The sequence below is a fragment of the Leucopleurus acutus genome, assembly GCF_964270905.1.
Source record: "Leucopleurus acutus genome assembly, chromosome: 2".
Classification (NCBI taxonomy): Eukaryota; Metazoa; Chordata; class Mammalia; order Artiodactyla; family Delphinidae; genus Leucopleurus; species Leucopleurus acutus.
Genome location: NC_139143.1, coordinates 12,873,506 through 12,945,594, shown reverse-complemented (window position 1 = coordinate 12,945,594; position 72,089 = coordinate 12,873,506). Strand labels below are relative to the sequence as shown.

Below are 72,089 nucleotides of genomic sequence, written 5' to 3'. Positions count from 1 at the left end.
ATGAAGGAATAAGATAAAACCCCAGAAAAACAACTAAATGAAGTGGAGATAGGCAACCTTCCAGAAAAAGAATTCAGAATAATGATAGTGAAGATGATCCAGGACCTCGGAAAAGGAATGGAGGCAAAGATTGACAAGATGCAAGAAATATTTAACAAAGACCTAGAAGAATTAAAGAACAAACACCTAGAAGAATTAAAGAACAAACAAACAGAGATGAACAATATAATAACTGAAATGAAAACTGCACTAGAAGGAATCAATAGCAGAATAACTGAGGCAGAAGAACAGATAAGTGACCTGCAAGACAGAATGGTGGAATTCACTGCTGCAGAACAGAATAAAGAAAAAAGAATGAAAAGAATTGAAGACAGCCTAAGACCTCTGGGACAACATTAAACACAACAACATTTGCATTATAGGGATCCCAGAAGGAGAAGAGAGAGAAAGGACCAGAGAAAATATTTGAAGAGATTATAGTTGAAAACTTCCCTCACATGGGAAAGGAAATAGCCACCCAAGTCCAGGAAGTGCAGTTAGTCCCATACAGGATAAACACAAGGAGAAACATGCCAAGACATATAGTAATCAAATTGGTAAAAATTAAAGACAAAGAAAAATTATTGAAATCAGCAAGGGAAAAACAACAAATAACATACAAGGGAAATCCCATAAGGTTAACAGCTGATTTCTCAGCAGAAACTCTACAAGCCAGAAGAGAGTGGCATGATATACTTAAAATGATGAAAGGGAAGAACCTACAACCAAGATTACTCTACCCGGCAAGGATCTCACTCAGATTTGATGAAGAAATCAAAAGCTTTACAGACAAGCAAAAGCGAAAAGCACCTAGAAAAACAAACGCAAAACAATTAAGAAAATGGTCATAGGAACATACATATCGATAATTACCTTAAACGTGAATGGATTAAATGCTGTAACCAAAAGACACAGGCTTGCTGAATGGATACAAAACCAAGACACATATATATGCTGTCTACTAGAGACCCACTTCAGACCTAGGGACACATACAGACTGAAAGTGAAGTGATGGAAAAAGATATTCCATGAAAATGGAAATCAAAAGAAAGTTGGAGTAGCAATACTCATATCAGATAAAATACACTTTAAAATAAAGAATGTTAGAAGAGACAAGGAAGGATACTACATAACGATCAAGGGATCAATCCAGAAAGAAGATATAACATTATAAATATATATGCACCCAACATAGGAGCACCTCAATACATAAGGCAACTGCTAACAGCTATAAAAGAGGAAATCGACAGTAACACAATAATAGTGGGGGACTTTAACACCTCACTTACCCCAATGGACAGATCATCCAAAATGAAAATAAATAAGGAAAGAGAAGCTTTAAATGACACAATAGACCAGATAGATTTAATTGATATTTATAGGACATTCCATCCAAAAACAGCAGATTACAATTTCTTCTCAAGTGCGCCTGGAACATTCTCCAGGATAGATCACATCTTGGGTAACAAATCAAGCCTCAGTAAATTTAAGAAACTTGAATTCATATCAAGCATCTATTCTGACCACAATGCTATGAGATTAGAAGTGCATTACAGGGAAAAAAACGTAAAAAACACAAACACATGGAGGCTAAACAATACATTAGTATATAACCAAGAGATCACTGAAGACATCAAAGAGGAAATCAAAAAATACCTGGAGACAAATGACAATGAAAACACGATGATCCAAAACCTACAGGATGCAGCAAAAGCAGTTCTAAGGGGGAAGTATATGGCTATACAAGCCCACCTCAAGAAACAAGAAAAATCTCAAATAAACAATCTAAAGTTACACTTAAAGGAACTAGAGAAAGAAGAACAAACAAAACCCAAAGTTAGCAGAAGGAAAGAAATCATCAAGATCAGAGCAGAAATAAATGAAATAGAAACAATAGCAAAGATCAATAAAAGTAAAAGCTGGTTCTTTGAGAAGATAAACCAAATTGGTAAACCATTAGCCAGACTCATCAAGAATAAAAAGCAGAGGACTCAAATCAATAAAACTATAAATGAAAAAGAAAAAGTTACAACAAACACCACAAAAATACAAAGCATCCTAAGAGACTACTACAAGCAACTCTATGCCAATAAAATGGACAACCTGGAAGAAATGTACAAATTCTTAGAAAGGTGTAACCTTCCAAGACTGAACCAGGAAGAAATAGAAAATATGAACAGACCAATCACAAGTAATGAAATTGAAACTGTGATTAAAAATCTTCCATCAACAGAAGTCCAAGACCAGATGACTTCACAGGTGAATTCTATCAAACATTTAGAGAAGCGCTAACACCCATCCTTCTCAAACTCTTCCAAAAAATTGCAGAGGAAGGAACACTCCCAAACACATTCTATGAGGCCACCATCACCCTGATACCAAAACCAGACAAAGATACTACAAAAAGAAAATTACAGACCAATATCACTGATGAATATAGATGCAAATATCCTCAACAGAATACTAGCAAACAGAATCCAACAACACATTAAAAGGATCATACACCATGATCAAGTCAGATTTATCCCAGGGATGCAAGGATTCTTCAATATATGCAAATCAATCAATGGGATACACATATTAACAAATTGAAGAATAAAAACCATATGATCATCTCAATAGATGTAGATAAAGCTTTTGACAAAATTCAACTCCCATTTATGATAAAAACTCTCCAGAAAGTGGGCATAGTGGGAACCTACCTCAACATAATAAAGGCCATATACAACAAACCCATAGCAAACATCAACCTCAATGGTGAAAAACTGAAAGCATTTCCTCTAAGATTAGGAACAAGACAAGGATGTCCACTCTCAGCACTATTACTCAACATAGTTTAGCCACGGCAATCAGAGGAAAAAAAAGAAAGAAAAGGAATACAAATCGGAAAAGAAGAAGTAAAACTGTCACTGTTTGCAGATGACATGATACTATACATAGAGAATCCTAAAAATGCCACCAGGAAACTACTAGAGCTAAGCAGTGAATTTGGTAAAGTTTCAGGATACAAAGTTAATGCACAGAAATCTCTTGCATTGCTATACACTAATGATGAAAAATCTGAAAGAGAAATTAATGAAACACTCCCATTTACCATTGCAGCAAAAAGAATAAAATACCTAGGAATAAACCTACCTAGGGAGACAAAAGACCTGTATGCAGAAAACTATAAGACACTGATGAAAGAAATTACAGATGATACCAACAGATAGAGAGATATACCATGTTCTTGGATTGGAAGAATCAGTACTGTGAAAATGACTCTACTTCCCAAAGCAATCTACAGATTCAATGCAATCCCTATCAAGTTACCAATGGCATTTTTTATGGAACTAGAACAAATCTTGTTAAAATTTGTATGGAGACACAAAAGACCCCGAATAGCCAAAGCAGTCTTGAGGGAAAAAAATGGAGCAGGAGGAATTAGACTCCCTGACTGCAGACTATACTATTAAGCTACAGTAATCAAGACAATATGGTACTGGCACAAAAACAGAAACATAGATTAATGGAACAAGATTGAAAGCCCAGAGATAAACACACACCTATGGTCAACTAATCTATGACAAAGGAGGCAAAGGTATACAATGGAGAAAAGACAGTCTCTTCAGTAAGTGGTGCTGGGAAAACTGGACAGCTACATGTAAAAGATTGAAATTAGAACACTCCCTAACACCATCCACAAAAATAAACTTAAAATGGATTTGAGACCTAAATGTAAGACCAGACAGTATAAAACTCTTAAGAAAAACATAGGAAGAACACTCTTTGACATAAATCATAGCAAGATTTTTTTTGATCCACCTCCTAGAGTAATGGAAATAAAAACAAAAATAAACAAATGGGACCTAATGAAACTTAAAAGCTTTTGTACAACAAAGGAATCCATAAACAGGACGAAAAGACAACTCTCACAATGGGAGAAAATATTTGCTAATGAGTCAACTGACAAATGATTAATCTCCAGAATATATAAACAGCTCATGCAGCTCTATATTAAAGAAACAAACAACCCAATCCAAAAATGGGTAGAAGACCTAAATAGACATTTCCCCAAAGAAGACATACAGATGGCCAAGAAGCACATGAAAAACTGCTCAACATCACTAATTATTAGAGAAATGGAAATCAAAACTACAATGAGGTATCACCTCACACCAAGTAGAATGGGCATCATCAGAAAATCTACAAACAACAAATGCTGGAGAGGGTGTGGAGAAAACGACCCCTCTTGCACTGTTGGTGGGAATGTAAATTGATACATCCACTATGGAGAACAGTATGGAGGTTCCTTAAAAAACTAAAAATAGAATTACTGTATGATCCAACAATCCCACTACTGGGCATATACCCAGAGAAAACCATAATTCGAAAAGACACATGCACCCCAATGTTAATTGCAGCACTATTTACAGTAGCCAAGTCATGGAAGCAACCTAAATGCCCATCGACAGACAAATGGATAAAGAAGATGTGGTATATATATACAGTGCAATATTACTCATCCATAAAAAGGAATGAAATTGGGTCATTTGTAGAGACGTGGATGGATCTAGAGACTGTCATACAGAGTGAACTAAGTCAGAAAGAGAAAAAGAAATATCATACATTAATGCATATATGTGGAACCTAGAAAAATGGTACAGGTGAACCGGTTTGCAGGGCAGAAGTTGAGACACAGATGTAGAGAACAAACGTATGGACACCAAGGGGAGAAGCCGTGGGGGTGGTGGGGATGGTGGTGTGATGAATTGGGCGATTGGGATTGACTTGTATACATTGATGTGTATAAAGTTGATGACTAATAAGAACCTGTTGTATAAAAAAATAAATAAAATTAAATTAAAAAAATTTAAAAAAATAGTGGTGAGAGTTAACATCCTTGTCTTGTTCCTGATCTCATTGGAAATGTATTTATTTTTTCACCCTTGAGTATGATGCTTGCAGTGAGTTTGTCTTATATGGCCTTTTTTATGTTGAGGTAATTTTCATCTATGCCTATTTTCTGGAGAGTATTTTATCATAAATTTGTGTTGAATTTTGTCAAAAACTTTTTCTGCATTTATTAAAATGATCATATGGTTTTTATTCCTTAATTTGTTAATATGGTGTGTCACATTGGTTGATTTGCATATATTGAAGAATCCTTTCATCCCTGGGATAAATCCCACTGATCATGGTGTATGATCCTTTTAATGTGCTGTTGGATTCTTTTTGCTCATATTTTGTTCAGGATTTTTGCATCTATGTTCATCAGTGATATTGGCCTATAACTTTCTTTTTATTATGATACCTATTTCTGGTTTTGCTGTCAGGGTGATGGTGGCTTCATAGAATGAATTTGGGTGTGTTCCACCCTCTGCAATTTTTTGGAAGAGTTTGAGAAGGATGGGTGTTAGCTCTTCTCTAAATGTTTGATAGAATTCACCTGTGAAGCCATCTGGTCCTGGCCTTTTGTTTGTTGGAAGATTTTTCATCACAGTTTCAATTTCATTACTTGTGATAGGTTTGTTTATATTTTCTAATTCTTCCTGCTTCTGTTTTGGAAAATTGTACCTTCCAAGAACTTGTCCGTTTCTTCATGGTTGGCCATTTTATTGGCATAGAGTTGTTTGTAGTAGTCTCTTATAATCCTTTGTATTTCTGCAATGCCAGTTGTGATTTCTCCTTTTTCATTTCTAATTCTATTGATTTGCATTCTCTACCTTTTTTTCTTGATAAGTCTGGCTAAGGGTTTATCAATTTTGTTTATCTTCTCAAAGAACCAGCTTTTAGTTTTATTGATCTTTGCTATTGTTTTCTTTGTTTCTATTCCGTTTATTTCTGCTCTGATTTTAAGATTTCTTTCCTTCTACTGCCTTTGGGTTTTCTTTGTTCTTTCTCTAGCTGTTTTAGGTGTAGGGTTAGGTTGTTTATTTGAGACTTCTTGTTTCTTGAGGTGAGATTGAATTGCTATGAACTTCCCTCTTAGAACTGCTTTTACCGCATCCCATAGGTTTTGGGTCATCTTGTTTTCTTTGACATTTGTTTCTATGTATTTTTTAATTTCTTCTTTGATTTCTTCAGTGATTTCTTGGTTATTTAATAGCATACTGTTTAGCCTCCATATATTTTTGTTTTTTACAGATTTTTGCTATAATTGATTTCCAATCTCATAGCATTGTGGTCAGAAAAGATGCTTGATATGATTTCCATTTTCTTAAATCATCTGTTGCTTGATTTGTGACCCAAGATGTGATCTATCCTGGAGAATGTTCCGTGCCCACTTGAGAAGAAAGTGTATTCTGCCACTTTGGGGTGGAATGATCTATAAATATCAATTAGATCAATCTAGTTATTGTGTCATTTTAAGCTTGTATTTCCTTATTTATTTTCTATTTGGATCATCTGTCCATTAATGTAAGTGGGGTGTTAAAGTCCTCCACTATTATCGTGTACCTGTTGATTTCTCCTTTCACAGTTGTTAGCAGTTGCCTTATGTATTGAGGTGCTCCTATGTTGGGTGCATAAACATTTATAATTGTTATATCTCCTTGGATTGATCCTTTGATCATTATGTAGTGTCCCTCCTTATCTCTTGTAACAATCTTTATTTTAAAGTCTATTTTATCTTATATGAATATTGCTACTCCAGCTTTCTTTTGATTTCGTTTTGCATGGAATATCTTCAGTTTCAGTCTGTATCCCTTCAGTGTCCCTAGGTCTGAAGTGGGTCCCTTGTAGAGAGCATATATGTGGGTCTTGTTTTTGTATCCATTCAGCAAGCCTGTGTCTTTTGTTTGGAGCATTTAATCCATTCACGTTCAAGGTAATTATCGATATGTATGTTCCTATGACCATTTTCTTAATTGTTTCGGGTTTGTTTTTGTAGATGCTTTTCTTCTCCTGTGTTTCCCACTTAGAGAAGTTCCTTTAGCATCTGTTGTAGAGCTGGTTTTGGTGGTGCTGAATTCTCTTAGCTTTTGCTTGTCTGTAAAGCTTTTGATTTCTCCATCGAATCTGAATGAGATCCTTGCCGGGTAGAGTGATCTTGGTTGTAGGTTTTTCCCTTTCATCACTTTAAGTATATCATGCCACTCCCTTCTGGCTTGTAGAGTTTGTGCTGAGAAATCAGCTGTTAACCTTATGGGAGTTCCCTTGTATGTTATTTGTCGTTTTTCCCTTGCTGCTTTCAATGATTTTTCTTTGTCTTTAATTTTTGCCAGTTTGATTACTATGTGTCTCGGTGTGTTTCTCCTTGGGTTTATCCTGTATGGGACTCTCTGTGCTTCCTGGACCTGGGTGACTATTTTCTTTCCCATCATGGGGAAGTTTTCAACTATAATCTCTTCAAATATTTTCTCAGACCATCCCTTTTTCTGTTCTTCTTCTGGGAACCCTATAATTTGAATGTTGTTGTGTTTAGTGTTGTCCCAGAGGTCTCTGAGATTGTCTTCAATTCTTTTCATTCTTTTATGTTTATTGTGCTCCTTGGCAGTTATTTCCACCATTTCATCTTCCAACTCACTTATTCTTTCTTCTGCCTCATTTATTTTGTTATTGATTCTTTCTAGTGTATTTTTCATTTCAGTTATTGTGTTTTTCATCTGATTTGTGTGTTCTTTAGTACTTCTAGATCTTTGTTAAACATTTCTTGTTATTTGTCAGTCCATGCTTCCATTCTATTTCTGAGATTCAGGATCATGTTTACTATCATTACTCTGAATTCTTTTTCAGGTAGATTGCCTATTTCCTCTTCATTTATTTGGTCTTTTAGGTGCTTACCTTGCTGCTTCATCTGTGACATTTTTTTTTGCCATCTCATTTTTTTTCTTTTTTAGGAGTAGCATTGTGTTCCTGTTTTACTAGTTGTTTGGCCTGAGGCTCCCAACACTGGAGTTTGTAGGCTATTAGGTAGAGCTGGGTCTTGGTGCTGAGATGAGGATCTCTGTGAGACCTCATTCTGATGAATATTCCCTGGGTTTTGAGGTTCTCTGTTAGTCCAGTGGTTCAGACTTGGAGCTCCCACTGCAGGAGCTTCTGCCTGAACCTGGTCTCATGAACCAGGATGCCACAAGCTGTGTGGGGTGGCAAAAAAAAAGAACAATAACAAAGTAAAAAACAATATTAGACTAGGAAACTAACAGATATGTTATAAAGAATATAAATATAAAAATGTAGATGAGTCAACAACTAGAAGGTATATCAGTACCACAATAGTAAAAAAGAGGAAGAGGGAAAAGAAGAATAAAAAGGGTGGGGGAAGTCCTTGGCTGTGGAGGGTGGGGCCTAAACAAGTGTGAGATTTGGGTCATGGGTGGGGCCTATGCTCAGGACCCACACATCTGGAAAAGCCCTGGGGGCTGTGGGAGGTGGGGCTTAGGCTTAAGGGACAGAAGTGTCCCAGGCATGCCCCCCATCCCTTGTCTCAGAGGACAGAAGACCTCACCTGGGAGCCCAGCAGGTCTCCTGTGCTTGGGTTGGCAGAGCAAAGGCCCTCTTCTCTCCTGCTCCTCCTGATGTCCAGGCAGGCCCCTCCTGCCTGCTTCTCCTGATCTCCCCAGCCTCACTCCTATGCCCCCAGGACCAATGTGGCTGGGGTGGGAGGGAGGGCCCTTGGAGGGCAAGGCACCAGCCTGGGAGCTCAGCAGGCTGCCCGTGCTGGAGTGGGCAGGGCAATCGCCCTCCACTCCTCACCCACTCCTCCTGGAGGGCCCCTCCTGCCTGCCTCTCCTGTTCTGCCCCCAAGGACCCACGCTACCTGGAGGGGGCTTTGGAGGGCAGCAGATCAGCCTGGGAGCTCAGCAGGCTCTGTATTACTTTTTTATATGAAATGTTTAGGAAATGAAAATGTATAGAAACAGAAAAGTAAATTAGATTATTAGAAAACACCAAGGAAAATTTATGTACAAAAGTTGATGCTATTGCATTTGGATAAAGTTGACGAGTTCCTGCTACTCACTTAGCCCAGGAAATACCACCAAGGAAACCTAATATATTGGAATAGATGTTTGAATATTTGAGTAATATTCAAACATTTGAATAAATGTTTGAATATTATTCAAATATTTGAATAAAAAATCTTTAACAGAATTAAACACACATTTAAGCTAAAAAGTAAAAATTAGAATAGACGTGAACCCCTCAATCAGATAATCAACAACTAAGAAAAAAAAGCCTCACATAAGATAACTTTTCATTTTCAGGGACTCTATATTTTCAACTTAAAACTGAGAACAAGGTAATGTCTGTTCCTACCTCTTAAGACTAAAGACCTTATGTAATGAAAAAGAATTTTACAAGAATTATAAAGTAAAAGTAAAACTATTTCTATTTGCGGTGATAAGATTATAGAAAATTCTAAGTTATAAACAAAAAAAACCCTACAAAAACTAAGAAATTATTGTATTAAAATTTTTGCATATGAGGTAAATATACAATCTATTTTATTTTTATATAACTACAAAATTTCTGTTCTAGAATAATAATAAAAAGGCATTTCCCATTAAAACAAGATCAGGAAATAGAATACTTGGGTTTAAATGTATCAAAAGTTGTAGAAACTCTATGTTTAAAACCTCCCAAAACCACTGAAAGGAAAAAAAAAAAAAGACAAATGAAAAGATGGATCAATCTTCATAAATAGGAAGACTCAAATTTCTAAGATGTCCTTTTCCCCAAAATATTCACCTCCAAAGTCCAGTAGTCATTTTGCAGAAATTGACAAGATGCATTTAAAATATATCTTATATTTAGGCAGTTGGACTCAGGGCAGAGGCAGAACCCCCTCCCTCCTTTTTAGTTCAGTGGATCGTGTCCAGGTCCTCGGTGACAACTGTTGTACTGGGGAAGTGACTGGGTGGTGCCTGCACTGGAGATGATGTCATTTCCAGTAACAACACAGGACTCAGAACAAACACAGCCACTACAGAAGCACTACAGCGTTCTGTGCTATCAGTTTAGTGGACCCAAAAGGAGACTGACTTCAGACTTACACAGAAACTAATTGAGATTCCAAAGCCCTTTGGGGTTTTTGAAGAGTAACAGGAACAACAATGCAAGACTTTAAGTTTGGAAAATGTAACCTGGTAAAAGAGTGAATACAAGAAATCCAGGAAAGCAAGAATCTTCCACAATCTCTGATTGAAAATGTTGGAGGAAAATATTTTTACACTTGGATCTTACAGATTAGGAATATATACAAAAGTTGCCAATATTGATGTGTTGTGTGTTGCACCAAGAGAGATTGATTGAAGTGACTTTTTCACCTCATTCTATAAATTGAAATTACAGGAAGAAGTGAAAGATTTAGGAGCTGTTGAGGCATTTGTGCCAGTTATCAAACTGTGTTTTGATAGCTTAGGGATTGATATTTTGTTTGCAAGATTAGCACTGCAGACTATTCCAGAATATTTGGACCTAGGAAATGACAGTCTGCTTAAAAAATAGATAGAATATGTGTAAGGAGTCTAAACAGTTTCAGGGGAACCAATGAAATTTCCCATCTAGTTCTAATCATTGACAACTTCAGGTTAACTCTGAGAGCTACCAAACTGGGGGCCAAACTCCACAACATCTATTCCAATATATTAGGTTTCCTTGGTGGTATTTCCTGGGCTAAGTGAGTAGCAGGAACTCGTCAACTTTATCCAAATGCAATAGCATTAACTTTTGTACATAAATTTTCCTTGGTGTTTTCTAAATGGTATGTGTTTAAATTATACTAAAATAAAATTCATTTTAAAATAAATAATAAAATATGTCTTACATTTAAAAAGTATTGGATAGCCAAATGATCATTAAAAAGAAGAGTCAAAAAGACATACACTAATTGATTGTGAGTTACTCTATTTTCACATTAACCAAAAGAGTGTGGTATGAACATGAGGATAGAAAAGTACAGAAGATATTTATATGAACAGACACGTAAATTGTCAATAATATTTTTAAAAATCTCCTCAAAGTAAACTAAAGGAAAATGGAAAGTCTTTGAAACAAATGGCTGGAACAACTTATAAACATATTAAAAAGTTGAAATTTGTCACTTATCTCACTCCATACATCAAAAATTAACTTGAGATGAATCAGTGAGATAAATAGAAACACAAATATAAAGTTCCTAGAAGAAAACATGGGAGAATATTTTCTCAGATTTTGAGTGGACAAAGTATTTTTCTTTTTTTGAGCAATTGTATGTTTTTTGGGGGCTGTGTTGGGTCTTCCTGCACGCGGGCTTTTCTCTCTAGTTGCGGCGAGCGGGGTCTACTCTTCATTGCGCTGTGCAGGCTTCTCATTGCAGTGGCTTCTCTTGTTGTGGAGCACGGGCTCTAGGCACGCAGGCTTCAGTAGTTGCAGCACACAGGCTCAGTACTTGTGGCTCACAGGCTCTAGAGCGCAGGCTCAGTAGTTGTGGTGCACGGGCTTAGTTGCTCCGTGGCATGTGGGATCTTCCCGGACCAGGGATCGAACCCATTTCCCCTGCATTGGCAGGTGGATTCTTAACCACTGCACCACCAGGGAAGTCCCAAGTGGACAAATACTTCTTTAATTGGACCCAGAAAATATACAATTTTTTAAAAAGCACAGATTGGATTCCTTCAAAATTAAAATCTTCTGTCTGTCGAAAGATACTTTTAACAAAATGAACTGACAGACCAAGATGGGGAAATATCATATATATATATATATATATACACACATGCACATATATTTATTTATGTGTGTGTGTGTGTACACACACACACACAATCAGGCCATTATGCATATATTGGATTCTCTTTCCAAAATTTATATGTTGAAGCTGTAACCCCCCAATTTGACTATATTTGGAGATGGGGTTTTAAAGAGTTAATAAAGGTTAAAGAAGGATATAAGGGTGAGGCTCTAATTCAATATGACTGGGATGTTTATAAGAAGAGAGAGAGAGAGGGATGTGTGTACTTAGAGAAAAGTCGACATGAGAACATAGCAATAACGTGGGGGCAAGGAGAGTGGTCTAAGGAGAAGCCAAAACTGCTGACCCCTTGAACTTGGACTTCTAGCCTCCAGAATTTTGAGAGACAAATTTCTGTTGTTTAAGCCACACTGTCTGTGGTATTTTGTTATGGAAGCCTTAGAAGTATAATAATAATAATCGTTATTATTACTACTACTACTATTATTATATGTGTGTGTATATATACACAAGTATTTCTTTCCAAAATAAATTATTATATGTATATTAGTATATATTATACATATATATGTATATACACACAAGAACTTCTTTGCAAAATAAATGAAGATATTCAGACATCCTGTAAATCAAAAATAGAAGAAAGACAAAAACCCCAATAAAATGGTATAAACAGTGACAACAAATGTGTTTGATAAGAATGTGGAACAACAGGAACTCTCCATACATTGCTAACAGAGGCTTAAAATAGTACAATCACTTTGGAAAAAAAACTTTGGCGGCACCTTCTTTAATTAAACTATAATAATTTTATGACCTAGCAGTTCCACTCCTAAGTATTTACACAAGAAAAATGAAAAGAGAAATCCAAAGGCAGGCACAAGTATATTTGCAGCATTTTTACATGTAATAGCCAGTAATTGGAAATTACCCTAATGTCAACGAACGAAGAATGGATAAACAAATTGTGGTATAATCCTACAGTGTAGTACCACTTAGGAATATAAACAAACTACTGATCAATGAAGTGATGTGGCTGAATATCCTAGTCATCATAAGGAGTGAAAGAAGCAAATACAAATGAGTACATTCTGTAAGATTCCATTTTTATGAAACACTGGAGCACCACCAAACCAATCTATTTTGATAGAAATGCACACAGTAGAAGTCTCCTGTGGAGGAGATGAAAAGAGAAGTTCCATGAAGGGCCTTTCGAGGCCAATAGGAATTTTCTATATTTTGATAGCAGTATGGTTTACACAGTTGAATGAATATGTTGAAACTCATCACAGTGGAAATCAATATATGTACATGTTTACCCTGTGTAAAATAGCTTTCAACCAAAAAATTAAAAATGCAAGGTCATGAGTAATTAGCCCTGATGAAAAAGTATTACTTTAGAATTTAGAGGAATAAAAGAAAATAACCAGTTTAGAATTTACAGTACAACAGAGCAATCATTAGTTCACCTAAACAGTAATCTCAATTTACCCACTGCTTACTATTGTAAAGAACTAGCAAAACAAAACCATGACTAAAACTACCTTCATCATTGACCTATTCAGTGCTAATGAAGAAATTTTCACAACTTCTATGAATTTACGCTGCAGTATTACCTATAAGCTCCACTCATTCCAACAGTCTTATTAAACTTATCAACTATCTCCTGCTTTCTCCTCTCAAATTCTCAAATCCTTCCACCTTAATTGCATTATTTTCCAAAAATATGGCCAATAATTAAGCTGCCATATTTCCATAGAAAATTCTAAAAATATGAAAAGTTTCTTCTGTTGGTTTGTTTTCTGTTTTCTGCCATTAAATATGCAAACCTACAGTAATAATTCTTTCCTAGTTCTTATTGGTTGTAGTGGAATAAGATTCTCTTCTCCCGATTCTAGTGTAACACTCATTCCAGTCTGTCCTTTGAGTGACCTAAGCATTTCAGTTACCTTCTTTCCCAATTATGTGTTCCACATGTTTCCCTTTATTGGCACTTTCCTCATCATCCCCACAGGCTCCAGTCTCTCCCATTCTCCTTTTAACAGCCACATGTCTTCAAAAAATGTTCACATTTACTTTTTTCTCCGCTTCCTCAACCATCTGTAATCAACTTATAACTTTCTGGCTTTTATTCTCTTTATTTAAACAAAACAGGTTTCATTAAATCTATGCCCAGGGATCCAGTGGACAATTTTTATTTCATACACATTTGACCCCCAAAGTATTAGACCCGTTGACCTCCTTCTCTAAACATGTCTTTCCTTTGGTCCTGGAAAGTTTTATTCACCTGGCTTTCCATCTGTCTCTGGCTGCGTATCACATTCTTTTATAGGCTTCTTCTCCTTTGCTTTTTGGTTAATGTTGAGGGAACATCAATGCTACAATCAAGGCCTTAGAACTTTCACTCTTTAAACCTTCCACAGACAATGGCATTTACTCCCGTGTAGCCTATTGTCTTCTTATATTGAAGTCTCACACATCTATTTCTGTAGTCCACATCTAATTTTTGAGCCTCATGTCCTTATAGTTGACTCTTAGAACTAACCAATTGGGTGTTTCACCAGCATCTCAAAACGCAACCCATCCCAAATGAAAGACTTTGCTTTAATGCTCCCCCTCACAATTATGCTTTTCTCATTCCATCCACCAGTAGTTGCATCTTATCCAGTCTTTCATTCAGGTTTCTAAGCTTCAGATCTTACTCCTTTAAATAGTTGTCTTCACTCTTCACTAATTTCCTCAGCTTCATGATTTTCTACTTTCCTCCCATCTTCTAAACTAGTTTGTCTCTTTTTTTTATGCCCCCAATGCATCCTGCTCTTCCCTCTTTATCAGATGTATTTTTATTTAATTATTTGACCTATATCCATATATTCTAAGTGTAATCCAGTTTTAATGGGGATTACATTTACCCACTTCTCTAGCCTCAGCTCTTATGTAAGTTCTTATCTCATAGCAGGATTTCAATAACTATATATTGAATTAATTCATTAATTAATTAGTGACTTAATCTCTATGTTTAAGAGCCTAGAAGGAAATATAACCGAATATGTATACTACCTCAACGCGTGTTGAAATTGGTTTGGGAAGATGTACATTTATTCTGCTCTCTGCATATTAACAATGAAATATAGAGAGAATAGTTAGTTAATAGTAACATTACAACATTAACAGTTTCTGGGAGAATAAGTTCATTATGATGATAGGTACAAAAATCTGTGGTGCATGATAAAAGTTTGTGGTTGATTAATCAGTGGAAGCAATTGGTAATTATGGTATTCTGAGAAATGTGATGGTGAAAGCATTGACAAACACAAAGTGGCAACTTAAGCAGCAGATCAAGGAAGCTATTTATTGAAAAACATATCTTTTGCTTATAATATAATATGTTTCACACATTTTACAATGAACTAGTAATATAGCACTGAAGAAGATATTCCCGCTTTTGATGAATTTACTGTCTAGATGTATAAAAGACAAGTGAGTTGGCAATTATAATACTGTGTCATAAGTGCTAAGCTAAGGTATACACACAGTTACAAGAAAAGTTGCTAAGAGGATATGATTTCAGAGAGGGAAAATGCCAGAGACAAGGAGAATAGTCATGAAAGAATTGTAGTAATTCAAGAGTGGCATAATAATGACTTGAAATCGTAACAATTAGAATAGAAACAGTTCTTGGCTTGGATTGAAGAATAGGGGATATCAAGAAAGACTATCTCAGAGTTAACAAGAACACCAGAGGCATCTGGTGCCATGGGATGAGGGAAGAGAGCCAGAGCTCTAGGGAAAGGCAGGAGTCGTCAATAGAAGCTGACCTTGCAGACAAATAAAATGAAAATTCAAATTGTATGCATTCTTTCATAACAATGTTATATTTGAAACCCATTTTGAATATATAAGGATATAAAAATAGTTTTTTCTCCCTTTTAAAAAAAAAAGATCTTATTGGCAAATTGGGCTTTGGATAAGAGTATACGAGAACGAAAATGTAACAAGGAGTTGACGAGAGGTGACATGATGAGTAAACCAAGTGCACTGAAACTGGAGAATATTGACAGGGGGTGTGGAGATAGACCATTACATAAAGGATAGTTTCCAAACTAGATAATTTATATATAAATTAGCAGGCATTGAGAACATTAATTTCCTCCAACAGTACATTAAGATGTGCGCAAAGATGTTCCAAGTGGAAAATTTGAAAACTTCAACCTGAGCAAGTGATTTCTGTTACCTCAGTCACTTTATTGAACTCTAAATAGAAACCTGAGGAGTATTTGAACGGTGTAGGGAATGAAGTCTAAGTCTTAGATCAGTGTCAAGACGTATTGACCAAGAATTACAATGGTGATGTTATGTCCATACATAAAGGACAACTCTATCATAGAACAAATTTTTTTCTAGGTTGAAATAGGCGGATGTTGCATTAAACAGAAGTAGGAGTTTAAAATTCGGTTTAATTAAATCATTTAACTCTTGCCTTCACACTCATTAGCAACACAACAGTGTATGAAATAATATGAACTGACAAAATGGAGCTGTAGCATAAATGATTATTGATCATTTCTACATGTTTCTGTTACCAATATGAAACTTTTGCTAAATAAGAACATATGTATCAAATAATTTGGTAAATTATAAATTTCTTTAATGCTTCCTTTAAGAAATTTTCAAACCAAATGCTAACATTCAGAAATTTAATTTCTATACAGTTGTATAGCTTTAGGGGTTTTTTTGTTTGTTTTTACATTTATTAAGCAAATTTGCTAAATATTAAACCTTATTTGTAATTATGATGCAAAAACACAGCTGAGGAACTAAACACATAAATTGGGTTCTGTCATAAATATACAGAGCGTACACAGAATGCTCAGGTAGTATAAACAAAAAAGCAGTGAATCTGGCTGAAGATACTGTAAATATTGTGATACACAATTTTATTTATAATTCAACTAGAATATAGAGAGGATAATTTCCATCCCTCAGGGTTGTTTATACCATGTATAGTTAGAGAATTTTTCTCGCATAGTTTGTTTTCCAGTTTTTGCTTTTGGTCCTAAGTAAGAATTCAATTATCAACATTCTTGGCTCTTGAAAGATAAGAATCTCCTTGACAAACCAGCATTACAGTTTTTGCAAGAATACTTGAACAATCTAATATAAGAGCTTTAATCAGGACCTTTTTCTAAAATAGCTTACATTCTGATAAAATCAAAATCTAGTAGAAAATGCTTTATTACCTTCCACTGTGTTTTTAGAGAATAGTCAAGCTTATTTTTGATGCCCTGTAAATAAGTACATATCATAAATAACATATAACAATATGAAATTGTTAACTCTTACATGATCAAGACAGTACATTTACAGTGCTTTCTTTAATCTGACTTGTTCATCCACATGCATTATGCTTCAAAGGTATAGGTATAAATAAAAGTTTTGATATATAATTTAAGCATTATATATGCAAATATAGGATAAATAGAAATAAAGGATTCAGTATGAAAGTAAAATGTCAATAAATACATAGGCTGAGTAAGTTAAAATGAATAGTTTTGCAGTATGATCTTGAGAAGATTAGTAAAATTATAAGAATGGAAATGAGAATTCATTAACAACAAAAATATATTAATATTTAGATAAACAAATCTGACTCTCACAATGTCTTAGTAATTTAGGATAAAATTTGGATAGATATGAAAAGAAAAAAATTGAAATAAATTATATGTGATATTTTAGAAAAAAGATACCTACATTTATTCCTTAAAAAATAATTTCCAAAAAAGAAAAAATTTATATGTGATGAAACATAATAATAAGAAAAATATTTTTCAGGATAACAATTCCTTCTACTTTTTCTTAGAACTTAATTGTATAAACTAGTTTAGTTTTGGAAGTGGTATTTCTACTTTTGTCTAATCACATCCTAGGAGATTTGGTAGTTTTTCTGTGAAAAACTCAATGGAAATCTTTATAAATTGTTCGTCATAGATGATTTCTGGTTAGTTGTAGGATATTTTTTAAAACTTATGTTTCAACGCTGAGTATAATTTGTTCTTCAGACAATCAAGAGTCAATGCTGTGTTGCAGATTTTGTGGTAATTTATAATTTGTGACAATAATTGTAAGAAAATTTTAGGAGACTAGGAATCTTTATTAATTTCTCAATCCTAAAGATTTGAAATTATTCTGAGAACATTGTGAAAAAACCCTAATACTGTGCTGAGTAACAGAAATAGAGCATGCACAATATATAATACTCTGATATTACCCAGCCAATCTTTTATCTGGTGAAAGAGACAGGCTTGTAACTAAAATCTATTACAAAATTACTATACTTTTGTCTAACTGATACTTGAAAAGCTTAGGAAAAATTAATAAGACTTAATTCAACCTAGAAAAAATAGGAACACTTAATACAGCCAAAAAGGATTTGATTTTGGAGAGAAGGTACAACTTGAATAAATATGACTTATCTGGAGATGAATATGACTTTATCAGGTCTTGCCCATAGTGAATTTCAGGCAAAATAGAATTTTCTAGCTCATCCATTCTACAGCAAGTATCACCCCTCATTTAATTTAATGGTAGTGTAAATCATATAGTATTGTAGTCATTTTCAGCTTTACCTTTTCCACAAATCGTGAACTTCTTCTCATTTTCACCTTTGTATCTAACTCACTTTTATACCCCAGTACTTGTACCTAGCTATTTATCTGAAAACACTTGTTGGCATATTACCGATTAAACTAAGGCATCTTATATTTGTTATAATAAAATTTCAGCCTATGGGTTGTATTTTCCATCTTAGATCCAAGTTTAGTCTTCTATTTTCACATAATAAGAAATGGGTAACTAATCATAGAATGTTTTCAGAGTCATATTCAGTCACAGGGAATAGAATAATTGGCCTACTTCAGAAGCATAGCTTTTCCTGAGATGTATATGTAGTACATATCACATTGTGTGCTTTATTACTATAACATATAAGTACATAGACGCTTCAGAACATTATGTGTATAAGATAAAATTAAAATAATTACAATGAAATCTCCTTTACAATCATATTTCTACTATGAAAAATACTTGTAATAAGTAAAATATAATCCATGTAGAGTTTGACAGGTCTTATGAAAGCAAATATACTTGAAATATGTTTTGGGCAGTTTGAACCGTTCTTACAAATGACTTTCACAGTAGTCTTTGCATTTTCTGAGATCAAATACTTCTAACTTAATAGCAAGTGTATGTCTTTTAGAGGTGTACTGAACACATTGAAGTGATGACTGCAGTTGTCTGAAATGAAGTCACAATCTAACTAGAGATCTCCACGGTGATTAGGTGTATTTGCTTGCCTGTTATAAAATGAAAAGAGAAAAAATGTAATGTAACTACATTCAATCATTTGAGTTTGAATTTTAGTAAGTGTATTCATTCATAAAATTGCTCGTAATAGGCTATTTAGTTTAAATGGTGAATTCACAAATACTTATGGAATGCTACCTTGTTCTAGGAAATGTGCTAAGTACTGTAAATTCAACAAGGAGGTTTTGTAGGGAAGTGGAGTTCAATAAGCAAGAGCAACTTTAAAAAATGCATATAGTAAAATTATTTGTATGTATACAAATGTATACAGTAAAATTTGTGTAATTAGTAAAATAATATTATGTTCTGGAGTCAGAAAGAAGAACACTGAAATCTGGCCTCAGAAGACCTCTGGAGGGACAGGCGGGCTGAATCCTAGAGGCTGAGTGGGAGTTGATTGGATGAAAATGGGTGAAGCACACACAAGGCAAAGTGATTGGTGTTACCTCAGTCATAGAAATGAGACATAAGGTGGTTTCGGAGGTTACCTTAAGCTACTAGATCATACTGTAACATAAATTTCAGGTCTAAGAGTGAACAACTGTTGGAGGAGGTCACCGAAATGCTGTGACTGGCAGTTGACCCACTAGTTGGACCCAGGCAATAGGAGGCTCCTCACCCTATCCACTATCTTGGAATGTACCTTCTTCCCACGATTCCCACACTAGGGACTGTTTCAAGGACACAGCCTTGAGAGAGTAAGGCATTGGGATCATCTAGACCATGTAATACATGACCAAACCCCGTTAGGGCCTCTATATGAACTTTTTCTACAAATTGAAGTATAGTTGATTTAGTATGTTCTGTAAGTTTCAGGTGTACAGCAAGATGATTCATATATATATATATATATATATATATATATATATATATTATTTTTCAGACTCTTTTCCATTATAGGTTATTAAAAGATATTGAATGTAGTTCCCTGTGCTATAGAGTAGGTCCTTGTCATTTATATATTTTATGTATAAAGTATGTATATGTTAATCCCAAACTCCTAATTTATTTCCCCCCCTTTCCCCTTTGGTAACCATTAGTTTGTTTTCTATGTCTGTGAGTCTGTTTCTGCTTTGTCAGTAAGTTCATTTGTATCATTTTTTTTAGACTCCACATATGATTGCTATCATATATTTGTCTTTCTCTGTATGACTTACTTCACTTAGTATGATAATCTCTAGGTTCATCCATATTGCTGCAAATGGTATTATTTCATTCTTTTTTATGGCTGAGTAATATTCTATTACATTCTATATATGTACCACATCTTCTTTATCCATTCCTTTGTCGATGGATATTTAGGTGGCTTTCACATCTTGGCTATTGTAAATAGTGCTGCTATGAACATTGGGGTGATGTATCTTTTCAAATTAGAGTTTTCATCTTTTCAGGATATAAGACCAGGAGTGGGATTGCTGGTTCATATGATAATACTATTTCTAGTTTTTTAAGGAACCTCCATACTATTCTCCATAGTGGCTGTACCAATTTACATTCCCACCAACAGTGTAGGAGGGTTCCCTTTTCTCCACACCCTCTCCAGCATTTATTATTTGTAGACTTTTTGATGATGGCCATTTGACTGGTGTGAGGTGATACCTCATTGTAGTTTTGATTTGTCTTTATGTAATAATTATCGATTTTGAGCATCTTTTCATGTGCCTTTTGTCCATCTGTATGTATTCTTGGAGAAATGTCTATTTAGGTCTTCTGTCCATTTTTTGATTGGGTTGTTTGTTTTTTTGATATGGAGCTATATGAGCTGTTAATATTTTTGGAAATTAATCCCTTGTTGGTAGCATCATTTGCAAATATTTTCTCCCCTTCTTAGGTTGTCTTTTCATTTTGTTTATTGTTTCCTTTGCTGTGCAAAAACTTTTAAGTTTAATTAGGTCCCTAATTAGGACAGTATAGTAAATGACCATACCCTGTTAAGGCCTCTGTATGAGCATTTAAGATTCTGACAGGTGGGTGTGGAGATCTACTCATCCTGAAGCTGCTCAAGACAAGTATGTAAGTTCCCCTTGCTTATTAAATTGCCACCTACCAATTTGGAGTGGTCTGCCTCTTTCTTTGGTATCTCCTTGCCCTCCTTGTACAGAGGCCAGTTTAGAATGTCACCCAGTGGGGCGGGAACTAGTTGGTAGGGAACATAAAAATATTCACAAAGAACTGTTTTCTAAAACTGACGACCACAGCAGCAAGAGAGGAGAACACAGCTATAGAGCAATGCTTCCAGGGATGGGACTTTCCAGATATTTCCTGAATTACTTGCCAAGTTTTTCAGCCACAGAAATTGTCTTTGTGCTTGATTCCATTCTTTTAATACTGTCGCTTTCTCTGTCTTGTTTTATCTTTCCCCCTTAAATATTACTTTTTTCCATTGCATGTCCATAAAATAGTCATTTCATCTGCTATAAAGTTTGTTGTTGCCTCATCACTGCATTGAAAATGCACCCTTTACCTCCCACTGCTTGAGCCAAACTACTGGCTGTACATTTTTCACATCCTCTGAGTGGCAGCAGCAGCAGCAGTGGGACCGCTTCTGAAATGCTGTCATCTAGTTTTCTGATGTGACCCAGGAAGAAGGGAGAGACTGACTCGGGGCATTATAGAAAGGGGCCAGTCGGAGGTGGGGAAGCCACCAGCCGCGGGCCGGGGGCGGGGTCTCTAGGCCGAAGAACCCTGGGAGGCCCCTGGGGAGGCCCCGGGGGAGTCGGCACTGCTCCAGGGGAGCTGCTAGGCCCGCCTCTGCCCCCGGCAGAGGGCGCGGAGAGCTTTGCTGTTCAAAGAGGGGCCCGTGGTAGCATCGGCACCACCTTATCAGAAGTGCAGAATCTCGGGCCTCTCTCCAGACCTACTGAATCAGAATCTGCGTTTGAACAAGATTCTCAGGATATCCGTGGTGATCTTGGAAGAGTCCGTATCACGGAATCGATCTCTATGATGGAAAACCCCAAGTGCCTTAGCGAAACTTTTTTGCCTAATGGCATAAGTGGTATCAAAGGTGCAAAGAAAGTCTCTGTAGGTGTAATTGGAAGTGGGGATTTTGCTAAATCCCTGACCATTTGACTTATTAGATGTGGCTATCATGTGGTCATAGGAAGCAGAAATCCTAAGTTTGCTTCTGAATTCTTTCCTCATGTAGTAGATGTCACTCACCATGAAGATGCTCTAATAAAAGTAAATATAATATATGTTGCCATACATAGAGAACATTACATCTCCCTGTGGGACCTGAGACATCTGCTTATGGGTAAAATCCTTGATTGATGTGAGCAATGACACGAAGATAAACCAATACCCAGAATCCAATGTGGAATATTTGGCTTCATTATTCCTGGACTCCTTGATTGTGAAAGGATTTAATGTTGTCTCAGCTTGGGCACTTCAGTTAGGACCTAAGGCTGCCAGCCGGCAGGTTTATCTGTGCAGCAACAACATTCAAGCTTGACAGCAGGTTATTGAACTTGCCAGTCAGTTGAATTTAATTCCCATTGACTTGGGATCATTATCATCAGCTAGGGAGATTGAAAATTTACCCCTGCGACTGTTTACTCTCTGGAGAGGGCCAGTGGTGGTAGCCTGGCCACGTTTTTCTTTCGTTATTCTTTTGTCCGAGGTGTGATTCATCCATATGCTAGAAACCAGCAGAGTGACTTTTACAAGATTCCTATTGAGATTGTGAATAAAACCTTGCCTATAGTTGCCATTACTTTGCTGTCCCTGGTCTACCTGACGGGTCTCCTGGCAGCTGCTTATCAGCTTTATTAAGGCACCAAGTATAGGAGGTTTCCACCTTGGTTGGAGGCCTGGTTACAGGTAGAAAACTGCTGGATACTAAGCTTTTTCTTCGCTTCAGTCCATGTTGCCTACAGCCTCTGTTTACCAGCGAGAAGTCCAGAGAGATACTTGTTTCTCAACATGGTTTATCAGCAGGTTTGGGACGTACTTGATATTTATCTGATGCTAGTAAAATACTTGATTAGTATAATTTGTAAAACATAAGATTTAAAATACTGTAAAAATTTACATACCTTGTAATAGAAATTTTGGTATATTTAGGGAGGGGAAAGAATTATTCTTTAAATAATGTTTCTGCATAAGAATTACGTGGCTAATTCAAAATCATTTAGAGTAAAAGCTGCTGCTATCCCTTTCTTTGCAGAATAAAAGCAGAGAAGTAAAAAAAAAAAAAAAAAAAGGGGGGGCCAGTCACCGTAGAGTGACTATATTTTTTAACATTGCATTTTATCAAAAGAATATTTTTTCTTTCCCTTTAAGAAGTTTTGATCAATTACAGCAGCTCAGAATATCATGGACATCTCTGCACCTCCAAAATACAATAACCTGTCAATGAATATGATGAATTAATCATAAATCCAAGACCACAAAGTCATTATTCAAAAATTGACAAAGTGCATCATGTTTTGAAATAAAAGGCTGTTGTAAAGCATTACTACCCTTTTACTTATCAAAGTCAAGTGGTAGTTTTAACAAGTTAGTTTCCACAAAAGCTTTAACAAGATGAATGGATTTATAACACTGTCAGATACAAATAAGAAAAACTTGGAAATAACTGACGAAAAAAAGCCCAAGAGACTTTTTTCCATTCATCCTCACCATCACAGGTACTGTCTGACATACATCTCGTCTTTCTGATGTTCAGTACAAGAGATTACGTATCTGACACTGGATTTTTATAGGTAAATACAAGAATTCCTTATTATAAAATGGTCTTTTGAGAAATTTATAATATTTTGGCATCACTTTCAAGAAGAAACAAGGACTCAAAAATATAAGTAACTTCAACTTATACATTCTTCCACTCTCCTGCCTCTTGCTGTAGAATTTGTAAAAACTAAAATACCCTGTTGTAGCTGTTTATACTTTACATATATGATACCACTGGGAAAAACTTTTAAAGGATCTTATGATAGTATGAAAATAGATTTCATTTATGATTCCCCCCAAAAAAATTTAAATCGATTTTTAATATTTGAACAAACTCAAATAAATCTCAATTAATGTATTTTTTTTTGTCAAATACAGCTTTAGAAATGTTTTGATTCCAGACATTTCAAGGAATGAAAGTACATGAATTTGAATGAATTCACCATGACCAAAAACCAACAGCTATTTGTTGGTTTTATTAGTTCATTACCTAATTATTTGTTAATTTGTGCAAAATAAAGTGGCCTCATTGAACGTTTTAATGATTTTGCTGCTTGTTTATACAGTGTTAAGCATATATAAAGTTTTCAATAAATGCTAGTTATTGTCATCATAATTATACTAATCTGCATCTCTTGGACTCCTCCATTTTCAGAGAACTTTCACTACTGATACTCTGTGTTTATATGTTTTCACCCTCTCCTCCTCCACTGTTGCCATTTCATCACCATTAGTATTTAATAAAGATTAAATTTCACAGTGAAATGATTGACGTTTCTGACTCAAGTGCTCGTGACTCTCCATTGGTCTTCCATTGCTGCCTCCCTGGTCACGTGGTCTTCTCTCTTCATGAGTCTGTGTCTTCTCCTCTACTTATAGGGAGACAAGTCCTGTGGATTAAGGACCATCCTAATCAGTATAACCTCAGACTAACTTGATTACACCTGCAAAGACCCTGTTTCCAAATTAGGTCACATTCAAAGGTACTAGGAGTTAGGACTTCAGCATACCTTTTGTGGGATGCAATTCAACCCTTAATATTCTTGTTTTCATATCAGTGTTATTCTGCCTCCCTAAGTTTGGAATTTTTCTTCTTCTCTATTTTATGAAAGATATAGTATATGGTTGCTATCAGTTCTTCCAAACGTGTTTGAGAGAACTCAGCTGTGAAAGCATATGGGTCTCGAGTTTTCCTTGTAGTAATGTTTCTAACAAATTTAACTTCTTTAATTGGGAGAGGGCAATTCTGTGACAAGTGTGGTAAGTTGTGATTTTTCAGGGAGATGGTCCAATTTCTTGGCATAGGGTTGTACATGAAAATCTTTTTTACCTTTTATTGTCTGTGGGATGATCAGTATTGATATTCTTTCTTTCATTTCTGATGTAGGTAATTTTTATCCTCTCACTTGCTCCTTCTCTTTCTTTCACATCATCTTGTTAATGTACCTGTTCTTTGTTAATTCTACTATTACTGTTCCACTTTCTCTTTTATTTGTGCTCTTATCACTATTATTATGCTTCTTACTAATTGCATCAGATATAAATTACTCAACTTCCTTTTCCTTTTTATTACAGATGATTTATTTCTACTCTTTTAAAATATGAGCATTTATAAGTTTCTCTCTAATCACTGCTTTAATTCTATTCCACAAATTTAGATACATTGAGATTTTAACATAATTAATTTCAAAATATTTTATAATTACCCCTGTGATTACTTTTTTTTAATCCATGAGTTCTTTACAAATGATTTTTAAAATTTCCAAATATATAGGACATTTCTAAATGCCTTTTATAATTAATTATTATTTTAAGACCAGTATGGTCAGAATATACTTTTTAATATTTCTGTCTTTGAAACTATTGAGACTGGTGCATATGGCTTATTTTGATAAAAAGTCTGAGTGAAGAATAAATATTCTGTAATTATCAGGTATAGCATTTTGTAAAACCAGTCAGGGTAATTTACTGACTGTTTTTATACCTTCCAAATCATTACTGCTTTTTGTCTAGTTATCAATTCCAGAGAGGTGTTTGTCAAAATCTCCAACTATGCTTTTGAATTTAACCCTATTGCTTTAATTTCTGTGAGCTTTTGATTTATTTATTTTAAAAATTCTGTTATCATGTAAATCACCAGGAATTTATATCTTCCTGACATTTGAAACTTTTATCATCTTCTGTGATAGTCTTTGTCTTGATACTTAATATTTCCACTATTTTTATAACCCTACCATTTTCTTACATTTACTGTTGTTTGATAAATCTCTTTCCATCATTTTCTTTTATTCTATCAGTGTTTTAAATTCAAATTATGACCCTGTAGAGAGCATATGCTTTGGCCTTGTTTTGAATTCAACCTAACTTCCTCTCACTTGGAATATTTAGATCATTAATTGTAAACAAAATTAATATAAATTGTTTGACTGAGTTCTGTCTTACTACTTGCTACTTCCCCAATCCTCTCTACTGATCCTTCTTGTCCTACTGTTGGGTTCTTTCTTGAGTTATCTACTGGTTTTTGTAAAACTATTCTAGTTTATTTATTCTATTGACTTTTTACCTATACCTCTTTACACTTTTTAGTTATTTCTCTAGGGATTAAAGAATTAATCCTTGGAATATAGCCAATATTTTATAATAACTTTAAATGGAGTAAAATCTATAAAAAAATATTGGATCACTATATTATACCTGAAATGAATATGATATTCTAAATCAACAATACTTTAATATAAGAAATAAATTTTTTAAAATGTGCCCTTAACCTATTACAGTCCCCCTTGATCTAGTACATAAAATGTAAAAGTCTTGCTACAGATATGTACAATTAAGTACCCTCATCCTTTGTGCAATAGTTTTCATGTATATTACATCTATGTACATTAAAGACAACACAACACAGGATTATATTTACAGTTTTGCATGCCCTTCATTTCTTCCTACACCTAACGTTCTATTTGGTCTAATTTATCTCAAATTACCTATTTACTGTTATTTGCAGTTCAGCTCTGATGGCTGGAAACTTACTCATGTTTTATTTATCTACAGAGGTTTTATTTTGTCTTCATATGAAGGGTAGTTTTACTAGATATGGAATTCTGGGTTAAGAGTTTGGGTTTTGTTGTTGTCGTTGTTTTGATAAGTTGGATTTCATCAATAAAATAGCACAATATCCTGCTAGATAGATGATAAGACAAGTTACATCCTGGGGAAAATGTTGCAAACTACAATTCTACAGCAAATTGTTTATAGGATACTTAAAAACTCAACAGTTGAATGATTAGGAAATGAGCAGAATACAGATATGTCACTGAGGAGAACTGTATTACTCAGGGTTCTCCAGAGAAATAGAAACAGTAGTATGTGTATATGAGAGGAAGAGAGAGAGAGAGAGAGGGGAGAGAGACAGAGAGAGACAGAGAGAGAGAATGAGAACTATTGTAAGGAATTGTCTCGTGTGATTCTGGGGCCTGACAAGTGCAGACACAATCTGCAGGGCAGACTGGCAGACTGGAGATCCAGGGAAGAAGTTGATATTATTACAACTGGGGTCCAAAGTCGTTCTGGAGGCAGAATCCTGTCTTCCTCAAGAGACCTCACTTTTTTTTAAACTTCAGCGAAGTGGAAGAGGTCCATCCACATTGTGAAGGGTAATTTGCTTCTTTCAAAGTCTACTGATTTAAATTTTAATCTCATGTAAAAATACCTTCAGTGTTACCTAAACTGGTCTTTGATCAAATATCTTGGTACCATGGCTTAGTCAAGTTGATACGTAAAATTAACAATCACAAGTCTGTGCACATGGCAAGTAAACACTTGGAAGAAATTCACCATCAGCCGTTCAAAGAAATACAAATTAAAAGCACAATTAAATATAACTACACAACTTTCTTATCAGAATGGCTAATGTTTTTTTAAAGTGATACAAAATGCAGGTCAAGATGCAGAGAAATTGGATCATTTTCATATTGTACATGGGAATAGCCGCTGTGGAAGACAACTGGGCAGTTTCTTAAAAAAAACTGAACATGTAACTGTCATATGATCTGGCCATTGCACATTTATCACAGGTAAATGAAAACTTATATTCACACAAAAATATTTCATAAATATTCATAGCACATTTATTTGTAATAGCCAAAATCTGGAATCACTTCAACAAATGAATGGGTAAACTAACTGGTAAATGCAGACCTTCAACAATCTGATACCTACAAAACTCCTAATAAACTCCATAGAATTATGCTGCATTAAAACTAATAATTCTACATCGTTACATACTGTATTATTCCATTTATCCATAACACTTCTTGAAATGATGAAATTATAGAATGGAGAGGAGATTACAGGTTGCCAGGGCCTAAGGCGGGAGTAGGGGCAGGAAGGAAGTGAGGTGTGTATGGCTATAAAACAGTAGCCACAGGGTTACTGAAAGATGTTACCTTTGGGGAAAACTGTGTCAATGGTAGGGATATCTATGTCTTATTTCTTACAACTGCATGTGAATCTATAATTACTCCGAAATAAAATGTTTAATTAAAAATCAGTTAGGAAGACTAATGAAGGTCTGCCTTAACAGGAAATAAAATTAATTGCAAAAGCAATTTGTGAGACAGATCTATACGTATTGATATAGAAACCATGTTGTAAAACATATTAACAAATCATTTGTGCAGAATAAGAAGTAGAAACTCATGACTCTCTCTATATATTATACTTTTCATTTAAAAAAATAACACATATGCTAATATTTTCAAAGGGCACTAGTAGTTTACACCCAAAACGATAGGGGGTGGTAACTTTAATGAGGAGAGTTTTTGTGAGTAGGTCTATATTTTGTGGTGTTGTTTTGAATAAAACAAAGTCCAAGAGATGTTACACATCTATGCCTGGTTCTTTCAATTGTATGTGTTTTGTGTTTGGTTGGTTGGTTGCTAGTTCGGGTTTTTATGTTGTGCATCTTTGCGGTCTCTCAAATGTTGATCTGCACAGTCTCTGTTTCTGGAACAGCCAGTTTGGTCACCTGTGCCAAAGACCAGTGAGTCACTCTGTATGACAGACTCTAGGTCCATCCACCTCACTACAAATAACTCAATTTCGTTTCTTTTTATGGCTAACATTCCATTGTGTATATGTGCCACATCTTCTTTATCCATTCATCTGTCGATGAACACTTAGGTTACTTCCATGTCCTGGCTATTGTAAATAGTGCTGCGGTGAACATTGTGGTACATGACTCTTTGTGAATTATGGTTTTTGATATTGATATACATTTGTTGAAAAACTCCTTTCTAGCAAAATTCCATTTATGTGATTTATTGATTCCTATTTCATTGACACATTTTTGGCATGAATTTTTTCATTTAAAAATAAAATTAAATCTGGTTGATTGATTCTTTATTCAATCTATGTCATATTTTACTTATAACTTCTTTTGTTATTTTTATTGGAGCCATTATTACCGCAAAAGCCAAATTTAGAGGGCAAATTTTGTCTAAAGAATTAACTCTTCAGTTTTTTAAAAAAATAATATTTGGATCTTAATATGTTGTCATTTCAGTTTATGTTGATTGTTACTATTAAATTATGTTTCTGAGAGAAAGTTTGTTGTTTAAATGTTATTGCAGTAACTGGCAGTTCAGCAGGGTCTGATTGCTTATCAACCTTCAGCTTGTTACAGGAAAATAACACAATATAGTAATTACCTTAAAAAGAGGATATGAATATATTTATAAATAAACTAAATATGTATAAATCATAACTATACAATTTATTCATTATACTTAATAAGTACTATGCAGTATGATATAAAATAGCATTTTCTCTTTGAGTTCATAGAGACTGCATTACTAGTAAAGGATTGAGCACATAGACTACGTTATTAGTAAAGGATTTTGAGATTAGATCATTTCTCATTCAGGAAGAACTATTACAAATACTACATTATTTCAGAAACTAAGGAAAATGCTAAAATTTTTAAGGAACCACATAGCTATTTTAGTTGTGGGAGGCCCTCAAACTGATCACTTGCAAAGCTAAAGTAAATCCAGGGAAAATTTATTAGCATTTCCATTATTTAAAGAAGAAGATAGATAGTCTATATGTCTAAAAGAACAGTGACATAAAATTATTTTGTTAGTTCCACAGGGGTTTATTGCTATTCAATTTAGAAGTAACCCTTGAGCAGTAAGGAATTGATTTCCCTGTGTAGTATGTAAAATTTGGAAGGCAGTAAAAGAGATTAGCATCAAAATTTTTACACTTTGGAAAGTTTGCTCTCTAGTGTTTGATAACAGAATTTTTCAAATCTTTTACACTTAAGAGTGAAAAGAAAATAGATCCTCTTCTTCTCTTTGAAAAAGTACAGATTTAATAATGATTCACATACAAAAACTCTTCTTGACTTGCACTTAAAGTGAAGAAAAACTACAGGCTTCTTCCAGAGTCTTAAAATAGGGTTAAGTTTCTTTCCTCAGTAATTTTGAAGCAGTGAGATGCTCCTGTACAATATCACTGAGGAAAATTTGTAACAGGAAAACAAAATCACTGACTGATCTGAAGTAAGCAGCCTATGAAAGTTAGGAATCTTCTGTTGTAAATCCCACTAGCCTATGTGCCAGAGGAGACACTGCTGTACCGCTAAATTATCTTTTGTCAAGAAAAATACTGAAATATGAAGGCGCTTAGGTTTTTGTCTCAATTTTTAAGAGTTTGCTTAATGTTTAGTAGGTACAAAAGTGAAAAACATTGAACAGCAACAAAAAAGAGTTGACTCAATGAGCTGAGAGGTAGAAATAAGTTTTGATCCTATTTTTTCAACAACTTGTGTCAGTTTGGTATACACTATTCAAATATTTATCAAAAATACCTTTAGGGCTTCCCTGGTGGCGCAGTGGTTGAGAGTCCGCCTGCTGATGCAGGGGACACGGGTTTGTGCCCCAGTCCGGGAAGATCCCACATGCCGCAGAGTGGCTGGGCCCGTGAGCCATGGCCGCTGAGCCTGCGCATCCGGAGCCTGTGCTCCGCAACGGGAGAGGCCACAGAAGTGAGAGGCCCGCGTACCGCAAAAAAATAAAAAAATTAAAAAATACCTTTAAAAATCTATCTTATTTCCACAAAATCAAGCATATAATTATATGTATATAGGTGTGTGTGTAAATATATATATGTATGTATACATATATATAAATTGTTACAGTTTTGTTTCTTTGATGATAATTGTAAAAAATGGAAAATACATTGTATACAAACAAAGTAAAAATGTACAAGTCTTATGAAAGAAATTTTGTAACAATTTGGCATTCAAGAAAATAACATGATGAAGTGAGAGAGTAGCATTGACATATATACACTACCAAATGTAAAATGGATGGCTAGTGGGAAGCTGCTGCATAGCACAAGGAGATCAATCCATGCTTTGTGACCACCTAGAGGGATGGGATAGGGAGGTTGGGAGGGAGACACAAGAGGGAGGAGATACGGGGATATATGTATACATATAGCTGATTCACTTTGTTGTACAGCAGGAACTAACACAACATTGTAAAACATTTATACTCCAGTAAAGATGTGGAAAAAAATAACATTCTTATATTGTAAACCTCTATTATCGTTTTGTTACAAATTACAAGGTTTTGTTACAAATTACAAATTACAAGGCTTTTGTTAACCTTACAATTATTAAGCTTAAATCTACACCAGTGTTGCTAAATAGGAAAATGAAGAACTGCTAAAAAGCTGTGATATGATTTAAGTGAATTCCCCATTTTCTACAGTGTACTAATAAAGTGACAAATATGATTCCAGTGTCTCTGTTATTTTGCTTGTGGAAATCCATGTCAAACCTGGATATGAAATAATTTAGTACAGTCAGCTTTAATTGCACTGCATCAATCATTTCACCCCTTGTTTCTCAAAAGAGATCTTGATCCAACATTGACTTGCTCTGGTCTTTACTTTTTCTGACATTAATATTTCCACCCAAAATTTGGGGGTATGTTTTGGTTTGTTGGCATGGCTATTGTTTCTATTGTGCATACTTTGTGACCAATTTTTAGTACAGTTTAAATAATTGACTTACGTTTTAAAAACTTATGAAAATCAAAGTTGCCCCAGTCAAAATATTTGTTTTGCCTGCTGCCTCATTATTATTGTTTTTGTTGGGATTACTTTGTTTTTTCTATTTTATGATGTTTCTCTTTTAGATATTTATGTTTTCTAGTGATTTATGAAGTAGATATCATAGGTTTATTTTTTCTGGTTGTTCCTTTTTTTTTTCTTTTTTTTTTTTTTTGCAGTACGCGGGCCTCTCACTGTTGTGGCCTCTCCCGTTGCGGAGCACAGGCTCCGGATGCGCAGGCTCAGCGGCCATGGCTCACGGGCCCAGCTGCTCCGCGGCATGCGGGATCTTCCTGGACCGGGGCACGAACCCGTGTCCCCTGCATCGGCAGGCGGACTCTCAACCACTGCGCCACCAGGGAAGCCCTGGTTGTTCCTTTTATGTATTCTAAGAAATAATATTTAGACAACAGTGTAGTAACACTTAAAGTCTATTATGAAATTTGGTTCATTTGTTCATTAATCTGTTCATTCATTAAAAAACATTTATTGACATCTGATATTTGCATGATATCTTGCTAGACTAATAGAAATATTATATGTGTAACAATAAAGGTTTTGTTTAACTGTGGGTGATTCAGGGATATAAGTAGATTTTATAGTATCAAGATGTTAAAATAATAAAAAAGAGATTGATTCCATTGACAAAAACAAAACAAAAACTAAGTTAATTCTTTCATCATTCCAATGGAAAATACAAATACTTTTATCAATTACAAAATCAAACACAGTTACAATGTATCGAAATATCAGATTCATCTCTTTAGGAACTTGAGAGATAAGGAATTTTCCCACCCTAATGCATAATTTCTAATTAATAGCTAATAGGTTCACTCTAATGATTAATTTCTTACATTAGGATTCTAGTATTCTGGTCCCTCTTTATAGAAGATGTTTGGCTCTGATCCTGCAGCTGTTTTTAGTCACTCAAGGTCAGAGAGATCGAACAGAGAGAAAAGAGGAAGATATGGGGTTACCCTCTTGATGTTTTCCATATCAACTATGGAAAAAATTATCGTATTCCCAAACTAACTATTTATGAACCGATTTTAGTAATTTTTAAAGAAATATTTGTTTCACCTATGCAAAATAATGCTTTATTTCAACCTCAAATACAACTTCAAATAGAGAAGAGTTATCCTTCCAGATGTGTTTAATTATTTCTTAGTCATTTATTATAACAATGTACTAAACACAAACTAATGAATGAATACTAAAGTATAGAGTGAGATTTGAGCAAAATTAAAAAATTTTTTTGAATAAAGGTACTTCTATCTTCATTCTATTTTGTCTCCCTTTTTTCTCTGAGTACTCACACCAGATCCTTTTAAAATGTTTTCTAGCCACCAAGAAGTACTCACTGTAGTCTCTCGTCCAGAATTGCTTATTTGCTTAATGCGTCATCCTGTGTGTGTGTGTGTGTGTGTGTTTGTATGTGTGTGCATTCATGCGTGTGTATGTATCTCGATTGCCGTCACATTTAGCCTTTCTGTTTCCTTAATTTTATTCTTCTAAAGATATCTAATTAACAAATTAATAGTATGTTTTATTTGGAGCTGGTGACATTTTGAAAAGCAATGTTCTTTTCTGAAAAAGGACTTTAGTTTTAGACAGTCCCTCATTTCCTTGATTCAAAGGAGTGTCAAATTATGCATCTTTTATGCATTCTAACAGGATATTTTGGAAATTGATCCCCAGATCAATATCCATGTAGTCATTAGAACTTTTCTTCTTATTTCTATATATATGACTGCTTGGATATTTGAATCTGATACTCAGGCAATTATTTTTAAAATGTTTGCCAAAACCTCAGAAAGCCAAAATCATTTAGTTAATTACGGTGTCTATTAAAGAAAACAATTCTTTACACTACATCTTTATCTAGGAAAAAATGTGTCTTTTCTCACTAACTAGGAAATGTGAGTTCTTAGGTGAATTAAACTAATAATTATGTTTATATTGATTTGTGTTTATTGTAAGTATTTTCATATTACTTTTAATTTGTAAAAATGGGAAAATTCTCCACATTTTATTATTAAATATTACTTGGAAACATATGCTGAATCAACAAAACCGATCAGGGTTATAGCTGGTTTATATGGAAGTAGAAACCTCTAATGGATTTCAGTGAGTATAGTTCATAATATTATCTGCCATTTATAAATACATCAGAAACTTTTCAATGAGATAATAATTTTAAGCTATGAATTATTTTTTTTCATGAGAAAAGTATTAGAAAAATCATACTGATATTCAAAAAATTACCAAGATAAAATATTTTAAATTAGTGACTGGATAATGTAATTTTAATATAAAAATGCAGTACCCCAGCTATAAATGTCACCAAGAGCTGAATATCATTCATCAAAAGTAGTTAATGTGTATATGGTTCAGAATTATTTAATTATTACAGTACTAAACTATGCCTGACATAATTTATAATGTTCTATCAAAGTTGAGTTACAAAGAGAATTAATGGTGTATATGTTGAATATTTGAAAAAGTAAATTAATCAATTTAAAATCCAAGAAATATTAAAGGCAATAATATACATGAGTACACTTATTTAGATACACAATAGAATAAAAGAAAATCATATACTATCCTTGAAACTGATAGTAAACTGTCTTCCCACCTTAGAGTCCAAGCCATGGTAATATTGAAAAATTTTGTGGTCAAACAATATCCACTGAGTATAAATTCTCAAATTTGCAGGATATACTCTGCACGTTTCACCGTCTCTTTGTAACTTAAATTTATGAGGGATTTTAATATTAGCTTTTTAAAAATCTACTTTAAGTTATGTTGTATTAAAGCTACCTGTTCTAATCTATATGTACATTATTTTACATTTACTAAAAATTTCTAGTAAAAAGATTTTTTTCTTCCAGGAAAGAATTTAAATTGGATTGTTAGTTCCACACATATCTGTGATTCTTACAGGATGTCTGATATTACGCTTAAACATTATGTTTGTATTCTTTCCTCTTTTTTTCAGGATATAGGTTTAATTGCTTTTTGTATTTGAATATTTTTATTTTTTCAGTCTTCTATTTATTACTCTGTCTTGGTCACAAGTTCAATTTAAAAGGATGTTTTCTCCTGTAAGTTTTACCCTGCACTATAAAGTTTTTCTTTTTTCCTATTCAGAACTCTTATTTCAACTGAACATATTTATCACTCCATCCAAAAGTACTATGGATTATTTATTTCTGAATCATCACACTATTTCCACTAATATCTAAAATAGCTGGGCTTTAATTCATTCTTGTTCTGCTCTGAATCACCAGAGGTGATTAGCATAGCCTCTTTAGCAAGAAGAAAAGCCACAGAGACCTTTAGGGCCCCTGGAATTGAAGGTCCTGCGAATGATAATTATCCAGTGTTTAAACAACTAAATTCATTTCCAAATGGCCTATCTTGAATGAAATTCATAGAACACATTAATAAATTATTGAACCAAATCAAATTTTACTGTGCCATTTTTCTTATTTTTAACAGTAGAGTTCTCATAATAAATAGGAGCCATGATTCTGTACCTCAAAAAGAGTGAATTCGTTTATTATTTTGAAATTGTATTATTATTGTGTTAACTAAAGTAGATGTCAGGTGCTTCAGTTTAAATGACTCATAATGCCTGGCCTTTCTTTACCTAGAACTCACTGTTAGTCCCTTCCTGTATGCTGTAGGCAGAATAATGGCCTCCCCAACTCCTCAAATGTTCACGTCTTAATCCCTAGAATTTGTGAATATGTTATGTTACATGGTGAGGGAGAATTAAGGCTTCAGATGGAATTAAGTTTGCTAATAAAATGACTTTGAACTGGAGGGATTATCCTGGATTTTCCTGGTTAGTGCAACATTATCACAAGGGTTCTTATAAAGGCTAGAGAAAGATGGAAGAATCAGTGTCAGAGTGATGAGATGTGAGGAAGCCTCAACCAGCCATTGCTGGTTTGGTTCATGACTCCATTCACTGGTTCATGTATGATACTGACATTGGTAAGATTAACACGAGGTATTCCTACAGCACTACCAAAAGGACTCTTACTCATTCCCCAACATTAAAGATTCCCAGTTTTGTTCACTTTATCCGAGTTTGGAGAAATTTAAAAAGCCAAGAGGCAGGGATTTCAATGACACCCTTGACCTGAAATCTCTTGGGGAGTTTATGCAAATTAATCAAGATAAAGATTTACAAATGGGCCAGGGGTCCTCAGCTTAATTCCTTGCTGAGGAACCAAAGCCTTCTGCACAAGGTCACAAGATTTTAATTTTTATTACTTTTATTTTTACTCATTTTAACTTTAGTATTTTATTTCTGAAATTTTATTTTTTCAAATATCCATGCCTATATTTAATAGTCTTTTAATGCCTTGCTTCTGTTTTTTATTACCTCCATTATTTTTTTAATTTTTTAATTATGATAAGCATAAATATATCCTATAACTGATGGTTCCAATATAGGGATTCTTCATGAGTCTGATTCTGTTGTTTGATTGTCTTCTGACTCTCAGTCATATTTCCTTCTTCTTGATTTTTCATAGACTAAGTTGCTGAAGTCATATTCACTGTTATTTTACATGTTACTATAAGATTTGGTTTTAGGCTAAATTTATTGATAGAGAGCTTTTTTTGGTTCTGTGAGACACATGAGGGCACTAAGCCACTTGGTACTAAAGTCATATCTAAGTTTGTAATTACTTACACCATAATATGTAATACAAATCAAATCCTTTGTAAAAACCAGCTGGAGTTATGAATTCTCAGAGGTGTCACATCTCCCAAAGGAGGACTATAATTTAGTTTATCTTTCATTGAAGGTACAGATCTTTGGGAATTCAGTTTTATGCTTGGTCACTCTGCACTAAAACCGTCCTCCATATTGCATGCTCAAGTGCTTGTAGATTGTCCCCTGTGGATGGCCATCATCAAAAAGTCTAAAAACAATAAATGCTGGAGAGGGTGTGGAGAAAAGGGAACCCTCCTACACTGTTGGTGGGAATGTAAATTAGTAGAGCCACTATGGAGAACAGTATGGAGGTTCCCTAAAAAACTAAAAATAGAGCTACTGTGTGCTTCTGCAATCCCACTCCTGGGCATATATCCAGAGAAAACCATAATGCAGAAAGATACAAGCACAGCAGTGTTTATTGCAGCATTATTCACAATAGCCAAGACATGGAAACAACCTAAATGTCCATCGACAAATGAATGGATAAAGAAGTGGTATATATATACAATGGAATATTACTCAGCCATAAAAAAGAATGAAATAATGCCATTTGCAGCAACATGGATAGACCTAGAGAATATCATATTAAGTGAAGTAAACCAGACAAAGACAAACATCATATCTTATCACTTATATGTAGAATCTAAAAAATTGATACAAATGAACTTATATATAAAACAGAAATAGACCCACAGACATAGAAAACAAACTTATGGTTTGTTATGGTACCAAAGGGGAAAGGCGGGGGGTAGGGATAAATTAGGAGTTTGAGATTAACATACATACTAATATATATAAAACAGATAACCAACAAGGACCTACTGTACAGCACAGGGAACTATAGTCAATATTTTGTAATAACCTATAAGGGAAGAGAATCTGAAAAAGAATATATATATATATATATATATATATATATATACACACACACATTATATATATTATATATATGTATATACATATATAACTCAATCACTTTGCTGTATACCTGAAACTAACACAACATTGTAAATCAACTATACTTCAATAAAAATAAATAAAATCAAAAGGCAAGACTGTAAAAAACAAACATAAACAAACAAACAAAAAGTAAACCACTGAATTCCTTGAGATCTTCAAATCCCCTCATAGTAGGTGTTGGCTTTGGCTCACTTGCATTCTCTATTTGTCTTCATCCTACTCTTTTGGTCTCATAATTTCCCCTCCTTTCTTGCAAGTCCATTTATATATGTTCAAAGTATATGCATTGCTATATTTATCAAATATTTAAGTATTTTGTAGGAGATAAGTTTGCGGGATAAATAGTCTATACTGTTTGTTGGAAATTTTGTCAGCTATATTTTGCAGAGTAAAAAAACATTTTTAATTTGGTAACTTAAAAAATAGGCCATTTATATATCTGAGGATTCCATGGGTCAGTAGTTTGCCCTGGGCTCCCCTGGGAAGCTGTAAGGGGTTCTTCTGATATATCAATGATCCCAAGATCAGCAAGAGAGAACAAACCCAAATGAACAAGAATTTTTAAGCCATTCCTTCCATCATATTAACTATTATCCCATTAGTCAAAGCAAGTCACATGGTCAAGTGCAGATTCAACAGTTAATTAAAAAGACTCCACCCTTTTTATGAGGAGCTACAGTGTCATATTGAAAAAGTACCAACAAAGTAAGAGGAGGGGAAATTAATGGCTGTATTTGCAATATACTACAAAAAGAATTTCCTTATTATTGATTTGTGTCATTTTCCTTTTTATGTGACATTTATGCCATCCTTTTTAATTTTTAAAATAGTCATTATTAGTCACTTAATGATATTGAAATATTAATATATGCATCTGAATCTAAAGCTTTATAAGGATAGGTGAATAACATTATCATTGTATTACTAGTATAATTAAGGGAATGCTTAAATATGTTTGTATTTACATAACTTTTAACTGAAAAATATATTTTTAAATATTCATAAGATTCTGTTCTCATAATTTGTTAGATTAGAAACCCTGGAAAGTATAATACTGCTTAAGAAAATAAATATATATCATAGACTTTAATGAAAATAAAGGAAATGATAAATGCAAAATTCAGCATAGACATTATTTATAAAACAGCAAAGGAAAAAAAAGGTTGCAGTCAGGGATAGATCCAAAGAGATTTCAAATTAGTGATAATATTACTTCTCTTAAACTGGGAAGGGGTTATCTGGAAAGCCCATTGTGTGTTTTATGATAAAATATAACACTGCAGTATTGTGCAACAGTAAGATATTGATTTTGTTCTCAGTAAGTGTGACTAAATCAAATGGGTAGCCATGTTTAAAAGTTGAATTCTTGTCCTCTAATTCAAACCACATACAGAAAACAATTCCAGTAAGATTGTTGATATTGAAACCAAGCAGGACCCTGCAGGCCTTCCTGCGGACAAACCCCTCTCTCCCCAGCCATGTCCCCCATCTCTTGTTTGTAGAAAAGCTTTAGCCTCGTAGACCTTCCCTGAATTCCAAAAAGCAAACTTAATTAGAGAAATGAGAAAATATAGACACAGTGGAAAAGAAGACAAATAATAATAGTTTAGCCATAAAACAAAGTCAAGGATTTTTAGTTCCTCCTCAAAGGCTACATATAATATACTGAGCCACATCCACTAGTTATTTTGCAGATACTGAAACTTCCACCAGGTGGAGGACCTTAACTCATGCTGACCATTAACACATGACCCCCAGACTGGCTGGAGCCTGAAGATTAATAATGCTGACTCCTCTGACCTCACATGGTTACCTCACCACCCACCAATCAGAATTATGCAGAAGCTAAACACATACCCCATGACCCTCTCCCTCACTTTGTCTTTAAAAACCCTTTCTTAAAAGCCATCAGGGTATTCAGAATCTTTTGAGCATGAGCTGCTTATTCTCCTTGCTTGGCCCTGCAATAAACTCTGTGCTTTCCTTCTCTACAACCTGGTGGGAGCCACATGGCACCAGATAAGCCAAGTAGACCAAAATAGCACTATAAAGATTCTGAAAATTAAACTGCCATTGCACCCACAGTCCCCAAACTAGGCCAAGACTAACAAACTGAACCTAAACAGGGTGACTATCTGCTAACGTAAAATATTTAAATAGAACTAAGGGAGTCTTAACATAATAGATCAGACATCTAAGATACGATTTTTAAAAATCATGTCATAAAAAGAAACAAGAAAATCACCACTTGAATAAGAAAAGACAATCAACTGATACCAACATCATGATGAATCAGATGTTGCCATTTTTTGACAAGGATTTTTAAAGCAGAGTCTGAGCAGACTTTAGAAAACTGACACTCTATATAAAATATCAATGAGAAATTCTCAAATTTCTCCCATATATTTACTTTATTTCATCACTTAAAAACTAAAAATATATATTGAAATCCTTATCTATCTGCCCCAAACAATGAATATTATAAATTACCATTTTCTTTGTTATAAAACTAAAAATAGAAAGTTAAATTTGTATGATTTCTGGAATATTTTGCTCCATAAAATTTAGCAATGCAAATGCACTGCACAAAAATTTTGAATGTTACAATTTAATTTTTGTTTTCACATATAAGAAAATTAACTTAAATAAAACAAAATAAAATTCTATACATATTGATATCCCTAGTTAGTATTTGCTAACAGACTAAATAAATGCTTCTGTGATGCTCTCATTATGCTCACATTATGGAAATGCCTTGTTTTTGTTTGGTGAAGCATAACACATGTCCTTGAATGTGTTTTCAATGCTATTTTTACTGATTATTTTTGCATTTAATTTCATCGACTTATGCAAACATTTGGGTATGCTATCTCATTTTTCTTAACTGCTACACTAATCCTAGTTAATCCTAAAATATAACACAGGTCGTTTTCCATGGGTTTATTAACATGCCAAGATGTATCAGTTCAATACGTAGCCTTGTATTTTTAACACCTACTGTTGTCATACTTTCTTAGTCTCATTTAACACATACATCTCTAAATTCTCATCTGAACTCCAACTATCCTTTTTTGTTTCCTACTTTTTCCCTGCATAAATCTCTCCCTTTGTCACAGTGCTCTTTTTTTTTTGTTCATTTGCATAGAGCCTTCATATATAAGGTTACATAATAATATAGGTTATATACATATGTAGGTTACTACCTATGCGAGGTTATATAGTATAGTGGTTAGAAGTATGGGCTCTTAAAGTTGGCTAGACTCCCTGCATTTAAATCCCAGTTTTATCTCTATGAACTTTGGAAAGTTTATTAACCCCCTCGGTTTCCTCATCTATTTAAAAGAAAGGGGCAGTAATATGCCTGCCTTGGAGACAAAATAGGTAAAAAATTTGGATCAGTGTCTAACAAATAATGGGTGATCGATATACAGTGGACCCTTGAACAACATGGGTTTGAACAGTGTGGGTCCACTCATGTGCAGATTTTTTTCAATATACAGTACTACACGATCTGTGGTTGGCTGAATCCATGGATACAGAACCACAGATATGGAGGACTAACAATGGGACTTAAGCATCTGCTGGTTTTGGTACCACTTGTTGTTCAAGGGTCAACTGTATCAGTAACTATTAGTCTTCAGAATTAGCTGGTGTACACATGGCTGTGGTATATCAATCTGGAATGATGATCAACACTTTGCCTTTCTTCATGGTTGACTCATTTCAAATTCAAAACATCCATATAAAATTATTATTCTTCCAGCTCCTCCTGTAGACTTGAAATTTCTATCTTTGACACATACATATGATTAGAGTTTTGTAATTATAATTTGAATAATCATACTCATTTGAACCATGTACCCATTCAGTCAGAAAATCTTGACAGTCATCTTTTATTCTTATATCTGTCATTCCATTAAAAGAAACTAGTGATCATTCTCTGAGTAAATATGTCCATAACATATGTATGTAACATATTCCAATTTTACACGAAAAAAGAAAATCACCATAATTCCCATCATCCAAAGTTATTCACTCATAATATGTACAGGTAGAGCTGTATTAATTTGGATTCATAAAAACATACTTTTTCACTTTGTTTCCAAAAGTATTTGTAAATTGCTCATAAAACTCACTATATTGTGTCACTTTTTACATGCCAATATTGTGGAACTGCTCTATACCATTGGTCCCCAACATTTTCGGCACCAGGGACCGGTTTCATGGAAGACAATTTTTCCACGGATGGGGTGGGGGATGGTTCAGGCAGTAATGTGATCGATGGGGAGCAATGGGGAGCGGCAGATGAAGCTTCACTCTCTTGCCCGCCACTCACCTCCTGCTGTGTGGCCCGGTTCCTAACAGGCCGCGGACCGATAGCAGTCCATGGCCCCGGGGCGTTGGGGACCCCTGCTATACAATATGGCTATTGAAGTGTAAATTTAAATTAGCTATAATCAAATAAAATTAAATTAATTTTCTCACTGGCTATATTTTAAGTGTTCAACAGACACATGCAACTGTGTTATACTATATTGGAGAGAATAGATGTAGAACATTTTTTTTCATAAAAAGTTCTATTAGATTCTATGATGTTTGTGGGAGAAGGGCAGCTCTCAACCGGGATATTGACAAGCCTTCCCTACCATTCAGCTGGGCTCTATGGTAGCTCTGTGGGCACATGGCTCAAAAAGATGTGGATATTTAATGGAATAGCATATTTTATATTTTGCCAATTTTAAAACCCTTAATAATACTTTGGATGAAAGCATTTAATGAATGCTTAATCCTTTTTGTAACAGAAAACTAAAAGAGTAAATATCATTATTATTATTATGTTATTAGGTTTACAGAATTGGATTTAAAATGTTTCAAAAATATAATGCTGGATAAAATAAAAGCTTTAAAATTTAGTAATGATTATTAAAAACCTTTAATATATGTTTTAAAACAAGATTACATGGCAGTAGATGAGAGATATGATTAACAACAAAACAGTGGAAAATGATGTCAGGATCTAGTGGTATCAGTTGTTGGAAAGTTTAATGAGTCAATCATTTAAAGTAGATGCTAAAATAGCAGACATAATCTTGTTTGCATTAATGTAGTATAAACAACATCACAGAAAATAATCACCTAACAGCAATCCATGTGGTATAAAACAACCCCAAGAGGATTTTGCACGTTAATAGAAAACATGCTATTTATCTTTAAAGCATTGAACTTCACATGGTCCAGAGTTCATAGTAAACACTCCACAAAAATTTTGAACTTCAATCCTAAAGAGCATTTAGGGTAACAGTGCAAATTAAAGAGATGAAAAATACACATCACACAGACACTCAAAATAACTACACACTTACAAGACACAGTTCAAGGCAAGGTGTGAAAAATGTTTAAATACTTAGCTGCCATCTCTTCCTTCCCTCCTTCCTTCCTTCCTTCCTTCTGTCCTTCCTTCCTTCCCTCCACACATATTCATTGGTTATTGTGTCAATAACAGCCATGGAAATAGGCATGACTTGTGAGAAGGAGAGTAGATTAACCCTATGTTGTTTCAAATTGCAAAGCTAAGAATATTTCAATTATAAATGAGGAAGAGCTAAACAATAATGGACCAAGCTGCTTGTTGTCTCTTGAATTGCAGTGTCTTTTGGTGCATATCTTTTGGAAGATTTTTAAAGGCCTCAAATATAACCTGATATTAACGTTGTATAGTTTGGTAAAACGTTCATTACTAGTGACATATCAAAGTCTAATTTTAATGCACAGTTTACCTACCACTCGTTTTCATTGTAAATATTGATGTTATTTAGTATATCTTCATTGTGAATTTGATCCTTTAGCATTTTAAAGATTTATATTAATATACGTTGTTTAATAATTTCCAGCTGCACTTAAATGTCTCTGATAGAAAATTGGGATCCCTGATAAACTGATTTGTGTTAACTCTGCATATGTAGTTTTTATTTCCTCTTTTTTTCAATCTTCTAAATGCCTTTATTTTAGATCTGTTGCTTGTATATAATTTAAAGTCATATTTTATTTTGTTATTAAATCAGATAGCTATTTTTCTTTAAGTACGTGAGTTTAGTCCATTCTCACACCCATATGTAACTATGATAGATATGTGTAATACTATTTCTGTATCTCATATTATTATTATTTTATCTTATAATTTCTAGTTCTTTGTTCTTTAAATGTTTTACATTGTACTTCCTTTTCTTAATTATGTGATTTTATTATAAATTTAAAATTAGAAAGGCTTGTATTATAAATGAGCTATATTTTATTAGAAATAGTCTCAGTAAGTTTAGAGATTATCCAGTAATTCTTTATTATGAACATAAATTTATATATTTCTTCTCTCTTGACTTATGCCCCCTGATTTTATTTAATTGTACAACTATTCTTAGTTTTACCTTCGTGTTCTTAGGTATAATTAAAACTCTTTTTGATTCCTCATTTTTAAATGAACGATTTATTGAGGTACAACATACATGCTGAACAATACACAAAGCATAAATATGCACCAAGTGTACACATTAGTGTAAATACCACTTGGAATCACTACATCTCTAACTATGGTTTTAATGTAATATTTTGAAATGATCATTATTAAGAGTTTGTAAAGTGATGTTAAAAGGAGCATTGTGAAATGTACAACTGAAGTCAAGATTGAAAACATTTTTTTGCATTAAGTTTTCTATCAACCAGCTATGCAGGCTTCCTAGACTCTGCTCCGAGGCTTGCCTCTCCAGATACTAGAACTTGACTATGCCTGTGAATGCTTGAGGGAGCATGAGATCAATGATAATTATTTGTTTTTCAAATAAAATACCCTAGAATATTCTCCTATGCTAATTAGAACAATCAAATAAAACAGATAAAACTGATAACTTTGGAAAGGTGGCCAAGAACCTGTGTTCACAGTATGATTAAAAGAAAATTATGCCCTCTCAGTGCCACTCTGTTTGATATTATAATCAGTAATTGTTTTACTAAATTAATTCCATTCTGCATGGTAAAAATATATTTTGAATTAAAATTACATACTCTAATAGTTTAATAAGTAGTAAATAATCTAGAATAACTTCAAAATATATACAATGAATTGGTGACCTCAAACCTCTCTTTAGAAACTGGTTGTGTTTAAAAATAAAAATGACAAAAACGTAAAAAGCTTTTCACAAAACGCCCACATTAATACGTAACAGAAGAGAGAATAAAAATAATGTGCCTATCACCACTTCCATAAATAAGATGGAGGAAGCACATATAATGTAATGCAGTTTTTTCTCTCTTTATAAAATTAATTCATTTTTATTTGTTTATTTATTTATTTTTGGCTCTGTTGGGTCTTTGTTGCTGTGCACAGGCTTTCTCTAGATGCGGCGAGCAGGGGCTACTCTTCATTGCAGCGTATAGGCCTCTCATTGCAGTGGCTTCTCTTGTTGCAGAGCACGGGCTCTAGGGCACACGGGCTTCAGTAGTTGTGGCACGTGGGCTCAGTAGTTGTGGCTCACGGGCTCTAGAGCGCAGGCTCAGTAGTTATGGCGCACAGGCTTAGTTGCTCCATGGCATGTGAGATCTTCCTGAACCAGGGCTCGAACCTGGTCTACTGGATTGGCAGGTGGATTCTTAACCACTGCGCCACCAGGGAAACCCCTATAAAATTAATTTATTAACTCTTCTTGAGATAACTTTGATTTTCTTGTTTCTTTTATCTTATTCTCTAATTAATATAATAATTTCACCTAGAATGAACTCATTGAATATTAGTTAGTTTGGGTGTGTTCTAAATTTAAATTATGCACGTAAGAAGCAGATTTTAAAATATTTGTTGAAATGAATGCACCTTTTAGTCAATTTCAGTCATAAATATATTATTATAGGCACTAGTGGTTAGCATCTCAGAATGACCCTAACAATTCTTTGAGTAATTACCTAATTGTTCTCTTTCACTCACTAGACTCTAATGCCCATGCAAGCTGTAGATCATTTCCTTACCAATGATTGTGCCTGGCACAGAAAAGTTTTCATATTTTGGTATGAATTAAAATGTAGACATTAGATTATCTAAATTAATCAACTTCTGATTAGCCATGCCTAAATAATGAAGACTGAGGATTGAAGATTTTCTCCAAACAACCAGTCTTCAGTATGATCAACAGTGATCAATTGTCTCTGCCCCATTACTCATCATGGCCAGACTTCCCTCCACTCTCTCTGTGCATCAATTATAACCGACAACTACTCCCATGTTAAACTTTGCCTTTATGTGCTGATGTGTTCTTAAAATAACATGAATAATCAAGAGTTGACTGGCAGCATAAAGTGAACTTGACAATTTATTCAAGAATATCAAGTAAATGTGTTTAATCCATTAGGAAAAAAATCTTACCTCATTCTTTTGAAGTACTTTCTCTCACACTCTTTCCAGTATTCATCTATGTCTTCATGATAAATTACATCAAAGATGGCTTCTTTTGGTAATTTTCTTCCCTCTAATAGTAGAACTGTCTCTTTTTTGTAAAATCAGTCACTCTGTCACAGTAATTTTATCATTTTCTGTTCCTCTATATTATAAACAAAAGTAATAAAGAAAATCACTCTTCAATTATTGCCCTCCAAAATATGATATGTTTAAGCAAATCACTCAACTTGGTCTTTTTTATCAGTATCTTATTACATCAGATTCTTAAATTGTCACATATATTTTTATTATAACTGGATCACATGTATTACCATTTCTGCTTAAAATAATTTTTCCCAGGGAGGGAAATAAATAGTGCCTGTGATACACCAATGAATAAGAGAAAGACCCTGATCTCATAAAGCTTACATTTATGTATAGAATTATTGTCATGAATATTCTATGAAGAGAACATAAAATAGGCTAAAAGGAGAGTGTGATGGTTATTCATTTAAGTAGCATGATGAAGTAAGTACTTTCTGATGATGTGAAGAATGAGTGTAACCTGAATGAAATGAGAGTGAGAGCCATATGGAAGCAGAAGAGAAAGAGTTAGAGATTGCTTTTAAAGTGACAGAAACAGATTAGAGCCCAAAGTAAAAGCTCAATATGCATTAGAAGAACTTCCATCAGACCCACATCTCTGAGTGGGCAATTGAATGCTAGAAAAGAAGTGTGTAAGTAAGGAGGAGGATATCAATGCTAGAAAGCTCTTAAATTCTGGCTGAAAGTCCTCCTGCTTTGGCAAAACACAAGTAGTTTTAGACATTGACAAAGTTGTTTCTTTGGGAATTTAAATCAATCTTAGCTTGCATTCTATTTTGTTTTGGCTCTAAAAATTCATTTGTTTCCTTTATTCACTCAGTGATTTGTGTTTCCCTTTTGTTGATCTGTGTTTGTTTTCTTTACTGAAGCTTGGACAGTTAAGCCTGTTGCCTGAGAATACATTCATATCACGTTTACCATGGACTCAACTCAGGTATGTTTAGCTCAAAATGAATTCCAAAATGTTAAAAAGGTTAGGGAGATTTAAGACTTACAGATCTTTAGCTGACTGGATTTTACAATGGCCAGTTAGGAATTGTGATATATATCTGTCTATATTTCAGGACCCTTAAAAGTTTTTCAAAAGGAGAGGGAAGTTGAAAATCATTGCTGAGGAGGCAGCACACAGTCTGCTGCAAATTGGTCCTCATTTGTTATTCTGCTGTGTTAGAAGGTGATAGTGATACTGCTACATTGCCCTGGGTTCAGGATTTTGTTGATTCATGTTAAGACCTTGATGATTGGGCTCTCAGGATGCATTCATTGCACACACACTTGCAGTCAATCTCTGTAGAAATGTGTGTCTTTTTTTAGCTATCTAAAAAACTTTGCCCAAATTTCACTATCTATGACAGATTTTTTTTTAATAATTTGTACAGTTGTAACTGTCTTTTCACTGAGGCTGAATTTTCTTCTCTGATTTTCCTTTTTTTGTTTTTTAATTGACTTTAGGGAAAAGAGCAGGAATAGATATGCTTTTAATGACTTATCTTTATCTGAAGATTTTTTTCTCATTTTTAACTATACTCTGAAAATACTGATATCAAAATATCTGAGTTTTTCATTTCAACATAATTAGCTTTGGCTCAATTCATATGTATGCTAATAATCTTTCTTTACTGTTGACACTGGCTGATCATTTATCAACACATGAAATTATACAACAGACAAATATGGATAAATGAAGAGAACACTTAAATTAGTGTCATTTTCTTGAGTATGTCAAATGTACATTTTCCTGTACTGCCAAAAAACATCATGGCACCTGTCCTTAGCCAGCCATTTCCTCCAACTATGATTATTGTCTGTCATAGTTACACAATGATTCATCTCAATATAAAAAAAGGTATTACAAAAGAGAAGAAAATTTCACTTTGGGGATCTACTTTGGTGTTAACCCAGAGAGAACAAATCTGTGTAGTCGATTACAGTAGACTTTCTGGGGTTGGGCTCAGACTTCTCAGTATAAGGTGGGCTGAAAAGAAGATACATGAATGTAAACACATGAAGTTCATTTCTGACTGTGAAACTGTCAAATGCAATATTAATGATTTAGCCTTTGGATATAGTATATTTTTTCTTACTAAAAATAACTTTATCTTTTGCTTTAGGCAAATGTAAATACTAATGGGAGAGAATCAAAATTAACTTTCTAGCACTCAAGTCTGAAATGATTGATCAATCTAGACTAAAGCATGTATGTGCCCTAAAAACTTTTACTGTACTTTAAAGTATAAAAATAATATTTTTTACTTTCCTAGTTATGTATCATCTTTATAATCTTCTCACCCTCTTTATTTTAAGTTATTTGAGCAAAAAAGTTAATTATAAGTATTATATATGCCATGGATCTACTGACAATAAAAATACTAATGTAGCCTACTACCTGGATTCACTGAGCTCATATTAGTGTGAGAGAGACAATAAGATAAATAAAAAAATTCAACACAGTGCAATGACAGATGTCTTAATGGCTTCTTCAGGATAACTAAGATAAAATCACATGTTCTTAGTATAGTGTCAGTTATTAGTGTATTCTTAAACTTAAATAAGCAATTGGAAATTTCAATAAATGTACAATGGCATATTTTACACATCTTATTTTAAAACCTAATTTCTTCCATCCTCTTTTAAAGACCCCCAAATTAGTAAACAGAAGCCTTAACTGAGGTAGTTATTTGCAGAGTGTTCCTTAATTGTCATAGCTTACACTTATGCAGATAAGGCAAGGTATAAATATTACAATTACCACTTATTTAAAGTACAAGGACAAAAACTCAAAGGTTTGAAACTAATTTATGCTACAGGCAGCACATCTCGAATATAAAGCAAAAGAATGTTGCTGAACTTGCTGAACTGTTGTCGATCACTTGTCTCTGCCTTGGTTTTAATACTTGGTATTCATGGACTTTTCTGATGAATTGAAAAATCTTTCTGTGAGTTTCTTACGAAAGAAAAAATAGCATATTCCGCCAGGCTCAAAGCCCCAGAGAACTGGTAACAGCAGGGGAGGTGGTACATACATACAATCCAGGCCTCCCAGCCATAGGAACGTCTGGGGCAACAGGCAGTAGTTGCACTGGGGCCTGGGACCCTTTCCTCCAGCTGCTAAGGTGCTCTGCTTGCCACTCTGGCCTTCTACCTGCCCCCTGTGCAGTGGCAGAGCCTTGCAACACCGGGCACTGGAGAGGCGCCCACATGACCCTGGCTTCGCCCCACTGTTTCCCTCCCCTGTGACAGCAGAGATTGTGACATAGGAAATCCCAGAGGCAGCTGGAGAACCCACCATCCCAGTGCCCCAGGCAACAAGGTCAGCGACCTTGGTAGCAGTAAGACACCAAAACCCCTGGAGGCAAAAGAAGCTATGAAGAGGGGTTGGGGCAACACCTCTGACAGAGACGGGTGGAGGGTGGAAAGTGCAGACTCTCAAAATTAGAGCCAGTTTTTGATAAGAGAAAAGAAAGAGATAAGAGAAACCAAAATCTTCTGCTATAGCGACACCTACTGGAATGCAAAAGAAAGGCCTCATTTGAAAAGGCACATCTGATAAAGGACTATTATCCAAAATATGCAAAGAACCCTTAAAGCTCAACAACAAGAAAACAAGCCAATTGCTAAATAAGCCAAAGACCTTAACAGATGCCTCACCAAAGAAGATATACAGATGGCAAATAAGTATACGAAAAGATGCTTCACATCATATGTCATCAGGGAAACACAAATAAAAACAACAGTGAAATATCACTCTACACCTATTAGAATGGCCAAAATCCAGAACAACATGAAATGCTAGCAAGGATGTGGAGCAATAGGAACTCTCATTCATTGTCCAAACCTATAAAATATACCAAGAATGATCCCTAATGTAAACAATAGAGTTTGAGTGATTATGATGTGTCAATGTACATTCATCAATTGTAACAAATGTACCACTTTGGTGGAGGATGTTGATAATGGGGGAGGCTGTGCATGTGTGGGCACAGGGGCTAATGGGAAATATTTCTACCTTTCAATTTTTCTGTGAAACTAAAACTGTTCTAAAAAAATTAAATCTTTAAAAAGTTATCAAATTTGTTAATTGATTTTATTATTAATAAGATATAACTTCCTTTGTGTTTTTATTGGACAGTTATATTTGCATATACATAAGTAATATATACATTTTTACCATTATCATAAGATATTCTGTGTTTTTAAGATTTTAAGAGATTGTTATATAAGAATATTAACATTTTACATGTTTATGAAGAGTATGTTTTTCCAGGTGTTTTATTTTGTCATTCTTAATATATACATGATTTAATGTTTTATGTCTGAGCTTTATCTTCTTTATTTTACTTTTGTGTTTAGGAAGATTAGATTGATTTTCTATGCCTGCAGAACAAATATTCCCAAAATTTCATGTATTATTAAAACAAATATTTATTAGCTCATACTTTCTATGCTCAGGAACCTGGATGTGGCTTAGCTAGGTCCTATGGCCCTGAGTCTCACAAAGCTGCAGTTAAGGTATCAGTCAAGATTGCAATCATCTTGAGGGTCAACTGGGAGAACTTCCAAGATCATCCAAGTGACTGTTGACAGTTACTCATACGTTGTTTGACTGAGGACCTCAGTTTCTCACTGGCTGGAGCCTTCTCATAGGATCACTCACCACATGTCAGCTGATGTCCATTAGAGGAAGCATGTAAGAGGACAAGAGTGAGCAAGAGATGGCAAGGGATTTAAGTCACAGTATTTTGGTAACTTGATATCTCATCACTTTTATTATTCTGCTTAGAAGCAATGCAAAGTATAGCACACATTCAAGAGGAAAGCGTTTCACACACCCACCCCAGGTGGCAAAGATCATTGGGAGTTATTTTAGAAGCTGCCACATAGACCTTTCACAAATCTTATAACAATTATTTTGTATGTATGTGTATGACATTCTTTTTTGACTTCTGGTTTTTCGTGAGATTTTAAAATTTAATTTGTTGCATGTTTTTGCTAAGGTATTTTGGTATGAATATAAAATTTACATTTTATACATGTCCTCAAATATATCAAAAAATGGAATAAGCTTTAATAATCACTGTCACAAAATAAAGCTTTTCCTATTAACTTGACTCAGTTTAGTATAAGCTTTTTCTTTCTGTGTGGGCAATGTTGTATATTCTAATTCAGGAAATTTATTTTCCTTTGTAATTAAAATTACAAGTGGAATTATTAACACTGAGTAGATGAATATTCAATTATGGATTTTGCTTTACTGAAGTCTTTCAGGTATACTTTGCTCATGTCCCTCAAAGCTATCCTATCGAAGTTTTATAACTATTAGGGTCAGAATTATTCAAACTATGTAAAAGCCTGGAAAGGAGAATTATTTTTTTAACTAAGCATAAATGTGAAAGCTAAAATTTAAGATGATTATTTTAGACAAAAGGGATTGATTTAAGGCTATATCCTTGTCACACATACCATATCCTTAAGTTAAGACTATATGGCATTTCTAATTTTTTTTTATATTTGAATGAAGATACAAGTATAAAGGCAATTTTAAATAGTGATTCCTCTCTCTTCACACTGATATAGATCGTCTGAGTATTCATTTCTAATTACCCACAGAAAGAAGGCATGTTTTTAAACTATCAAAATTGGACTCTTTTTTTCCTTTAAATTTACAGAATACATTGTTGTAAGAATATGTATCATTTCTCTGTTTTTATGATTTTTTTTTATGTCAGCTATTTGGTTTAAGTCCTAGATCCTGGACACTATTTTCCCTTGTCCTAAAAATAATACTTTATTGAATAATCTCAAAATCATATTCTTGATGTTTATTTTAAAAACTACAAAATTGTCATACCTATGACAATGTATACATTTTTTTAAAATAAACTCTTACCATAATAGATTAATTATTGAGTTCACTAAAAATATCCTTCTATCTCATGATACACAGATGTCAAATATCCTGTAATAAAATACTCTTTTAACCTATGTATCAGTAAAACCAGTTGAAGGCTTCAAGGCCGCGGGAAATCATCTCATCAGCATATAAAAGTTCATAAAGGAAGTGCCAAGACATCAGGATCTCTGCAACATTCATCTTCTAATTTACTTTGGTCCCATAAGTAGACTTGGTATACTCAAGAATCATAGATCTTTAACTTTCAAAATGACACTTCAAAGGAAATTGGTGAGTGGATACACAATGTAGTTTATGAAGATTTTCATACATAGTCTTAGGAAAATTATTTTTGGTTTATTCGGATTACTCCTCAAATGAAAAATAAGAAACAAAGAAATAGAATTATCGTCTTTGGCCAAGGATACATCCTTAGACATTCTGTTATTTAGTAATAGTTTTGCAGACTTAACATTTTGGTGAACTTTTAGGTTAACAGAGAATTTTTCGTTTTTAAAGCTAATGTTAAACTCTGTATATTTTATTCTAGGAAAAGCCAAAAGACTTTCACCCAAAAGAAAAGGTGACATTTCCACTTTGTACAGTCTGCTAAAAATGTCACACAAGCTAGAGTTTTAATCCATGTTGGTGGGTTACGCACAGATTGATTTTAAATGTAGCATTTTATTGCTCTAGGAAAAAAAGCATTTCCTTCAAAATAAGATTAAATAGATATGTAATGGGATTTTAGTTATAGAGTTGAATTTTTACACATATTTATTGGTTATTCTATATGAAATTTCCTTTCTGCATTTACTTCTGCTTTAAATATCAGATATAAACACCCTGAAGGGCAGGTGCTGAAATGGCAGACAGACTTAATTCCATCTGTGTAAAAGGTTAGTACCACATTGCAATGCTTAGCATAACCTTAAAAATCCATAATTTAAACTCTGTTTCTAGACTGTTTCATCCTTAAATGTGATTGAGTAATATATATCCTAGCAAGTTAAACATATAGTATGGGACATCATCTTATTTTCATAAAATAATCACACACAGCACAGTTGTCATAATTTCATAAGCTCAGAGTAAATAAATATATTTTTTTTGTTAAATCCTCACAGCCAATGCAAAAAAGTAGTTTTCCTATTATTAATTCTAATTGTACAAAATAGATTTACCCTTATATAATGTCATTCCAAAAACTTAAAAATATTGATAATGATAGTGAAAAAGTATAAAAAGTTTTACTTTCCAGCTTAGATCAGCTTTACTTCACATGGAAGATTTCACAAATTCCAACTGTATATATTCTCATATTGTATAACCCTTGCAGACAATTAAACTTTTCATTGTTTAATATCTTCTACTTTAGAGATTCCTTCTGTCAATATGAAGGCAAATTCATTAGAAATATTATAAAATTTATTCTTGCACTACCTCTATATGATCTGCCATTCCACTTACATGAAATTAATTTCTCATTATTGGTATTCAAACCTTTTGCTGAAATATGTTCTGCTAAATTTTACTTGTGATAAAAGTCCCTCAGATTTTGAGCCAGTCCCGCTCTATCCATTCCTCCTCTCAGAAAAACAAACAAAAAAACCAACAAACAAAAAACAAACAAACAAAAATTCTTCTCACAATCCTATTTTCTGTACTGTTTTGTTTTTCTCCTCCCATCTTGCCTCTTCATAGTATATTTTCATATCCATCCAGACAAAAGCAATCACTTCCAAATTGTTTCACCAGATTTATTTACATACTTCACTCATTCAACATATTTATCTTTGAAGCAAAATTTTTTTTAAAGTTATTTCCAGTAGCTGCATGGATGGTTGGAAAAATTATTCTCTCGTGTCAAAAATTATTTTTTGCATTTCCATTAATTCTTCCTTTCTTATTTAAAATGTATATAACATGTTTCAAAAACTGTAACTTATTACAAATACTACACTGAATTTAGATTGTGTACAATTTTGTTGGTGATTTACTCTTTTAAGACAGAAGGATATGATACTATTTTGATATATGGTCTAAAGCAGGACTATAATCCATACATAAAACTGCTAAGTAATTAAATCAGTTCTATACTCAATATAACCGTTCTCTCTTGAAATCAATTTAAATTTTAATTAAGAAAAGAAAAAGTTCCCTTCAAGACAGTAGTTAAGGAAATTAAAACAATTAATATATTAAGTAATATTTTTAGAAATGAAAAATCTTAAACGTGTTAATGGCAGTGTTTTACGTAATTAAAGACGTTCAATTGCCAACATCAGCAACAAGTACGTTAACATAATATTAAAATTTTCTAGTATTATTTTATTATTTGTCATTCTGGCAGAGTCCATCCCAGAATTAACTTCTTATTAATTATAAAAGGCAGTCAAAATAATGGATGCTCTGTTGCACTGTTTCACTCCTATGCTATCACTCTCTCATCCTATGAACTTCTGAGCACTGGCATCATAGCTGTGCGTTCATCTTTGAGAGGCCAAGGACAAAGAGAGAATAACTATGAGCATTGTAGCATACTTCAAAGTCAAAGTTTAATTTATTAAATTTTATAATTGGCAGAATGCCAATAATTTTTTCTGAAGACCCTAGTCTGAAATGTTGTAATACGAACTTTTTTGGTTATTGATCAAACACATACAAATTTCCAAATAATACACTGGCACATCACTCAGTAATTAATAAACACTGTTGGATTCCATTGTTATAATGAGGATCAATTTAAATTCTTATGTTTTGGAAACGTCATAATAGCTAATAATAAATCAGAGCAAATCTATTCACAAACAAAAAGCAAGACCCAGTCATGTGACCCAGACCTAAGAAAAGAGTGCAAACTTGGAAAACCAAAGTGTAGCCTATGAAGTTAGCTGCTTCTTTTTTTTTTAATAGATCGTTATTGGAGTATAACTGCTTCACAATACTGTGTTAGTTTCTCTTGTACAACAAAGTGAATCAGCCATATGCATACCTGTATCCCCATAGCCCCTCCCTCTTGAGCCTCCATCCCACCCTCCCTACCCCACCCCTCTAGGTCATCGCAAAGCACCGAGCTGATCTCCCTGTGCTCTGCAGCTGCTTCCCACTAGCTAACTATTTTACATTTGGTAGTGTATATATGTCCATGCCACTCTCACTTTGCCCCAGCTTCCTCCTCCCACCACCTGTGTCTTCAAGTCCATTCTCTATGTCTACATCTTTATTCCTGCCTTGCCACTAGGTTCATCAGTACCATTTTTTTTTGATTCCATATATATGTGTTAGCATATGGTATTTGTTTTTCTCTTTCTGACTTACTTCACTCTGTTTGATAGACTCTAGGTCCATCCACCTCACTACAAAAAACTCAGTTTCGTTTCTTTTTATGGCTGAGTAATATTCCATTGTATATATGTGCCACATCTTCTTTATCCATTCATCTGTTGATAGACATTTAGGTTGGTTCCATGTCCTGGCTATTGTAAATAGTGCTGCGATGAACATTGTGGTACATGACTCTTTCTGAATTATGGTTTTCTCTGGGTATGTGCCCAGGAGTGGGATTGCTGGGTCATATGGTAGTTCTATTTTTAGTTTTTTAAGGAACCTCCATACTGTTCTCCATAGTGATTGTATCAATTTACATTTCCACCAACAGTGCAGGAGGTTTCCTTTTTTACCACACCCTTTCCAGCATTTATTGCTTCTAGATTCTTTTGATAATGGCCATTCTGACTGGTGTGAGGTGATACCTCATTGTAGTTTGGATTTGCATTGCTCTAATAATTAGTGATGTTGAGCATCTTTTTATGTGCCTCTTGGCTATCTATATCTCTTCTTTGGTGAAATGTCTATTTAGGTCTTCTGCCCATTTTTTAATTGAATTGTTTGTTTTTTTTGATATTGAGCTGCATGAGCTGCTTGTATATTTTGGAGATTAATCCTTTGTCCATTGTTTCATTTGTAAATATTTTCTCCCATTCTGAGGGTTGTCTTTTCATCTTGTTTACAGTTACCTTTGCTGTGCAAAAGCTTTTAAGTCTCATTAGGTCCCATTTGTTTATTTTTATTTTTATTTCCCTTTCTCTAGGAGGTGGGTCAAAAAGGATCTTGCTGTGATTTATGCCATAGAGTGTTCTGCCTATGTTTTCCTCTAAGAGTTTTATAGTGTCTGGCCTTACATTTAGGTCTCTAATGCATTTTGAGTTTATTTTTTTGTATGGTATTTGAGAGTGTTCTAATTTCACTCTTTTACATGTGGCTGTCCAGTTTTCCCAGCACCACTTATTGAAGAGGCTGTCTTTTCTCCATGTATGTTCTTGCCTCCTTTGTTGTAAATTAGGTGATCATATGTGTGTGAGTTTATCTCTGGGCTTTCTATCCTGTACCACTGTTCTATATTTCTGTTTTGTGCCAGTACCATACTGTCTTGATTACTATAGATTTGTAGCATAGTTTGAACTTGGGGAGCCTGATTCCTCCAGCTCCATTTTTCTTTCTCAAGATTGCTTTGGCTATTTGGGGTTTTTGTGTTTCCATATGAATTGTACAATTTTTTGTTCTAATCTGTGAAGAATGCCATTGGTAGTTCGATAGGGATTGCATTGAATCTGTAGATTGCTTTGGGTAGTATAGTCATTTTCACAATATTGATTCTTCCAATGAAGAACATGGTATATTTCTCCATCTGTTTGTATCATCTTTAATAACTTTCATCCGTGTCTTATAGTTTTCTGCATACAGGTCTTTCACCTCCTTAGGTAGGTTTATTCCTAGGTGTTTTTTACTTTTTGTTGCAATGGTAAATGGGAGTGTCTCTTTAATTTCTCTTTCTGATTTTTCATTCTTAGTGTATAGGAATGCAAGAAATTTCTGTGCATTAATTTTATATCCTGCAACCTTACCAAATTCACTGATTAGTTCTAGTAGTTTTCTGGTCTCATCTTTAGCATTCTCTCTATATAGTATCATGTCATCTGCAAACAGTGACAGTTTTACTTCTTTTTTCCACTTTGTATTCTTTTATTTCTTTTTATTCTCTGATTGCCGTGATTAGGACTTCCAAAACTATATTGAATAATAGTGGTGAGAGTGGACATCCTTGTCTTGTTCCTGATCTTAGTGGAAATGCTTTCAGTTTTTCACCATTGAGTATGATGTTCGCTGTGGGTTTGTCATTTATGGTAGGTAATTATGTTGAGGTAGTTTCCCTCTATGCCCATTTTCTGGGAGAGTTTTTATCATAAATGGGTGTGGAATTTTGTCAAAAGCTTTTTCTGCATCTATTGAGATGATCATATGGTTTTTATTCCTTAATTTGTTAATATTGTGTATCACATTCATTTGTGTATATTGAAGAATCCTTGCATCCCTGGGCTAAATCCCAATTGATCATGGTGTATGATCCTTTTAATGTATTGTTGGATTCTGTTTGCTAGTATTTTGTTTAGGACTTTGCATTTGTGTTCATCAGTGGTATTGCGCTATAATTTTCTTTTTTTGTGATATCTTTTTCTGGTTTTGGTATCAGGGTGAGGGTGGCTCTGTGAATTTGGGAGTGTTCCTTCCTCTGCAATTTTTTGGAAGAGTTTGAGAAGGATGGGTGTTAGCTCTTCTCTAAATGTTTGATAGAATTCACCTGTGAAGCCATCTGGTCCTGGACTTTTGTTTGTTGGAAGATTTTTAATCACAGTTTCAATTAGATTACTTGTGATTCATCTGTTTATATTTTCTAATTCTTCTTGGTTCAGTCTTGGAAAATTGTAACTTTCCAAGAATTTGTCCATTACTTCATGGTTGTCCACTTTATTGACATATAGTTGTTTGTAGTAGTCTCTTATAATCCTTTATATTTCTGTGGTGTCAGTTGTGATTTCCTCCTTTTCATTTCTAATTTTACTGATTTGGGTCCTCTCCCTTTTTTTTTGATGAGTCTGGCTAAGGGTTTATCAATTTTGTTTATCTTTTCAAGAAGCAACTTTTAGTTTTATTGATCTTTGATATTGGTTTCTTTGTTTCTATTTCATTTATTTCTGCTCTGATCTTTATGATTTCTTTTCTTCTACTGACTTTGGGTTTTCTTTGCTCTTCTTTCTCTAGTTGCTTTAGGTGTAGGGTTAGATTGTTTATTTGAGATTTTTCTTGTTACTTGAGGTGAGATTGAATTGCTTATAAACTTCCCTCTTAGAACTGCTTTTGCTCTGTCCCACAGGTTTTGGGTCATTGTGTTTTCCTTGTCATTTGTGTCTATGTATTTTTTTATTTCTTCTTTGATTTCTTGCAGTGATCTCTTGGTTATTTAGTAGCGCACTGTTTAGCTCCATGCATTTGTGTTTTTTACAGTTTTTTTCCTGTAATTTATTTCTAATCTCATACCATTGTGGTAGGAAAAGATGTTTGATATGATTTCCATTTTCTTAAATATTCTGAGGCTTGATTTGTGACCCAAGATGTGATCTATCCTGTAGACTGTTCCATGTGCACTTGAGAAAAAAGTGTATTCTGCCACTCTCAGGTAGAATGTTCTATAAATATCAATAAAATCTATTCGTTCTATTGTGTCATTTCAATCTTGTGTTTCCTTATTTATTTTCTGTTTGGATGATCTCTCCATTCATGTAAGTGGGGTGTTAAAGTCCACTACTATTATTGTGTTATGTCAATTTCCCCTTTCACTGTTGTTAGCATTTGCCTTATGTATTGAGGTGCTCCTGTGTTGGATGCATAAACATTTATAATTGTTATATCTTCTTCTTGGATTGATCCCTTGATCATTATGTAGTGTCCTTCCTTATATCTTGTAACAGTCTTTGCTTTAAAATCTATTTTATCTGATATGAGTATTGCTACTCCTGCTTTCTTTTGATTTTGATTTGCATGGAATATCTTTTCCCATCCCTTCACTTTGCATCTGTATGTGTCCCTAGGTCTGAAGTGGGTCTCTTTAGACACCATATATATGGGTCTTGTTTTTGTATCCATTCAACCAGTCTGTGTCTTTTGGTTGGGGCATTTAACTCATTGACATTCAAAGTAATATTGATGTGTATATTCCTATTACCATTTTCTTAATTGTTTTGGGTTTATTTTTGTGGGTCTTTTTCTTCTCTTGTGTTTTCCGCCTAGAGAAGTTTTTTTTAGCATTTGTTGTAGAGCTGGTTTGGTGGTGCTGAATTCTCTTAGCTTTTGCTTGTCTGAAAAGCTTTTGATTTCTCCATTGAATCTGAATAAGATCCTTGCTGGGTAATCTTGGTTTTAGGTTTTTCTCTTTCATCACTTTAAGTATATCCTGCCACTCCCATCTGGCCTTCAGAGTTTCTGCTGAAAACTCAGCTGATAACCTTATGGGGATTCCGTTGTATGTTATTTTTTCTTTTTCCCTTGCTGCTTTTAATATTTTTTCTTTGAATTTAATTTTTGTTAGTTTGATTAATATGTGTCTTGGTGTGTTTCTCCAAGGGTTTATCCTGTCGGGACTCTCTGTGCTTCCTGGACTTGGGTGACTATTTCCTTTCCCATGTTAGGGAAGTTTTCCACTCTAATCTCTGTATTTTCTCAGACCCTTTCTTTTTCCCTTTTTCTTCTGGGACCCCTATAATTCAAATGTTGGTGCATTTAGTGTTGTCCCAGAGGTCTCTGAGATTGCCTTCAATTCTTTTTATTCTTTTTTCTGCTCCTCAGCAGTTATTTCCACGGTTTTGTCTTCCAGCTCACTTATTTGTTCTGCCTCAGTTATTCTGTTATTGATTCCTTCTAATGTATTTTTCATTTCAGTTATTGTGTTGTTCATCTCTGTTTGTTTGTTCTTTAGTTCTTCTAGATCTTTGTTAAACATTTCTTGTATTTTCTCAATCTGTGCCTCCATTCCATTTCCGAGATTCTGGGTCATCTTTATTATCATTACTCTGAATTCTTTTTCAGGTAGATTGCCTACTTCCTCTTCATTTATTTGGTCTTATAGGGTTTTACCTTGCTCCTTCATCTGCAACATATTTTTTTGCCATCTCATTTTTTCTTTTTCTAATGAATGGGTTGTGTTCTTGTCTTACTGGTTGTTTGGCCTGAGGCTTCCAACACTGCAGTTTGTAGGGTGTTGGTTAGAGCTGGGTCTTGGTGCTGAGGTGAGGACTTCCATGAGACCTCACTCCGATGACTATTCCCTGGAGTCTGAGCTTCTCTAGAAGTAAGTCCAGTGGTTCGAACTTGGAGCTCCCACTGCAGCAGCTTTGGCCGGACCCCCCAGCTCATGAACCAAGATCCTGCAAGCTGCACAGAGCATCAAAAAAAAACAAACAAAAAAATAAAAACAGAACAATAACAAAGTAAAAAATAAGATTAGACTAGGAAATTAACAGCTATGTTAGAAAAAATATAAATATAGATGAAACAACAACTGGAAGGTAAAACAGAACGACAATAGTAAAAAAGAGGAGGAGAAAAAAAAACGGAGGAAAAGCCCTTGCCTGCGGAGGGCAGGGCCTAAGCAGGGTGAGGTTTGGGTGGGGCAGGGCCTATGCTTATGACCCACAAGGCTGGCAAAGGCCGGGGGTTTGTGTGGGGTGGGGCTTAGGCTCAACAGGACAGAAGGGGCCCAGAGGGTGGGGGACCCCACCTGGGAGCCCAGCAGGCTCCCTGTGCCCAAGTGGGTGGAGCAAACACCCTCCGCACCTCTCCTGCTCCTGGAGGGCCCCTCCCGCCTGCCTCTCCTGTTCTACCCTGGCCTCCCTCCTACTCCCTAGTACCAATGCAGCCTGGAGGGGACCTTTGAGGGCGTAGGACCTGGCCTGAGAGCTGGGCAGACTTCCCTGGTCTATTGGGCAGGGGAAACGCTGGACCCGCTCCCCCTGATCTGAGCCCCTGAGGGTCCCTCCAGGCATGGAAACCCTCCCTGCCCAGCCACCCCTCAGGGGCACTGGTCCTGTCTGGCCTCCACTTCTCCTCCCCTCTCAGTCCCCCCACATCCTACTGGTTCACTTGGGGGTTCTTCCTGTGTCCTTTGGCCTCGGGGTCCCCCACCATCATCCAGCAGGAGCCCTAGTTGTGGGGAGACGTGAACTCTGTGGCTTCCCATGCTACCATCTTGATTCACTGAAGTTAGCTTCTTGAAGTCATGCCCCAGACATTTGCTTTCAAAGGGATAGACATAAATAGGTTTCCTAATATGGTGGTCTATAAACTAACCCTATATGGGTGGGTCACTCTCCCGAACTAGTGGTTGATGTGTCTGGCTGTGTGCCTGTGGATTGGCTGGGGCTGGTAGGGAGGAAATCTGTGCAGCTCATTTCAGCTCAGGTGGGCTTTGCTGGGCTCTGCTTCAAATGTCTTCACGTTTTAGAGCTGAGGAAGAAGGTGTAGCCCCTATATGACATGCTTATCTCATTATAGAAGATAGTAACACAAGAGATTCAGCTAATTCATATGATAATAAAGTTCTATTTGGACAGTAAAGTTTTCATACATTCAATGACCAAAATAAGTTACAGAGCCAAGTTTGTTATTGAGGGGAAAATATATGTTGTATACTGGGAGACACTGTAAATCAATTAGCAAATGGTGTATGTTTACATTTTTCTTGTAGGAGAAAGAGGAATTAATGAGATCAATAAAGCAATCTACCATACCTTCACCACCACCCCCCCACCAAAACAAAAAGGGTAAGATTGGACACTACTGATAATATCTGAGGCAAAAATTCCTTGCCCTGAATATTGTCAAGCAAAATAAAAGAATTAACAATTTATTCAATCTTTGTATGAAATCTATTTCAGGGCAGTTGCCCTAGTTGATGAGAAATTCTCTTTATAAACGGAGTTTTAGCTAACAATTGTGAAAGGAATAATTCTTTAGTGGAATCTGTGATTCAGGGAAGAGTCATCAATTTATAAAACCAGTATAGAAATACTTTAGGAGATCTTTCTAATGGAGGAACTATAATATCACCATATGAGCCACAGATCAATCTTAACTTCATTAAATGTCCAATAACTAGACCTTGTGTCATTGATATGATGTAATGTGGAGCATCTAATAGCATTTGAGCCTAATCAAGCTTCTAGAGCTAGCTTTCATTTACCAAACAAAGTGGTGGGGAGGAGAACTAATTAATGACAGCACAAGGAAGCAAAAGAAACAAAGAATTTAAGACATTCTGCAAGATAACGTGCATCCATTTTATTAATTAATAACGTATTAAAATTGGGATGCATTAGCTCTAAATTAAAGGGGACTTAAGAGACATAATAGCAAAATTTATGTGTGGCACTCATTTGAATTCTAATTTAAATTAAAAAACTAAAAATATGAATTTGGTAGATGAATAGGGAAATTTTATTTTGGAGTCATTAGTTGATATCAGAGTCATTATTTTTGTATTTGTGAATGTGGATTGTGATTTTATAAAACAGTATCTATATTTATCAGATATGCTTATTAAGTTTGTAAGGGTGAAATGACTTTGATATCTGAGACTTATTTTAATGTACATTAGAAAAATTTTTAAAAGGTAGATGAATAAATATGATTAAATCTTTCTCCTTAACTCTGGGTAATTGTTGGTGGTTTGTTACATAGTTTCTCTTTTAAAATGTTTACAGTTATTATAATTTATTATTTTAAAATAAAGGAGTGCAATATTGAAATTGTCCCATGATCTCTGTTTTAAGGATTATTGAATTTATTTTTATGACTCCTTTTTATCCATACCAATTATGCTTCATGCTAATCTTGGCTTACATTCCTTTTGTTTCTTCTTTGTAGCAAGTTAAATGTTACCTATAATTTTATAGAATGTCTCTGTTATTTTCTACTTTATCTTTTCAAGGATGAAATTAATCTTTTGCACTTTCAAACTGTAGTTTCCCATAGTTTCATAACAGTGTGAAAAAGTTTTTACTTACTAAGTATTTCATGAAAATAATGACCAAAATTCATTAATTCCATAAAAGTATTAATAGATATAATTTTTTAAAACATCTTTATTGGAGTATAATTGCTTTACAATGGTGTGTTAGATTCTACTTTATAACAAAGTGAATCAGCTATACATATACGTATATCCCCATATCTCTACCCTCTTGTGTCTCCCTTCCACCCTCCCTATCCCACCCCTCTAGGTGGTCACAAAGCACTGAGCTGATCTCCCTGTGCTATGCGGCTGCTTCCCACTAGCTATCGGTTTTACATTTGGTAGTGTATATATGTCCATGCCACTCTCTCACTTTGTCCCAGCTTACCCTTCCCTCTCCCCTCAAGTCCATTCTCTAGTAGGTCTGCACCTTTATTCCCATCCGGCCCCTACGTTCTTCATGACCATTTTTTTTTCTTAGATTCCATATATATGTATTAGCATATGGTATTTGTTTTTCTTTTTCTGACTTACTCCACTCTGTATGACAGACTCTAGGTCCATCCACCTCTAACAGATATAATTTGATCACTGTCTTGTCTGCACTAACTTGACATTCCATTCCCCACTCTCAGCAAATAATATTCAATATTATCCAAGAAAGTAGTAATTTCTAAGATATTGACCAAAAAAATTAGCTTGAACACTTTTATTTAGTACATACTGTTTTGGTTATAATTTCCCAAATGCAATTTTCACCTATACATGGAATTAATTCCTGTTTATTGTCACTGTAGGTGTGATAGGACACATTACCATTTATTAGTGTATTCTATTATTCACAGGTTTAGAAATATTCTAAGTGTCCAAAACTAGATATGAAATGCTATATTTTTTCCTTCTGAAAACTTGTATTTGTTTTTTATAACTACTGTAACCAATTACCACAGTGGCTTAAATAACACATATTTATTATCTTATACTTGCATAGAGTAGAAGTCCAACACAGGCTTCATTGAGCTAAAATTGAGGTGTCAGCAGGGCTGAGTTCCTTTCTGGACGCTGGAGGGAAGAATCCATTTTCTTGTTCTTTCCAGCCTTTAAAGCCTCCCAACATTCCAGGCATCGCGGGCCCCTTCCTTTATCTCAAAGGCAGCAACTTTGCCTCTTTCTGTGGTTTTCTGCCATAGTTACATCTTCCTCTGACTTTCTCTCCTGTCTTCTTCCTGAACTATTAAGCACCCTTCTGATTACATTGGGCACACCTGTCTAATCTAGGCTCATTTCCATATTTTAAGGGAGAGAGCACAACTCCTTTCACAAATGAGGTGAAATCCAGAGCATTGACAATAGTGTTGAGTCCTCATAATGAGAACTGAGAGCAGGTATGTCTCCTGGGCAACAATGCACAGACACAAATACATCAAAATGAAGACTACGATTATAAAGACTTCAAAATAAATCAGTACTTCAAAAGCATCAAACGGAGACATCTACTCAGATAGAATTTTCTTACAACAATAAGATTTAAACAGTAAGCAGCAAAAAGGAAAAGGAGGCATGGAATTAGAAGTTGCAGGCTCTTATGGGCTGAGTATTTGTGTCCCCCCTCAGATTCATATGTTTAAGCCTAACCTTCAATGTGATGGTACTTGGAGGCCTTTGGGAGATAATTTGGGTCTTGCAGGTGGGGCTCTGGTCTAATGGGATTAGTGCCTTTATAGGAAGAAATATTAGAGGGCTTGTTCTCCCTCCATGTATACTAGGAGATAGTTGCTGCTAACCAGCCAGAAAGAGAGACCTCATCAGAAACTGACAATACTGGCACCCTGATCTCTGACTTCCTACTTCCTGAACTGTGAAAAATAAAACGTCTGTTGTTTAAGTCACTTGGTATATGGTATTTTGTTATGGCAGCCTGAGCAGATTAATACAGAGGCGCACCATGATCTCACATAATCGAATAGCATAACCCCAAACGTATTAACAATTGTACGTTAAAAGTCTGATGCCATTGCTTTAGTTATCAATGGAATGGAAACTTAAGTTTTATTATAGCTTTACATAGATATATGTTTGGGGAAAGTAATAGATAAATAACCCAGGCAATTTGAATAAGATGTTTAACATTTAGCTGAGGATTTTAAAATGTATCCACTAAATGAGCTAGATTGCATTATTGTTCCCAAAATTTTTGTGCTCTTCTATGCAGAATATTTAGCTGAAATATTGGCGACAGGCTTGGCCATATAACCTTTTTTAGCAAACCATACGATAATAGAAACTTTAAAAAGCCGCTGTGTTTTTTTTCCTCTCTCATGGGTCAGTAAAGCTATAGATAGAATGTGGTTCCTGGGGTAAAGATAGAGGAGTACTCAAGCTATAATAATAATAATAATAATAATCTATAAATACTCATACAAAATGATTTCAATTGTATGTATCTATTTATACAAATGTAACAACAAACGTGATTTATTTATAAAGGAAGAATTAAGAACTATATGAATGTTTTGTAATGGATGAAGAATATGTAGAAACATATTCTTTTTGCATTATTGAGCTAAATATTCCATTAAAGTATCATATGCTTTGTATCTGTAATCATGATTTGAATATAATTAAAATATTTGTATATCTTTTTATCGTGATAAAATATAATAGTTCGTTGTGATAAATAGTAGCTACCAATAGAGTTACACATTTTTCCAAGTTTATTGAGATGTAATTAACAGTAAAAATTGTATATATTTAGAGTGTACAACATGATACTTTGATACATCAGTACATACCCATTGGTGATTATAAGAATTTTCAAAATGCCCAGATACAGTTTCAGTGAAACAGTCCATGTTAGAAATGAAAACTAATTGGTTCATATAAAAAGAAAGTCCCTAATCTAGATCTCATTAGTAGAAGATGCTAATTAGATGAGTTAATGAGACACTGCATGCTGCAAGTATAAAAATAATACAATAAATCTATTTTAAGTACTTTAGCATTTGAGTGCTTGAGAATAGGAGAGGTTTTTTTTTGTGTGTGTGTGGTACGCGGGCCTCTCACTGCTGCGGCCCCCCCACCTCGCTGCGGAGCACAGGCTCCGGACGCGCAGGCTCAGCGGCCATGGCCCACGGGCCCAGCCGCTCCGCAGCATGTAGGATCTTCCCGGACCAGGGCACGAACCCGTGTCCCCCTCATCGGCAGGCGGACTGCCAACCACTGCGCCACCAGGGAAGCACAGGAGAGTTTTTTTTCTTAACTATTTCTTTTTTTTCTTCTCCTATTTCTTGGCAGGTCACTCAACAGCAGGTGTGGGTAAAAAATTAATCTATATATTTAGTTTCATTTTTGTTCAGTTTTATTTTGCATGAATATTCTAAAGTATAACAATTCCAAGCCCTCCTTGTCCAAATTAGAAGGGGTTCTATTCTTCTTTCCCTCTGCTCCTTAATATGTCATAAATTTTTATGTCCAGTAGAGTAGGCATGACAATAGAGTAGTTATGATGGTTTTTACTGGTCACCATTGGGACCAAATTTGTCTCTGGAAGCCAAAGTGCATCATGCCCTCTACCTCGAATCCTGGCAGCTACAGAGGCTGGACATGTCTTGATACTGAAGCTATTATTATCATGACCCAAAAAAGCAGATATTGTTGGTATTTTTGCTCAAAAATTTGTTTAGATTCTTTTTTTTTTTTTTACTGCCTCCAATATTCTGTTATTACCCATCTCTAGCTTCATGTAATAATTGGCATTTAAAAGTATATAAATTGGGGCTTCCCTGGTGGCGCAGTGGTTGAGAGTCCGCCTGCCGATGCAGGGGACACGGGTTCGTGCCCCGGTCTGCGAAGATCCCACATGCCGCAGAGGGCTGGGCCTGTGAGCCATGGCCGCTGAGCCTGCGCGTCCAGAGCCTGTGCTCCGCAACGGGAGAGGCCACAACAGTGAGAGCCCTGCGTACCGCAAAAAAAAAAAAAAATATATATATATATATATATATATATATATATATCTTCAAAAAGTGTTTTTAAACAGTCATGGTGTGATCTATGTTATTAAATATGATACTTTATAAGACCTGAGATTTTTTAGTTTAATAACCTTACTTGCTTTACATTTTATGGTTTTCTGATTGTCCATGTTATATTCAAAATTTGGAATTTTTTCTCACAAATAGGCCTTAAAAATTTTCTTGCTTATTTCTGAAATTATCTTATTTAGACTGTTTCATGTAGGATTCCATTCCGCTTCATGTAAGAACATCCAAAATATAGTGACAAATAGAAGTTTACAAATATGCTTTTTCAAGGAAGAAAAAAAGGTACGAAATTAGGCAGTCCAAGGTGTCAGAAGTTTCATTGATCCAGCTCTTCTTTAACTCTTCTCCAGCATCCCTTCCATTAGCTCTGTTATCAAAGAGTAAAGGGAGGGATTAAAGGGGACTTGCCCAGGAAACCCCACTTAAGGGGCTTTCTTAGAAGTTCCACTGAAAGGCAGCTCAAATGTCATTACCAACCCATAAAACACTTGAAAGGAAGAATAAAATATGTTACTCACTCTCCCTGTTATTTTGTTTTATTTCATTTTAACTTAGTTTATTGCTGCCCACAAAGATGTAGATTGTGTTTCTAAATAAAAGAAAACAATGCAGGCCGTTAACAGTGTATGCCATTGGATTCAATATGAAGCAATCCACTTTTCAAATAACGGAGCACAGACAAATCATTAAAAAAGAACTATGTCCTGCTTATGTATTTGTCCTTCTAGTTGAGAGCATGTGGTAACAATTACACTAAATCAACGACTGCCCCCGTGAGGGTAAACAGCATTTTCCATTTTCTATCTGCATTCAAGCCATGTTGGAACAGTGGTAAGGTATTTGTAAGAGAAAGAATTTAGAAAATCTCTTTTAAAAAACACTTCCTTTCATTCAATAATTAATTCAGAGGCTAACTTGAAAAAAAAAGTTATCCATGTAAAGGGAAGGAGAAAAAGCCAGAGAAAGTAAATTTGATTATAGAAAGTTAAAAAAAGAAAACCTATAAAGAAATTGTGCATCCTTTGAAGAGAGGGTGAATGCCTCAATTCAGATTTTTAAGGTAATTAACGCAAAAGGTTCATAGCATGTTATTGTATCATACAACGTATATTCTTTGAAAAGTAAGTTGTAATTCTTTTGGTAATTCTACAATTTTTCAGGAATTATGTTTAATGAAAAGAATAGAAATAGAAATGTGTTTTATAGGGGCTATAATATCATAATGTGAGCTTCTCCCTTAAAATTATGATAGCTTGCATTGGCTCTGATATAGCATCTCAGATCACATCTAATCACCTAGCAAAAGCAGGTTTTAATGTAAAAGGTTATGAGTATGACATGCAAAATGGAGCTCTTTTGGGAACTATATCCTGTAGGAATATGAAATGACCATATTACAATGATTATTTCTGTAAAGTTATATAAAGAACATATGCATATCTTAAATGTAGTACATCTTTTGCTTGGAGATAACATTTAATACAGCCAAAGGAGCTCCATGTTAGTAAGTACCAAGACATATATAAAAAGTCCTATCTGAGGCAATTCACATTCATCAACAATATATTTGATTTTTCCCATTCCTTACAACCTGTGTGAAATTATTTCATCTTGTCATTATGGTTTTCCATTCAAGGACTTCTAAAGGATAAAGACATATTATTTTATCATAGTCCTTAAGCTCAGCTACTGCATGTTCTCAGTTGATGAATGTTGTATACAATAGCCCATAACAACTTCTGCAGGTCAGCAACTGTTCTCATAGTTAGCATAGATTTAAAATTCTTGACTTAGATTTCTATTTCTTCAGAATATTATTGAGTTTAGATTATTAAGTTTTCACCACTCACATTCCAAAAACAACTTCCCATTTCTTCCACTGAAAGAAATTATTATTTCCACTAAATCTTTTAGCCAAAATTATCAGAACCTCTAGGCCATTAATTTATTCCCTTTTCCCCTATGAATTGGGTCTCATATATGGTGGGGTTTTCTCCTCAACACTTTAAATATTTCACTCTATTCTGTTCTTGCTTGCACGTTTTTCTGAAGATAAGCTGTAAGTAATTTTTACCTTTGTTCCTCTATAAGTAAGGTGTTTCTCCCCCTGACTCCTGGCTTCTTTTAGGGATTTTTCTTTATCTTTGATTTTCTATAATTTGAAAATAATGTGCTTAGATATACTATTTTGGGAATTTATTTCTGCTGTATTTTTTCTCTTTATCCAGCATAAATTTCTTGATTCACTTTTTAAAATAACCCTTTGTCAAACTACCAAACTAACATGTCCTTTAGCCTTTCCTTGTATTCCCTTAGCAAATCTTCCAATATGTATGCCCACCATTAGCCTGATCACCGTTAGACCTGCTGGTTACCATTAGCAGTTAGAAAAAAAATCATACAACTAAAATATTTGTTTCACCAAAAATCCCCAGACAATACCATCAACCTAAGCTTCAATATTACAGTTTTATTATGTTTCTATGTTTTTCTCATCAACGCAGGCTCAGTCTCTACAAAAACTATTTCCACTCCCATCTTCTTCAAGCTTCTTCAGTTTTCAAGAGAAAAAATAGACTTTTTCTTATTCTCTCATTTATACATTCCAGGCTCTCTTCTGATTCTTTCTTTGAGGATTGAAGCTATAGAACTTTTCTGTTAAATCCACTTGTTTTTTTATGGAATGTGGCCAAGATGGCAGAGTAGGAAGACCCTGAGCTCCCCCCCCCTCCCGCGGGTACATCATTACAACTATTTACAGAGCAACTATTGATGGGAACAACTTGAAGACCAGCAGAGAAGATTTTCCACAGCTAAACATATAAAAAAGGAACTACAACAAGCCAGGTAAAAGAGGCAGAGATGCTTTATAGTCAAGACCCACACCTCCAACCCACAAACAAGGGGATAATCCTAACTGCCGAAGTTCTTCTTAAGGAGCAAAGCTGTCCAAGCCTCACATCAGGCTCTCCAACCCAGGGGACTTACACTGGGAAGACAAGCCCCCAGAACTTCTGGATTTGAAGGCTGGTGGGGCTTGCAAATGGGAGAGCCAAAGGGCTGTAGGAAATGAGACCTAGATGGTATTATGCTATGTGTAATAAGTCAGACAGAGAAAGACAAATACTGTGTGATTTCACCTGGAATCTAAAAAACAAAACAAATGAACAAACATAAAACAGAAACAGTGTCATAGATACAGAAAACAAACAGGTGGAAGGGGATAAAAGGATGAGTGAAATAGTCAAAGGAAATTAAGAGGTACAAAGTCCAGTTGCAAAATATGAGACATGGGGAAGAAATGTACAGCAGGGGGAATATAGTCAAGAATAATATACTATCTTTGTATGGTACTAGGGATGTAAAGGGCAACATGATTAACATAACTAACTCTGCTGTATCTTATCTCCAAAAGTTAAGAGAGTAAATCCTAAAAATTATCACAAGAAAAAAAAATTGTTTCTTTTTCTTTTATCTTGTATATATATGAGGTGGTAAAGTTTCACTAAACTTACTGTGGTCATCATTTCATGATGTATGTAAGTCAAATCATTATGCTGTACACCTTACATATATACAGTGCTGTATAGCAATTACATCTCAAAAAAAAAACTGGAGGAGAACATTTTTTTTAAATAAAAAACTAAAATAGCTATTGTGAATACAATATATTATAAGGAAAATGCTGCTGGTAATATTAAATACATATCGGTACAAAATTATATGTACATAAATATACACATATATGTGCATGTATATATATATACACAGTGTTTTATATATATACATAAAACAATTACATGTAGTAAGGGTGCTAATATGGGTGACTTTTAGAATTTTTCATTCTATTCAATGATAGAAAAATGCAATTAAAACTTTAAGGGAAAATCTACTGGTTGTTCTAGTAGAATATATATCTGCAAATAATAAATATGTTATCTCTTTTATTTCCTTACTATTAAAATTATCCATTTAATTTATTTCCTGTCATATTGTATTGATCAGGGTATTAGAACTGTACTGGAACATAATGACAAGTATGGTGATGGTGGTGACAGGGAAATCTTAATATGGTCATGTAATGAGGCAAGCATACCCCAAATTTTCTCAGTAAGTAGAAAATAATTGTAGATTTTTTGCTGTGAAATTTTATGAAGTTAAGAAAGTTTATTTTAGTGTTGGCTTCCAAGAATTTTTATAAAACATAGATGTTGAACTTTTCCAGATGATTTTCTCATTCTCTTTTTTTAAGCTTACCATATCAGTTTTCTCTTTAAGGTCATTGATGTGTTAAATCACATGGAAAGTGAGTGTATTTTTTCTCTTTTTGTTTCTTTTCTTTTCTTTCTTGGCTAAATTATCCTGGCATTCCTGCTCTAATTATATTATATTTTAGTTAGTTACAGTATCCTAATAAAGTGAGTGTATTAGCCTTTTATATCTTTCTATTTTTAGAAAACTTGTATATGGTCAGGGCTGTTTTCCCAGGAGAATACATTAAAGTTCACTGTAAAGCCATCAGTGCCTGGGGTTTGAGGATGTACAAAGGTTTCGATACACATTTATATTTCTTTCTATCCAAGTTTTATTTTTTTAATTTCACTTTGTACTAATTTTGAATTTTCTCATTTTCAGACATGAATATTTATAATTATCCTCTGATTTTTATTTTCAAATTGTCATGTGATCAGAAATCATGGTCTGAGCTTTGTTAACCTTTTTTGAATTTTAGTTCATAAGTAATTCATGGTCACTTTTTCTGATATTACATGATACATTGAAAATAATTATTTTTGTTTATTCCATCTGCTTCATCTGTTTTTTCAGATTTTTTTCTCCGTCTGTTGCAGTTACAATCATAAATTGTTTCTCAAAATGTACAAAGAGGAGAAATTGGTCCTCAGACCCAGTTTGTGCCTTCTAGAAGAGCTGAAGGGGCAGTGGTGTGGGAGGTGAGGGATCTCCTCAAGGCAAAGAGTGAAGATTTATACCTCCACAAAGTAACGATAACTTTTTAAAAAGCATGGTGTTTCCATTGCAATCACTTCATCCTTGTGCTCTGTAGCTCAGTAGATTAGAATGAGCACTAGTTAACCAGTGAGTTTCCACATCTTGTTCTGAAAAATTCTCCCTCACCTACAAGAACGACCCATTTTCATTCTTCCCGTGGATTTCTCAAAGTGTTCATGAAGGAAGCCAGCTGTCAATATTAGCTCACCCTCTTTTGGGGTCGTGGAAATTCACTATA

At 34.5% G+C, this 72,089-nt stretch overlaps 2 pseudogenes across 2 annotated transcripts; both read left to right on the top strand.

Moving 5' to 3' along the window:
- The first annotated feature begins 9,898 nt into the window (after nucleotides 1-9,898).
- Nucleotides 9,899-10,745, top strand: LOC309979090 (poly(A) polymerase alpha-like; annotated as a pseudogene). The gene has a single exon. The product of its transcript is annotated as a poly(A) polymerase alpha-like (transcript).
- Nucleotides 10,746-15,709: 4,964 nt separating this feature from the next.
- Nucleotides 15,710-23,440, top strand: LOC309957998 (metalloreductase STEAP2-like; annotated as a pseudogene). Its single transcript has 2 exons — nucleotides 15,710-15,756; nucleotides 21,637-23,440. The product of its transcript is annotated as a metalloreductase STEAP2-like (transcript).
- The last annotated feature ends 48,649 nt before the right edge of the window (nucleotides 23,441-72,089 follow it).